At 41.9% G+C, this 72089-nt stretch overlaps 1 protein-coding gene across 2 annotated transcripts; it reads left to right on the top strand.

Moving 5' to 3' along the window:
• Nucleotides 1-13024: 13024 nt before the first annotated feature.
• On the top strand, nt 13025-49078 carry LOC126402019 (fidgetin-like). Of its 2 annotated transcripts, none has more exons than XM_050063659.1 (3): nt 13025-13207; nt 14069-14099; nt 43679-49078. In XM_050063659.1, exons 2-3 carry the CDS (start codon nt 14075-14077, stop codon nt 45946-45948), a joined length of 2295 nt encoding a protein of 764 aa, XP_049919616.1. In that variant the 5' UTR covers nt 13025-13207; nt 14069-14074; the 3' UTR covers nt 45949-49078. The 2 variants fall into 2 exon arrangements, with proteins under 2 accessions (XP_049919616.1, XP_049919615.1); XM_050063658.1 differs by having other exon boundaries at nt 13025-13404.
• Nucleotides 49079-72089: the final 23011 nt, after the last annotated feature.

Raw genomic sequence — 72089 nt, 5'->3', positions numbered from 1 at the left:
TCGCAACTTGCACACAAACACCAATGACAAAATGAACGCACTGATGCACACAGCCTCGCGCAGGTACACTGAAGCAACAGTGCCTGAGTACACATACATATATGGGAGGTTCCTGCTATATAATGAGAAACCCAATTAACATTTGAGCTAAAGCTGAGAATTCCCCTCTTAGAATTCACATAGTTTTCAAGATATATTGAAAACATTAATCTTTGCTCTTTGCTGATGTTTGCCACTACCTCAAGGTCTTTATAACACTGTAAACTTAGATGTGGTGTTTTATTTTCTGCCTCAAAACTTTGTGAAAAAGAATTATTTTCTTTAATTTCACCGGGCATAAATTAACAGTACATTAATAATTTAGCCACAAAAACTGCAAAATATATTTTTTTACTGTTGGAAATGTATGGGGTAAGCTACATAATAAATGTGCTTTGATTTTTGCTTAAGTGCCTTTTAATCGTGTGCGAGACTATAATCATTCGTAACAGTGAGAACCCAAATGGACTTCTCATAAAGAAAATCTAAAATCTTCTCTGCACTTCAGTTTTTTTCCTCATCTGCAGAAGTGGTTGTTTTATCCTTTGATCTACAGTACATTAAAGTAATACTGTGGGTTTGAAAAACCATTAGATGGCCTTTTGCAGGGCGGCAGGTCTCTTTTAAAAGCACAATGAACCTCTATACAGATCAGGTTAGAAACTTAGTTAAAGGCACAATAACACGTAGTCTCAAATTAGTCTTAAATGGTGTTAGCCCTCAAATAAGACCGTTGACTCCTGACCTGCGCTGCTGCGGTCCAATTACACCTACGGCTTTTTCCTGTTTTCAGCTGTTTGGAGCGAGACGGTGAGTTCTCGGATTCAGTCGAGAGTTAAAATATTCACATGCTGTGTCTTTTGTCTTTCCGCCCGCCTGTCTTACTGTCCGTCATGCTCCCTGTCTGTCTGTCTGTCTGTCTGTCTGTCAGGGTGGCAGGTCTTGTTGAATAGAGAGTGGGTCATCTCCCTGACAGAGCTCAACTGGTAGTTATGGCAGCCTCGCCACGGCTGGCTGGCTCCACACAGTCACCAGGAGACGGGGGATCATCAAGTCTGTCCTCCTGCTCCACCACACACACATACACATCTATGTCGCACACGATCATGTGCTCGCTCTCATAGACACAAAACATGCACCTATAATAATAATGGCTGGATAAAGTTGTAAGATCGTTATGACAGACAAGGACATATTTGTCCATTTCCTAACCTTATTTGCAGCTTACAAATTGTCATGTTTTCATGCTGTCAATAAGAATTGCAACTAAATATAATTATTGCTAAGAACTATAAATATATAACTTTGATTTATGTGTTTCAACTATGTTCTTCTTTGGCTAAAATTGTAAGTAGCAAAAAGAAGAAATGTAATTATTTTTCTCCCTCCCACATTAATGTCCATCAGGGGGCATGGATTTTTTTAAACCTGACTGTCAGTGTTGGTAATATATGAGTTCAAATAATTAGTTTGTAATATAACTGAAGTTCCAACAGCAACACAGAAAATAAACCAGTTGTTAGCCGTTTCTCAGCCCTAGTTTTAATTTGAACGCTTCAGACCTTTGTTTTCTGCGTGTTATTCTGTGTTGTGATTTAAATCACTGGGTTATGTACAGAGTTACTCATTACTGTGAGTTTTAACATTTGCCAAAGAGACACTCTAACACTAGCCAAATACACAGTGACGACTGTGCAGGAGCAGCCGGCAACTCAGTTGGAAATAACACGAGCAAAAAGTTGCAGCTAATTAGTACTAGAATTAATATGAATGTATCCAGGTTAACTGGCTTCCACATTTCAAGCTTGCTAGCTGCCACTTTTTGACTGGAATCTTTACAGCTGGGTGGTGAATGTCGTTAAGTCCCTTTCCCACTGGACAAAAAATCCCACAAACATCTGGCTGGTGTTTTTAGTGGCAAAAGTTACCATAGGCACAGGTAATCAACAGCTCCAGCTCTGATGGGCAGTGATGAAAACATGCAGGTACTGTTTGAATGTATAGTTACAAAAAGTAATGTAATGTAAGTAATTGTATATACCCCACATGATCATGAGCCAATAATTAATGTATATCCCACGTAATCAGAAAGGCTGCAATCTCGTGACCGATGCACTGATGCAAAGTAAAGGAAGTCGTCTGCATAAGGACGTACGTTTGGTTGGTGGATGGGTCACAAAACACAGGACCCTACAACACAGGACTTTGGCCCGGAGTTCCTGGAGTTCGGAGGTACGTCAGGAGGTACGTCGTCACCATGTTTTTTTCATAACCCTAACCTACCTAACTAACATTACATACATAACTTTATGTCGTAGGATATCAAACAAAAACTTGACACCTGGAAAGGCACATTAATGATCTCCCCTTTCCAGCACGACCATCAGTAACTTCTGAAACTCTTTGTCATCTCAGCCACAAATTCCCTCTGTCTCTGCCCAAGCAGCACTCAAACATCGTTCCAAATCAGTCGGCACTAAGTTTGAAAGAGAGACTGAATATGTAACAGATATAAAAAAGAAGAAACCACCCTAACATTTTCACTGGCCTCCATGCTGCTTTCTATTGTTTACACACCCTGTTTTCCAGCAAACGTCACACACAATGGAGTCTATTGCCTATTTTAAGTGGGTTTTCCTGTGTTTAAAACGACTCATATATACTTGCTTAATTTGGTGGAAAAGAAGTATAAGACAGCCGATGCTATGGACTTGTTGAAAGAAGAAAAAATCCCTTAATCAATGTCTGCAGGCTAAACAGTATGATGTTCTCCAGTTAGCAGCACACCACTGGAGTTGACAGCGTGTCTCCTGGCTGACAGAAAACTGCTGCCGTGGGAAAACTCTCCCCCAGTGGCTTATTTGTCCACAAACAAAATTATGCCCAAAAGCTGCAGTATTATTAGTATAATTTATATTTTCCTACATAAAAAGGAAAGAGAATTTAAATTTCAGTTTGAGTTACATATATTTTGACTGCTGGGAACATGCAGAATTATCGGTATAAAAGAAAAAAGGCATAATACTCCACCAGTGAACGTCCCAGTTATCCCACAAAGCCAACAGTGTTTTAATCTTCTTTGCCACTTAATGTCCCATTTAAATGTTCTGCAGCCTTCAAATATGAATCATGAATATCTGCACCCGGGGGTTGGCCAGCACAGTCTATTAGAATACATCACTACCGTACCAGGGGACCACTTTGTGCATCCCTCTAAAATGTATCATATCTCCACTGTAGAGAGGGAGACATGACTTCATGTGTCTTGTGATGTAAGTATTATTACAATTCATGAAATTCAAACACTTATGGCAGAGCCATTAATTTGAACCATAAGCCGTTGGGGAGAGATTTACAGTGGAGTTAAGGGCGATCACACCATTAAAGGACTTGGGAGGAAGATAGAGAGAGACTGCGAGAGATAACTGGTTGGAGCTATATCTCGGCAATAGAAACTGCTGTTTGAAATTTCTTCATGTATAAGTGCAGCAATTAATATTTCTGTTTCACGCTCTTAGGTCAAATGCGCAAACATTTCCGTCAGAATTAGAGAGGGAATAGTCGAGTTCTGAAGGTTCACCAGTTAAAACATAACCCTTGCCTTCTGCCTTGGCTCCGTCTCAGTCTACATACAAAGTGCTGAATTTTGCATGAGCGCCTGAGCGTATAGCAACTGGAACCCTATAGCGTTGTTTACTGATACTTCCTTGAGGCGTCTCACTCCGCGTAGCCCATTCTGATAAGAGTGCGAGCAGCTGAGACCTGTCTCCCGTCGGTGCTGTGTGATGGTCTTGTTATACAGCAGAGCATGAAGAAACAACGGGCAGAGGTCAGGACATGCAGACGTACTTCTCTGCTTCAAAATGACCAATCAGGAAGTCTGCTCCCAGCCAATGTTCATTTCTCAGATAGAACTGGTACAAATTGACATGTGACTCACAGCAGAAATAGTCTGGGTAGTCCTTCATGCTGTAAGTGCAACAAAATGTATTTCCCTATTCCGAGGAAATCAATATTCGGATTTTACTCTGATATGGTCATGACAAACAAAAACTTTTAATACTTGTGTTACTTACTCTTACAGTAAGTCTCTCTCATACTGTATCTCTGTCCGTTAAATATGACACTGCAGCGAGGAGAGCGGGGGCATAAAAAACAAGAGCACGGAGAAACAGTTGGCTCCAACCCAATACCCAGAATAAATGTGGGTATTGTAACTTTTTGCAAACCATGAATACGTTACATTTGTTATTATGTAGTGGATATGTTAAACCCTACATTTCAACAACACTGTGGTTATATCAAGGTACAAAAGGTTGGTTTTAAATACCTGGTTTTGGGGCACAATCCTGTCTGGAAATGCAGCGATGTCTCAGACAATTTTCATGGCACAATTCCTGGTGGAAAAACAACCATGTCTGGTGGCTAAAAAGCCACCGAAAATGCAGCGATGACTTGCTTGCATCCCACCTAGGTGTCACACCATCCACCATCCCTTCCACCTCCTGATGACAAAGTTAGCTCTAATACATCGTAACGCTGATAGGATACGTATGAAACATACAAATGTAATGTATTCATGGATTGCAGAGACGTACAACATTTTTTCACTAGCGACTGGGCTGCTGACTCTGTCCAAAGCTGAAAAAATAAAAAATGTCTACACTTATTTTGCACATTAAAGAAACGAGGTATAACATCTTAATTTGTGGACTTTAGGTGCTGGGTGTATTAGGGTGTATTTTATTTTGCAGAAAGCCAGGCTAGCTGTTACCCCCTGCTGACAGTCTTTATGCTAAAGTAAGCTAATGGTAGCTAAGCGCTAACTTCATACTTAGCATTCAGGTGACTGGTGTCAATCTTATCTAACTCTGCAATTTCCCAAAATATTGAACTATTCCTTTAGTGTGCAGGATTTAGTGGCATCTAGTGGTGAGGTTACAGATTGCAACAAACAGAAACTTCTGTGCGCCAAGCTTATAGGGAGAACTTTGGTGGCCAATGTTAAGATGTGAATAAGCCTATCTAGAGCCATGTTTGGTTTGTCCATGCTGGGCTACTGTAGAAACAACATGGTGGACTCTGTGGGCGCGGACCTGCTCCGCATGTCAATATAAACGGCTCATTCTAAGGTGAGAAAACACAATAATTCTTGTTTTCAGGTGATTATAACCAAATGAAAACATAGTTATGAATATTATGCTCCATTTATCCTCCTAAATCCGACACACTGGACCTTTAAGTTTCCTTGACAGCTTGTTGCAGAAATATAAATAGGTTCTTGTCAACTGAACTGGACTAACGAATGATCACAAACATAATAAAAAGCTCAAACCAGAGGGGGAAAAAAAAGCACCTTTAGTCTGAACTCAGCTGACTATAATCTTCTCTGAGTGACTCAGGCTCCGTGTTTGCTATCATTTGTCACATGGCCACAGTGTTATGGGTTCAAACAGAAATGTGCAATGGCTCAGTGCACTCCAACAGCACAGTTTTCCATCTCCGCTCTCCCCTGGCCCAGTTTCATTATCCTCAAGGTATTCAAGGAGTAATGGCTTCTAGGGCCAGAAAACCATGTTGGCCATTTCAAGTTCTTTGCTCCCAGTTATTGTTCAGGAACTGCGTTTGAGTGTTTGGAGAGGAAGATTTGTACACCTATAACTGCAGCAGCACATGCTGACATCCCTCGGTCCTTTTTAAGCTGTACATCTGTTCTAAATCTGATTTTATGAGAAGTAAATGTGTGTGTCTTTGGTGATTTAAATACACATTTGAATCTTTTTGATTATAAATGGGTTTGACAGTTGAGAAAGTAAAAAAGCCAAAGAGGATTTATTTTGAGTGTAGCCTCTCACATGCTCCAACCATGCAGGAAATCTTCCACGTTCACTGAAACTATATGAAGCAGCAAACATAAAACACATTTTCATGCCAGTGACAACAATTAAGCAATTTAGCTGCGCCGCTGCTTCATGTCAGCAAGTCAAAATGGCTTTGTTTATGCACTTAAAATTCAGGTTCTCTGTGGTTTCTACAGGGCTAAGAAGTGTCTGTACATGTAAACATCGTCTGAGAACCAGGCCGTCTTTTCTCCGAGGAGCTGCTGTAGTGTAACTTCAGCTCCATTGAACATCACCCTTCACTGGGTTTGAGGTATCTGATTGAGTCCATCCATGTGGAGCGCTATTGAATCAAAAGAGTAAACCTCAAGGACATGGTCCACCACACACACATCTACTGTGTGGAGGGAAAATGCTCACACATACAAACAACAGCACACAGAAAACACACACAGATAAAAGTGACTGTAATAAAAAATAATAGGTGCAGATTTAGGATTAAAATGTACTCGGTCACCTGCTTAAAATTTTAATTTACAATGCAGTCAATTAAATCATAAATGTAAATCTGCAGAAATTAAAGTTAAACAGGCATTTTATTGTTACAGTTTACTGCAGCTGTAATGTGGCGGTGATTTACAATTTAATCCCAGCATGTGTAATCTGTTCCTCCACAACCCTGGTGAGATGTATTTCTCATAATTATATTGTTCCTGGTTGTCAGACGTTGATTCACATTAGTGGTAGGAAGGCAAATTCTTGCTCGGAGGGAGATTTGTCTCATTTCAAAAAGCCAACAGAGAGAGATGCAGAGAGCTGCTGAGAGATGGACTGGTCAGCAACAATAACCCTGCACTCACCACTGCAGGAGACAACGCTAGACTACTGTAGACTCGGCTACACCTCTCAAGTGGTTAATTAAATGAGTCCAAGCATAGAGCTAGCGCACAACGCTTGGTTTACCATAAACAATGTGATTAAAGCGGCCATGGGCCAGCCAGAACGTAGTGTGGAAAAAAAATAATTCAGATCACCATGGAGATGTGTGAAAAAAAGAGGTCTGAATACAGGCAGGGATGTCATTATTACTTTTTTTTTTCATTATTTTCATAATGACTGTCATTATGCGCAGGCTCTGATTGAATTCCATTTTGTTAGTCAGGTTTGTGGCGAGCGGAATAATTATCACTTAAGCGATATTAAGATTCATGCTAAACATTTTCATGGTCAGAGCCTCTGCATGTTCGGCAAAAGGACCGGCTCGTCTTTGATTATAAAAGAGGAAAAGAAGTGGAATGTGTTCTAGTTGGGACTGATTAGAAAAAGGACAGAAATATTCCGAAATACTCAAACAGCCATTATTTCCGTTTGCATCATCATCAGTCTCGGCAAGTCCGAGTGTGAATATTACACACAAGTGTCACTTTAGCTTGATTACATATTACACACATAAACATCATTACCACCAGCTTCAACATTCAAACGCAGCCATATGTAAAAGTGATGGTTACATCATAGGACGTGCAATCATCAGTGGACTCGTCATTTACAGCATGCAAAGTGTAAAAATTGATTGAATCTGTGCAGCCATTAAATGTCCTTTTTTTTTTTTTGCAAGATGGAAGATAATGTCCTTATTCATATCTGTGCTTCCACTCTGGATCGAAGAGAAGAGCTCCGATGGCTATTAGATGGAGTTTGGGAATTATTTGTGATCGTACAGAAGTTTATTCATCACCATTTCTATCAATCCTTAAACGTTACAGTCTGATGACACTACATTTTATCATAACACATGATGTTACCCTTTAACGTACTCCTGAGCAAGGCAGCAAACTCCCACCTGCTTTAAATAAAATTGCAGACGAATATTTAGTTCTCTGACATGCTGACTGTGTTTGTGCATTTATATATATGATTTGTGAATGTATGTAGCTTAATTATGTCAGCCTCAACCAGCAGCAATATTAAAATGTGCTTACATGTGCATTAGTAGTAATAATAATGATCTAATGATATTATAATACAAATACAACAGTGACAGGGGCTGTTTAACCTCCATGACATAGGTGTAGATTTTGGCAGGGACGCAGGGGACACGCTCCCCTCAGTATGAAGATCATGTGTATTTGTCCCCTCAGTAAAAACATGCCGACACTGTTGACATTTACACAATAAATGGATGGAGAAAAGTCACACATTGGTGCCCAGAATTCACCAGAATGCAGGAAGTTATGTGTCCGAAGCTTAAAATCGTCTGCCGGAGGATGACTGCACCCCTCAATCTCACGTCTTTCTCAACTTTTATGTTTACACCTACTTTACTGAACTTAAAATGTGAACGGACAACTTGTACTTGTAATGGAGCATTTCTACACTGTGGTATTTCTACTTTTACTTGTGTATCTAAATCATTAATCCACCACTGCACATATATTCAGTAGCAGCTTTTTCCAGCTCTGTATAATGTTTAAACTAATATTCAAACCCATCACTCTGCTCTTCAAAAGCTGCAAGATTCCATCAAGTGAAAATATTTCACAAAATGACAAATTACTCCTATTGTAGGGTCTCTTGTGTATTTTTTCACACAGCACTATCCCTCAGAAATCCTAAAATAGCTCTAATATTTGTGTTAATGTTATTGAAGTTTTGTTAATAAAAGTCCCACAAAGTCAACCTCTTTGGAGAGTTACTGACCTCAAACCAGGGCCGTAATCACCTACCTAACACTGGGGGGCCATGTTCAATTAGGGCCGAACGATTCGGAGAAAATCAAATATCATGATATTTTTGACCAAATACTTTGATAGCATTATTGCAATGATATTGTAGGGTGGACTGTCCAGGTGTACCCCAGAAAGGCTCCTCCCCACGACCCTTACGCATAACAAATGAATGAATGAGGATCATCAGTAATGTGGACATAATGACAAAGTGGGTAAAGGCAAATAACAGAAAAGAAGTTTGGTGAGATCAGAAAATTACATCACTTTACTGTGATACAGCCTTTAAAGCCAGGAAAAGACAACACTTACCATGTCACGATATCCAAAATCAAAATCTTTACTTTTTGGCACACAATATATATTTACAAAACCTTCATTATATGTTGTAATCATGCTTTATGTTGATTTATGTGACAAAAGAAAGATTCAGCACTTTTCTAAATGTTGGGTTTTAATAAGATCATAAGAAATTAACATACAGGAAAAATTAAAGGGAAATGTTGTTAACAACATGAGAAATTCTGATTGTATTTTATTCTGAAATTGATCCAGTATGAATTACCTATTGCATACATATCAGTATGGATAAACTTTGCCATTTGCTGCTGAGTTAATGTAGCTGCATACATGCACTCCCACACAGAAGAACTCTGTTTCTCATCTTCCTGTCTTTCCCTCTCTCTGCCTCACACAGTCGCAGGCGGGCCTGCAGCCTACCAATGCGTTCAGTGAGGGGATTTGGCCGGGCTCTAATCAATCACTGACAGATTACCTCCAAAGCCACTTCCACAGCCATTAAAGCAGGACAAATGCAGAATTGCAACTGAACAAGTTGGAGTTTTTAAGCCAACACCAGGACTTCCTGGTTATTTGTCAAAGTCACTGCCACTGAGCCGCATGAGTGGCTGCGCGAGTGTGTGGGGCTCAGAGGCAAGCCGGCCAGGCATTCGCAGCGTGTGTGTGTGTGTGTGTGTGTGTGTCAGGGAGAATGAGGGAGAGAGCAAGAGACAGTAACAGAGTGAGTGAGTTATTGTTAGTGTATGTGTGTGTGTTTTAAGCTCTCAGGTGTGTGTGTGTGTGTGTGTGTGTGTGTGTGTGTGTGTGCACGCCGTCGGCTGCGTCGCTCTCGGCCCAGTGGAGCTTACAGTAAATCACATTCCCTTTATTGCCAAATTTAGCAGCTTATGCTCAATAGGCTCTGCTCAAATCTACGCCGTGTCCCATCAGGGCGTTAGTCTGGACTCATAAAAGTGGATTGGCCACACACACTCGCCTCTGAGCGCAGACGACTCATCCCCTCTTCTATTTTCCTACATTATTTCCCCTCTTCTTTATCTGAGCTACTGGAAACACTATCTGGGCTTTTCTAATCTCCCCCTTTTCTCCCTCTGGATTACCTGCTTTGAGATTCCCCACCATTGTCCCCCATTCACTGGGGCTTTGTTTATATCAGGGTATATTTGATAGAAGACACTAAGAAATTGGATATCATCATCTCCATAGCCTGTATTACCAAGGGAACACGCTCTATTCTAAACGTATTGCACAGTTTAGAAAGAATGGACATTTTATCCTATAAGCCTCCTTCTTTATCCAAATTGATTTTGACATTTTTACGTCTTTGCAGACATGGCGGGTTAAGTGCCGATAATTATTTGGAAGAGATGAATAAAAATATGAAATGTGTCTGGAAGAGGTGACATCAAAGCGGCGGGGTTTGTCGCATGTTTTTCCTCTAATACTGCGAATATGGAACATTTGCAGTAGAGGTTTGATTAGTGTGACATTCAATGGGTGCTTTGATTAGGCACTGATTGTGGAAAAAAAACGCCTTTTGTTTTTGCCTTGTATTAAAGAAAAATCCTTGTGAAGCAATTATAGCAGTGATTTAATAAATAACTCATGAGGAGTAGGATTAAATCTGGTTTATTTGTCCTGTTTTTATTTTATGGATGAGGGGGAAAAGCTGAAAAAGTGCAGTGGTGAAGTGATGAGGGCCGACACTGAAGTCCGCAGGCACTGGAGTTGAAATTTAGCTGGTCATGTGACTATGACTCCCCCCCTTTGTGACCCCGGAGAGAGAAAGGAGGAAAAAAACACCCCATACCAACACAGGAGGTGGGATTGTATTTGTAGGTGTGTGTGTGGATGTGTCTTTGTGTGTAGATCCTTTTGTGCATTTAGGGTTGTGTGGGTGTCCGTGCAGTGTATATATATGTGTGTGTGTGTGTGTGTGTGTGTGTGTGTGTGTGTGTGTCTCCACCCCCCTCCTATTCAATTAAGAGCTTAAGCTCATTAGTGGCAGACTTACATCATTACCTCTCCAATGGCTAATGAGTTAAAATCTATTTAGATTTATGTTGCCGTTAAATCTCCTCCACCACACACACATATTTGTGTCATCACAAATCAGGAAATATGTCGTAAATCCAATCTGAACGTGTCCTGTGTAAGATTCTCCATATCAGTGTGCGCCTTTTATAGCAACACTGCATATTCAACACACTTGAATTATACCTTTGCCTCCAGTATGTAAATCAGAGAGGAGAAAGCTCGGTAACGCATCCGCACTTTATAACACACCACAAAGCCGTGTTTTCCTCACTTAAACATTAAAGACGCTAATTTAAGGCTTTGTCTAATTACTAACTAATAATTAGTGCTGCATAACAAAAAAAGGCTTCTTTACAAAGCTATTACACAGCGATTAGTCGAGTTTTCAATCAATTTTCATTACGCTAACAAATCCTTGATTGTGGCGCGGGCTTGACAAATTTAATGAATTGATGGAATTGTAAAAAAAAAAAAAAAAAAAGGACAATTAATTATAGACGATGGAGAGTGAAAGGTGGAGCTGTAGCTCTCGGTAATATAGAGCCTGCAGGAGTGTGTGTAAACTGCTGCAGCCGCTGCTCTAATAAACAAAGACTGGGGATAACAGCAGGTGGAGGAAGGAAACTATCCACTTCTCTTACATGTGCTGCTCAGTGGTGACTCCAGGGCTTCAGGTTTGAGTGGAGGGGGCGCGTGCACGTGTGTGAGTTGACCCCAAGCACCCACCTCCCCAACAATATTATCATCTCTTATTGGAGCTAATTAGCTAGCAAGCAATAATAATAAATGCAGTGTGCAAATTTGCAAATTCCAACTTCATTTTTGTTTTGTTTGGCACCTTGGATTTTCATTTTCTCTTACTTTAATAGTCTCCACAACCTCCACCCACACCTCCACCCACCAATTAAATAAAAAAAGGAGAGAAAATAAAGAAGAACATGATGTGTATGCAGTGGAGTGTGTGTGGAGAGCATTTAAGCGAGAGAAAAACTCAAATCCAGAGTGCAGTACAAAAAAAGAAGTTGTAATTTAGTTGTTTATTTGTGTTGATTTTCTAATAAATTTTTGTTCTTGTTTTTAACACAATAAATATAATTGTTGTCCTGGAGCAAGAGGTGGGGGGGCTCCAGGGGACACTTGCCTAAGGCGCTGCATGTCCTACGTCCGGCCCTGGTGTGAGCCATGACTTCTCCTCCTTTTATTATATATTTACACCCTTTTATTAACCCCTTACATTTGACCACATTATTTTTTAGTTGCACGTGCACGCCATCAACTTGTGGGTGTGATTGGGAACAATGAACTGATAGTTATTCCATCTTTGATGTCTTGTTTAAATCTGGTCTCCCCGCTGATGCTTTGATAACTGGCTAACTGGGACATTTTCATTCTAATTAGGGCTTCAATTGCTAATTCCATATTGCTGCTATAATTATCACGGGGAGACACGCGGACACTGCAGGCGCGTTTTGCAGTCAGATTTCGGGCAGACGGGGAGGCGGGTGTGCAGATTTGCCCCCACGTGCACTTCGGTGGGTTCCCAAACTGCGGCCAGGGGGCTTGTGGCGGGCCTCCAGTGCGCAGTGGATGGCCTGCACTCAGTAGGCTTTAGAGGTGAGTTTATCCTCACTGTAATCTGATTGGCTCACTAAACTACTTTGCGTCTGATATCATTTGCAACAGATTAATTTCCAGTGATTACACACACACATAACTTAAATAAATGACTGTTTTAACCAGTCCCACAGATGCTTTTAAAGTTATTGCGCACTAGAAGAAGAGTCTCACCTTGAGTGTGTGAAATTCAAGTCTACTGACTAGTTAAAGTGCAGCTCTCCTGCAGTGGCCCCTCAGTCAGTCAGTCTTTTGGCTCCTGAACACTTCCCTGTTCATATCACGCTCCGTCTTTCTCACCATGTTGGACTGCCTTTCACCACTTTGCCACACAAACTAGACGTCCATAATAACCTTATGGGCAATAATTGGAATTGAGGATTTTTTTTCTCCTCTCCCCCCCCTTTATCCCTTTTCACGCATGCGCAGTGTGAAGCGTACTGGTCAGTCTGAGAAGCAGCTGTTCAGGGCTGGTGAAATTCCAACATGGCAGTGGCTGTGGTCAGTGTTTCCTGCGTTAACTTGGGATGGTTTCAGCTCGCACGCAACCCGGCTTAACCTCGGCACCCCGTTCGTCAGCAGCACCCCTCCCCGGGATCGATGCGACCCTAACCCCCCACGTGAGAGGTCGACCTGTCGCTAAAAAAACAGGTAAGAAGGATAGTCTGGGGATCCGCTGCGTCTGCAATTAAACGGAGTGGTCAGAGCAGACAGGCTCTCCGGGCAGCGCGGCTGTAGAGGAGGCGATCACAGCAGCAGTGTGCACGCTTATCTCGGGATCATGCATGTGCAGTTTCTTATTTGACAAGTTTCCCGAATTGCAAACGATACCTGCGCGCGATTTGCCCGTGCGTGTTTTTTTTTCCCCCTTAAATGTGATTTGCAAGGAGCGCACCTGCGCCGCGGTGCAATCGCAAAGGCATGGACACGCAGTCTGCACTATAGGTTGTGTGTTTGTGCGTGTGCGGCACTCACTAAACAGGGGAAATACACAACTTGCATGCACACGGAGGCTCCTCCAGGCTGTGTGAGGCGGCTGCGGCGGTGCGGTTACAACAAGTTGCCCTGTGCAAGCGTGCAGACCGCGGACACAATGTCACCGCTGCGTGTGTTTTTTAAAAGCTTGGACATTTTAGGGCGTTATCACCAGATTTAACTCATCATCATTTCCAAACAATCCCCGAGCTGCACCAGTTGATTTCTCTCCACCTCCCCCTCCTCCCTCCTTCCCTCCCTCCCCACCTCTGCCTGTCATCCCGGGCTCCACTTTCTAATGAGATGCATGTAGGTTAGATGCCTCTCCTATTGAGTTGCTCGCTCCAGTGCTTGAAGGGCCCACCTTTCACACGGCTTGAAATCCGAGCAGTGCCGGACCGCAAAGAAAAAGAAAAAAAAAAAGTGTCTGTCATGTTTTACCTTTTTGGTTGAAGGTGGATTTTTTTCTTCTTCTTCACAAATTAATTCCAATGCTCTCATCTCCTCTTCCTCTCCCTCTTCCTCTCACTGTTCCAGCACGAGATGATCAGCAGCAGCAGCGTCTATGGTAGGTGGATATTTCCATCAACTTATTTTTATTAATGCATCACAGGGTGTGTTTTTATTTATTCCTCTGAATCTGATCACACTGTGTTTACATATTCACACCTTCAGCTTGATTTAAAATTGTGCATTCATTTCTTTTATTTTAGGATAAATCTCCAGAATTGTAGCAGTTTATTTTTCATCTTCATCTTTTGCTCATTTCACACTTTTTCAAACACCTAATATTTAAATGACATGTGGCTCTACTTGGATTTCTTTAGCTGTTAAAATCAGCTCTTAAATATTGTTTTGAACTTTTTTTAACAATCAAACCTGCAGATGAATAACACAGATATGAAGCAACACACACTCACACACACTTCTTTTCTTTCAGATATAAAAAATATCAAAATGTATTAATCATTTAAAGGAACAATGGGTGTGATTGAAGTCACAAGGCCTCAATCACTGCAAAGCCATGATGCATATTTATAAACAGGATTTATTTATTAGCTACACCTCATTTAATATTTCATACTTTATTGCAGTAAAGCTGAATTCACCTGTAATTATCAACACTATGGCGTGAGAGAATTGTGCATCAATACCAGGAGTAAGCAGCGTTAATGACACACAGGGAACTTCCTGCAAATATATACATGCAGAAGATGATTCAAATTTTTATGCATTTTAAAAACTGTTTGTGATGCTGCCGGAAACATGTTACACGTCCATGTGGAACAATGGTATATTGTTGGAAACAGCAAATAGCCATCCCACCCTGTTGCAAGTGAGAAACGGCAGCGGATAGTTTTCTAATGAATAATCACGTTTCGAGACCACAATGTGCTTTCTGTACACAACGCCGGCTCCACTTCCGCGATTGCACATTCTTGGTTTTCGTAGCAGTTATTAGTGAGGACTCAACCTTTCACCTTTGATCTCTCTGCTCTCTCTCTGTCGCACACACACACACACACACTCACAGAGTTATTTACTCCACGTCGTGCTGCTTCCTCCTCTCCTGCTGATGCACTTGTGTGTGCTACACATGCGGCATTTACCACCTTGTAAATGTTTGCATCTCTGTGTTTATAGGTGTGTGTCCATATTGTCAAACCTTAATGAAAATACAGAATAATACAGCTTCTATTTGGAGCCCAGGTTATCTAAAATAACACATTACAGATACACAGGTGTGCACGTTTGCAACTGACACTGTAAATTACATATTTGCTGCAGCTTTGTCATCATAGTTTGATCATAATTAACTGTTTACACTCAGATTTGTGGTTTTACGGGAGCTGCTGTTGCTGTTTTTGTTACAGAATTAACTGGCATTCTAGAGGAACATAAAGGAAGTGATGGGGTGCATGAGTTTTGAAATGTTTGTGTGTGTGTTAAAGCCGAGGAAACCCAGGCGCAGCGGTGCATGTGTCGGTTCTGTGTGTAATGTAAATAATGTAGATACTCAGCGGTTTGTTTATTCCTCTAAGTCTATTTGTTTGCTACAGTCCCCGGCTTAAGATCCGTCCCTCTGCATCCGCTGTCTGCGCGTGTTGCAGTGACAGTAGCAATAATCCCCCTCATTATACACATAACGTATCGCCTCACATCTCCGGCAGCCCCCCGATACAGCTAATAGGGACAGAGAGAGGGGAGATAATAGGAATAGAAGAAAAACTGCTTTACAAACAGGCAGCCCTTTACTCTGCCTTTATTTATCTAAATACTTTTCCCTCAAATGAATAGAGAGAGCCGGTGTGCTGCGAGGGTGGCTCAGCTACTCCCAGTGGGACCGTATAAATAAATTATCCTGACACTTTCTATCAGTCTGTAATGTTTACCATTAAAAGCTGTTTTACCGTCCCGGAGCCACCGGCGTGCGATCTAGCCCGCCCCGTGGGACTTGTGCCAGATGTAAGGCGATGTGGGGAAATATTGTGCTTTTTAGACACACACAGACATTTGTTAGTCTCCTCGGCGTCCGTATCAGTGGATTTCTCCTGTCTGCATGTCCTGACAAAGGGCCTCTTCAAACGAGATCCAGCCAGGGTTGTCATCTTTTAGCAAATATGTTAAGTGTTATCTTTTGTGCTCTCGGCTCGCCGAGCGGAGCTGGACCCCATGGGAGCCCGGCGCATGCAAATAGAACAAATCCCTCTCGGACCTGTCTGTCTGTTTCACTCTCTCCATCTTTCCCTCTCTCTCCGTCTCATCTTTCTCCCCCCCTTCTCTCCTCCACGTTTGCTCGACAGTGCGTCAGCCTGTCTTGTCTCCTTGCTCTCTCATCTATTTCACTCTTTGTCCACTTATTTCCCCTCCTCTCTCCCTCTCTCTCTCTCTCCGTCTCCGTCCCAGAAGACAGTGTTGGGGCTGTGTGTCAGCTAACTGTAGCGAAGGCTGTGTAAGTCTTTGTGTGTTTCCCTGTGTGCTCGCTGACAGCCCCTCCTCGCTGATCTTAAGTTCCTCTCCCAGAGACGGCAGGCAGCTGTCGGTAGCGCCGCTGCCCGAGACACCGTAGATGAGTGGACGCCAATTCCTTAAAATCCTTGACACCATGATCCACTCAGTCCTCCTCCTCTTCCTCTCCCCCTCCTCTCCTCCTTCAGTGTTGGTACACTGGCTGCATTTATTTTCTTTCAAACTGGGGTTTAGGGGTTTTTTTTAGGGTTGTGGGGCATGGTTGCTGTGACTGACAGTTGTCGGTTGGTGGATTTTTTTTTCCTCTGTGTTGCAATTGAACCCTTTTCTCAAACACACACATACACACACACACACTGTGCACCCTCACACACTCCAAATTATATTCATTCTGCCCTCACGTCTTTCTCCCAGTGCTGACTGGTTATTATCCAGTCAGAATCTGATGGGTGTACTTAAGGCGAGGGGGATCCACACAAGACTGACTCAGGGGTGGAATATTACTTACAGTTCACCACTGCGGACCTGCTGTAACCTGCCATGCTTAAGATAATGCAATCACAGTAACGTCTGATGGATGAATTCAGGCCAATGTTCAAGAAATTTTAAATGTGTTTTAAATGATCTCATAGTTTTCAGGTCAAAAAAATGTATGAAAAGACATACATTTGGAAGTTTTTGTGTAAATAACAGCAGCTCCACAGTCAATTCAAGTCCCAGTAACATCTGGGAACCTTTTGATCTAACATCACCAAATTTCCAGACTTTTCCCGCCTCTTATTTTCCACCCTCGGAAGAGACATTCGGCTAAATTCATTTCCATGTTAATTCCGGCATTAAAAGCATTATCTCACTTTCTTTGAACTCCGAATCCCCCAAAATGTTTGAAGTTTCTTTGGTTTATGTAATGCGTCATTTTCATAGGTTTTAATCAAATCAAAGCTGTAGATTTTTTTCTCTCTCTCCCTCCTACCTTCTTTGCAATCCGCTGCCCCCTTTTCTGAATTTTAAGCAGACCCCCGCTCACCTCCCTTTACTCTTTACCAGCAATCTCCACCACCCATGGCCCGGATTCTCTGGCAGATATTAAAACATTCAGCATGTGGAAGCGTTAAATATGCTAAGGACTTATTAAAAAAGGGAAAAAAAAATCTAACTTCCACTTTGGAATATTCCGCACCATTAGACCTCAATAGACATGGCGGCATACAGCTTATCCTTTACATTGTGCCTTCAAATGAGAAGGCGCCGTTTCTAATTAGGTTATTGCCATGGAAGTCTTAAGTTAAATTGTGCATTGATATGCGGAGGAGCTCGCCACTCATTTGGCCCGACGATGGAGGACGCCGACGAGAGCCTTTTTTTTTTTTTTTTCTCCGCAAGGGCCAAAGAAAATGACAGCTAGGAGAGAGGAAGGATCTGACTGTAATCTCTCGCCGCTGCTGCTCTTCTCTCTGGCTCTGGCTGGATGATCTGATTTTGGTAACAGCAAGCCTGGGCTAGATAGTGGCCGTCTGCTTGCCCCCGCCACCCCCCCCNGTGTGTGTGTGTTTGAGCTTGGCAGGCTGCCAGGGGATGGACACAAAGGATGTTGAGTGGCTGGGCGTGTGGCACAGCATCACTGAGCTGCCTGTGGCCTCTGGGAGATGGACACAAACTGGGAGCGAGAGCAAAAACAAGTGCTGTTGCTACATGGCTTCAGATTTTTTCTGCGGCGCCCATTGTGGGGCTGCGACTGGCAATTATAGTCATTATCGATTAGGCTGCCAATTCTGTTTCTGATTAATGGTTTAGTGTGTGTCATGTCAAAAAATAGGGGAAAAATAGCAATAACAGCCCCCTAAAGCCCAAAGCGACGTCTTCACATGTCTCGTTTTGTCTCAACAAAACTCCTAAACCCAAATATTTTCTGCTTATTATCATATATCACATCAAGAAGAGGCAAATCCTCCCATGTGAGAAGCTCCCTATTTTTGCGTGATAAATAACTGTAAGGTTTAATCGATCCCTGAAATAGTCGCTGATTATTTTTGTCTAACTTGTATGTACATTACGAGGTTGTGCCTTGAATTACAGCCTACGGATTTAATTGTATTATTGATTAATCGGCAGACAATTGATAATTTTCCACCCTAGAGTCCAAGGTGATGTCTTTAAATATCTTGTTTTGTTTAATCACCTGTCCAAAACCCAAATTTAGATAGAGCTAAGTTAATCATATACAGCAGAGAAAAGAAAAACCCAAATATATTCTGTTTGTGATCAAATTATCCCATTTGAGAAGCTGGAACCTGAGAAATTTTCACCATTTTCGCTTGATGAATAACAGCAAGGATTAATTGATCACTGAAATAGTTGCTGATTATTTTGCTGTCCTTTGACTCATCGTTTCAGCTCTAGTAAAGTGCAAGTGGAGCTTTGAATTAGAGGCACAACTAAGGGTTTAATTCTATTATCAATAAATCCGTGGACAGTCGATAACTGTGCATCCCAGTTTCCCAGAATCTTGTGTTGTCTAACCACCTGTCCAAACCTGAAGTTTAGACAGAGCTGAGTTAACAACCACAAAAAAGCAGCTCATCTTTATGTAAGCGAAGCTGGCACCAGATAATTTTTTGTATTTGTGCTTGAAAAACGTCATAAAAATGACTTAAAATCTGTTTGTGTACGCGGGCCTGCTTTGGAGGGATGGTGTTTGCATGCTTACCTGTAATCATGTGTGTGCACACTTGTACTGTGTGTGTGCGCACGGGCCAAGTTTCCCCACTGGAAGCAGGCGAGAGCATTAGGATGTTGCTTGTACGACTCCGTTGGCAGGATGGACACATGTGGTAGATAGCTAATGATAGCATGCAGCGTATAATGAGATCCTACTCTCCGTCTGTCTCCCCTACCTGGCATCATGCATTAACCATACAAGAGGAAGAGGAGGCACGCATGGTATTGACTTTTGAGTGGGTGTCTGCTTGTCCGTTGTTGGTTTTGTTTAGCACTCAGAGGTCAGCATGGCTGCAAGCGCCGCACATTTATAACAAGTTTTTTTTTTTTGTTTTATTTCCATGGCAGGGGCTCTTTTTTTTTTTTTTTTTGCAAGGCGAGATTCTCTCCTCATCTGCACCTCTTGAGCTCTGTTAAATGGTTGTAAATTGATTTTGGAAGTGTTGCGACGTATACGCTTAACAAGCCAAATGGGTTCAGTTTGCGGGTTAGTTTGTGTGTTCAGAAGATTATTCTATTAATGTATTCCACACACTCATAATCCACAGTATGTTGTGTGAAGGAGGGAGGCGTTGGCAGTGGTCCATCTTCTTGCCCAGTAACATATATTTATCCTCTTCACTACACAATCCTCTAGGCTGCTCAAATCCCCCAGGGGGTCCCAATGACATGCTTACTAATGTGTGCTTTGGAAACGGAGTGCTATTGTATCCCCTAAATCTCACAAAGCACTGTATGATTTGCCCATTGTCGTTAAATCGCTTTGCTTGTGCCAAGTACTTGCATCTCACAGAGGCTTAATGCTTTGAGGGTTTCAGGGACAGCTTCGAGTTCCTCTTTTGTTGATTTCGGGGAAAAGTGCCAAGACTGCTGCGCTGAATATTGTTTTGAGTATGGAGGAGGGAGGGGAAGAAGGGCCATTGCCAAGCGACTCCATTGAGCCCCGTGAATGGGCCATTCATATTTAGGAGAATCACCCAGATGCCATATTGTTGGCTCAACAACGCTAAATATTCTCCAACAAGGATGGGATTGTAACAGGTTTTTGAATTGTGCGAGTGTGGAAAAGGACGTTGGGAAATTGGGGAAAAAACAGTTCAGCCTTCAGTCACTCTGAAAAAGGGCGGACAGAGGAGACCAGTGTGACATGATAGTGTTCCTACTCTGCTGTTTTAATTATGTTGGTTTTCATGCAAGGATAGAAGCATTCGTCAAAATGGTCTGCACAGTGTGTGCATTTTTCTTTTTTCCTCATGCAAGCGTCTCTGCATTGCTCTGCACATTACAGTCTTGAAAGTGAAGTTAATTTTGCCACTCAAAGGAAGTTAAATCTTGCTAATATACAGCTTTTTTTAAACAAATTTTAAACTGTTCTTTTCTCTTGGAATCACCAGAGACTTCACAATACGATGTGATCACAATGCGTAGGCCACAATAGAATATTACTGCGATTATAAATGTCAAATATGCGATACATTTTGATTTATTACCTTTTTTCAATGGCAAATTAAGGAAAACACATCTGTTTTTCTGTCCCTTCATCTCATTTCAGTCATTTTTATCCAGAAAAATGTTTCTAGTGGACTGAAAAAGCCACTGATTTTAGTTTAATTTATATTTGCAACATGAATAATTTCCATAATAAAATATCGATACTTGGCGTCCCTGTTTCGATACAATACTGTCAAGCAAAATATCGTGATACTGTGCTGTATTGATTTTTTCCCATCCCTACATATATGTGCTTACAAATTCATCATAGTGTGACATTAACTCTTTGTTAAAAGTCTATAAACTGCTTATGAATGCTAAATAGGAGGAGTTAAAGTGGAGTATAGACTAATATTTGATGTATTTCTTTAAACAACCAGCCGCAACAGTTTCAAATTTGTATTTTAAGCCTGTACCACTAATTTTGAATTTGAATGATTTTAAAATGTGATAAAAATGACTTTTAGAGATACTCATGCTAAATTAAGTAGTAACTTTAGAAGGGTACAGTCTAAAGTGCAAATAGAAAAAGGTTGAAAATATCACTTTCACCCTGAGCAGTTTGTGAAGCTCGTCATTGCCATTAGCCGGGCATGCTGGGTGCTATTACGTCCTCAGGACAGCAGGAACTGGTGGGATTGGATCCCAGACCAGGGTTGGACAGCATGTGGCTGCTGAGGTGCACACACGGAGCTCTCCCAAGGTCCGGCCCCGCTAAACAACCTTGAAACTGGCGCTGTAAGCAGCAGTCAAAGGGTCTGAGACAGGACTTTGCAAAATGTCATTGTGGTCTTTTATGTCATGCATGCACTGAGTATTAATCACGGCTGGATCTGCGCCTGAGAGGCTGATCAAATTTATTGTTTGGCTGCACGGGACAGTAATGGGTGTTTAATTACTCAATAAAAGCCCTTTTATAGATTCCCAGGCCTCCTGTGTGTTGAGCAAATGGTATTGATCCGTCTCCGGGCTGCAACATGATAGCCTGTGAAGGAGAATTAGAGCCGTTAGCCTGCTAGCGCTTTCTCATTCATTAGCTGCATTAGCCAGAGGGGTGGTTAAGACGTAGCATCATTGTTAATACCAAAGTCTCAAAGGTTTTTGTGTCTGCCTTGTGTTGTAAAGCTCCGCACACCTCATTTACACAAATATGGATTAGATGAGCAATGAATAACATTGACCGGTGCTGGAAAGTGTTTCAATAACAATCTCCAGGAGAGTCGTTTTTCTTTTAAACATTTCCCTCTAACCACAGTATAATCTACGGGGCCTTCGCTGAGCTGTGAGCTGTATTAGTCGGGCTACCATCTAGACCGCATGTTTAATCCCACCTCTTCCCCACCTTCTAATCTGTAATCTGACGGCTCCTCCTCCTCATCCTCCTCAGAGGCCTAATTCTGGATCTCCGTCCTCCTGCTCACACTGCAGTCTGGAGAACAACTCTCCAAAGGAGGGAAAGGCTGAATGATAATGACAGCGAGCCTTACTGTGCCTCCCTATGGTTCCCCGTGCAGGCGTACATGTTTGGTGTTCATGTCCAAGCCGCTGTATTTTTTTCTTTCTCTCTCTCTCTTTTTTTGCCTAACTGCATCTGCCGTGCGTCCATTGTTCTTTTATGTTCAGAGCATATTGCTGCTTCTGTGAACCAGCCCCACTTCTCTTGATGCACGGCAAAACCACTGCAATATCTCCCTTGATGTTTCTATATCAAATGAATGTGGCCTATTACAGACGTGGTGGAGTCAGTTGGGTGGCTTTGTGGACGAAAAAGGGCCTGCGAGGGACCATAAAAGAGACATTGTCCAATATGGACCGTACAGTTCCTTTGTAGATAAATGGATTTTCATGCTTATCAAGTGGGACACTGACATGAGTGAAAACTGTGGAGAATGTGGAATTATTCTCACTCCTCGGCCGTACACATGGACAACTGTAGTTTCAAGTGTGTGTGGTCTTTATTGTCCTGCAGCAAGGTTTTTTATTTGGGTGTAACATTCAATTTGGAACAATGTGCACTGTTAATGCCACAAACTGTATCCCTCTTCGAAAATGTTACTCATGAAATGCCCCAGTCCACATTTTAACATCCTGAATATATACTGTATGTACATATTGTTAGTGTTGGGCGACTTTATGTCTCTCAAACATCAAATTAATCTGAACTGAGGACACAAATTTAGCTTTTAGCTGCATTTTTTTTCTTACTTAATCAAATATGCCTGAAACTGATATAAATGATATTAATAGGTAATACTTTTCCATTACCGTATACAGTAAATTTAAAATAATGGAACTGAGTGCAAACAGAAACTTATTTTGTCAGTTTTAAGCACAACTTATTTGGCTTCTAGGACTTAACAGTTAACTGTTTTTAGACATATACATATATTCAAAATTCCAATTTGATCTGCAAATTTATCATCATTATCAAGTTGAAGTCAGCAGCCGGTGATTTCCCCAGCTGTATGGATGTCTTTTGTAAATATACTCAGCTAACCCGATACATTGATCTTGATTTATATATGGATTCAGTGATAAACGATCCAGTATCATTGAAGCAAATTGAAAGCATCGATAAATGAAGTCATCTTTAAGATACGCCTTTATTTTGAAATTCCTATGCTATGTTTGTGTCACCATTTCCATCCAAGCACACCTCCTTCCTAAACATTCAGATGTAGATAGCAGCGTAGTGCCGGGCAGACAATGGTAAGCAGCCAAGAAAAAGACAATGAGGATATTCTCTGATATCGTCTCATATCGATCACAGGCTCCTGATGTAAAGTGAATCAAAATCGTATCGTGGCAGACTTTGTGATATCAGCAAATATCATATCATTGTCCAGACATTTGAGACAGTATCATCATGATGAAACTTATGATTTGAACCGCTACTAACTAATAACATAAATATAGTTCTGAGGAAGTGTTTTTCGCCAGCAATCATTGTAGCCATTGCTTCAAGGTTAATTTCAGACCTTTAGCTAGCAGGTAGGTCAGCAGTTGTTGAGTGTAGATCATGAGATCATGGATGTATAAAGAGAAGTGGATACAGCGTTGAAGGCAGGGCCTCGTTCGTTCCTCTGAAAGTTGTTTAGTGGCGCATGAACCCCAAAGAATTCGACTTCCTGGGTACAAAATTACCTGGATTTTCCACATTGTTGGGGCCATAGGACAAGGCCAGTGGAGAGTTTTGCCATCTGAGTGGTCAGCTGCTGGTGTAGCCCTCCACTAACTTGAATTGGGATTAAATATTTTAATTATGTGGCTTTTCTTGACTTTCAGTGTTGACGGTAGTATCGATAGTCCGATATCAAAACATTTTCAGATGTAACCTACAAGAAGTTTGTCATGTTTGCCAGAACTTAAATATAACGCCACTTTTTCCATTTTATGTCATTATCAATTTGAAGTATTTTTCAAGGTATTGCATTAGTTTATCTCATTCTGTTAAATCGGTAATCACAATTTAAGTCAGAAAATGAATTCAACTGAAATTGTTCAGCCCTATGAGTTTCTCCACAACCCAGATCTTTAGCCAAGTTTGTCCATTTTCCTTTAGGGGTGGGCTAAATATCAATATTATGTTGATAAAGTGACATGAGACTATTTTCCTATATTTTGGATATTGTAATATCATGAGTGTTGTCTTTTCCTGGTTTTAAAGGCTCATTGCAGTAAAGTGATGTCATTTTCTTAACTTGTTCTTGCTGTTCTATTATTTGTCTTAACCCATTCAGTCATTATATCCACGTTACTGATGATTATTTATCAAAAATCTCACTGCGTGAATATTTTGTGAAAGCCTCAATAATCTACAGTATCATGGCAATATTGATATCAAGGTATGTGGTCAAAAATATCATGATATTTGATTTTATCAAGATTACACAGCACCATTTTTAACATTTGGGTCACAGAATCGTGTAACATTACAACTCCACTGAAAGCCGCATCACTACCCAAACCCTTAGAGGAGCATATATCATTGAAAATATTCAATAAATGAGGCCTTCAGGCCACAATATGCAAGGTGAGAAGGAATCCCACGGACACAAACCGGCCCCCTTGTTTCATGTTCTAATCCTAGGGACACGTGTACATATATGCAAGCATGCCCACACAGACACGCATTAAACCCCGTTCACATTCCACTGCCTGTGGGGTGCGAATGAGAAGCGATGTCTACTCGATGCGGAGCCAGTGATCTAGGTAATCTGCCTGTGCTGTGGGACAGGTCTATTGGTCCACAAATCAATTGGCTTCATGTCCGTGCCATTAGGCTAACATGGCGCTGCTGAGGCGCTGAGAGCGGTAAACAGACTGTTTAATTCCCCTGGACACTGGCCAGGTGGACACTCCTCCTCCTGCTGCTTCCTCCTGATCCCTCCGTTTTATTTTTTTCTTCCTCCCCTCATTCTATCGTCCTCTTACATTGACTCCACTTCAGTCAATGCGGTTATTCTCACAGGACGAGTGCTTACAGGAATATTGCTTGGAGGGATTGTGTGTGTGTATGTGTGTGTAAAGAGATTTTGGCCAATGAACCCTTGCTGTGCTCTGTCCTCCAGTACTGTGTCTATACTGAGTAAGTGATCCCTTGGGATGCAGTACACACATCAGCATCCCTCCCAATCTCTCCCTCTATTTCTCTGTCTGTGTCTCTCTCCCTCTTTCTCTCTCTGTATGTGTTTGTTTCAGTCTTTGTTTCTCTCAGTGTATCTCTTTCCCATTCTGTCTCTGTCTTCCCCCCCCCCTCTTTTCTTTCTATCTCCAGACAGAGGCAGCAAACAAGTGCAGTAATATGAGGGGGCTGCATCAGAAACAAACACACACACTCATGATTAGAAAAATGCAGATTTATGCCCGGGCTGCAAGAAGTTTATCACTTCCTCTTTTGCACAGCTACACCAAATAAAACAACACCTTCGTCCTCTCGTTCTGCCGAGCTTTTGGTTTCCCTATATGGACGCGACTAATGACTTAGCTTGTATAACGTCAGCAATTTAATTTATCCACTTCACCGCTGCGCCGCGCGTCCTGTTTTGTGCGAGTCTTTGTGCTACAGTATGGTAATTGAGCCAGCGTGTCTTGACAGATGAGTGTTGTTGGCAGTATCACTGTTGTGTGTCTCATTTCCTGCACGCTGTTGCCGATTGACTGATAAGATAAGAGGCCCGTAGCCACGACTGAGAGCTTCGGCGCAGCTAACAACCTGATGAACAGCGGCGCTAAAGCCGTGATCCGTGGTGAAGCGGTGTTTGCTCGGGCACTCGCAGGGAAATGTGGGCCCAACGTGGGGTCATGTGTACAGAACGAACACAGAATCAATCTTAAATGTACATAAGCAGCGCTGTTTGAAGTTGTGCTGGACAGCAAACCATTAGAAATGACACAGTATTGAAATCCTTGTTGTGGTTTCAGATTTGCCCGTAGGGCCAGAACGTTTTCCTGTTGCTAGGAGACGCTGAAACCCTCTGACACATCTGGTCAGCTGTTAGTACAAGTTGTTGACAAGGGTTGGAGCAGCATATTGTTTACAAAATGAAACCATCTATAGACCAGCGTTAGTTTTTAGTCATGCAGGTGCTGGAGGGCGGCTGTCTGAGTGCATGTCTTCAGAAACAGGCAGGCTTGGAGTTTGGAGTGTAAAAAGAAAAAGTCAAACACAGAAGGGTTCATTTCGCAGGAAATTATGGTCTCATGACAACTTTCCAAAAATGACAGTATCATGGCGCTGTGCTGTTGGCCCTTCATTCCTCGGCCTTGACTCACATCCCTCTTGGGACCTCAGTGGTGGAATGACATTCCCCCTTCCAACAGGACAGCAGAGTCACTCCTTATCTTATGTCACAGCTCATCTCTTCAATAAATACTGCTCGTCCTTTTCTCACCACTGAATCGCACCCTTTTCACTGTTCTCCCACCTCTCTACCTGATCATACTCCAGGAGATGTTTATCTCTCTGGCTCTTATACTTCTGTGCAGCACTTCTCTATCAATCACACCCATTTTCATCTTGATTTATGTGATGAGAATCTGATGTTCGTACAGGGAAGCGTCAGAAATATCTGCACAGTCCTGTCCCCGGATCATCATTTGTCTTTTGGAGATACAGTACTGTGCTTTTTGTCCACATGACAAACAAGTAGAGATCCTGTGTTTGCCTCGGGGTTGGAGCTGCACCCCACAGTAATAAAGCTATAATTATTTATTTAGTTAGGGTTTCTAACTGCGGCTGCTGTGAGAAACATTGCACCGAAAATATGTGAAAGTACATTAAGTTGCCAACACACACACATCCACACTATCAAGTCTTTCTCACTCCAGATGAGGCAGAACTGTAGGGAAAATGCAGAAAAGTGAATAGAGACATATCTCTTTTTCTCCACAGTGTCTGTGACTTTGAATAGGGATGCTAAAGAATACTCTCCTGGAAGGACGTGATGGTCACTGCTGATAATATTTATAAAGGGTGCTGTAGTACTACACTTGCACCAATCATACAAAAATCTTGTCAGTTTTAACACAAATCTGGGGAAGAACTGGAAGTAAATAAGTCACTATTACTGCGGTGGCGTCTCCCAGTACAGTACACACATATAGAAATGCAAGCTGTCGATGCAACGTTACTTCTGACAAGTGGTTTAACAAGTGTTAGCTGGTGACTGGTTGTGGTTACTCTTGTACTGATGGCAGCTGTTGAAAACACGAACAGAACAAGTAGGTGTCCTCGTAAAAGCCTTCAATTTTACTTTAATCAATTTTAAACACATACCCATCTGTGTTTATTGTCTACGCCAATCATAAGTTACTACAAGCTGACATGGACTCATTTGGCTGAAAGTCACCAGTTGACACGTTCACACTGGCAGCCCTATCTGTACTTGGAGTGATTTTTTTTTTAAACTATGGAAAACTTAACTGTTATTTGGTGGACAGCCCATAATGTTGATATTTCATGCCAAAGTTTGTCATCAGTTAGTAGAGTTAATCCAGAAAATTTACAACCTTTCCTACTTCAGCAGGCATCTGCAGACACTGAGTCAGTGGCGGAACACATAAAGCAGTCAATTTCAACACTGACTGAGAAATCAAGAAGAACTGACAATTCTGTCACCAGTATTGTAGCGTAAGCATTTGGATGAACTGAATTGGACAAAAACTTCACTTTGGTGAAATGACGTCCGCTGGTTGCCTGGTCTCAGTGCTGATATCTGAGGATGTTAAACCAATCAAAAGACGGAAGTTTAAAATGCTGCTCATTAGAGCTGAAATGACGAGTCGATTGCTGGATTAGTTCACTGACAGAAAATGAATCAGTTACTATTTGAGTCGTTACCTCAAATAGTAACTGAGGAAAAATGCCAAAAATTCTCAGCTTTCAGTCAACCTGGTGTGGATATTAGCTGTTATTTTGTGTCATATGACAGTTAATTAAGTATCATTCAGTTATGGGTTGTTTTGCTTTTTTTTTTTTTTTTTTTTTACTATTTTCTGACCTTTTATTGACTGAACAATTAATAAAAAATGATAGGCATTCTTAGCTACTTTCTAAACACAGGCACTGTTAAAATAAACACATGAATAGGCCACTTACTCTCCAGATCAACATTGTATAAAAACACAATGCTACCATAACTGAAATCAGTTCAATCTTGTGTTGAACTAAACTCATAAAATAGATAATTTATTTTACATAATGTAAATATTTTGGTGGCGAATAACAAAAAATGAAGGCTCGATCAAAAACTCTTAAGTTTGAACAAATTAAAACTAACATGTAACTTGTCTTAATTAAATTAAAAGCACCCCATGTAGCCCAATGCTAAGCTAATGTTACTGTAATGCAGTTAAGACTTAAACAGTGAGCAAACAGCATTATACACAAATGTATCCATCCATGTTGCCAAATCCAAAATGCTTCCCCACATTAATACTCAGATAATTTGGTCTCATGATAGGTTTGGCTCTATCTTGTGTCAGCTAAGAGCAACCCATCACTCCATAAACAAACGCCAATGCTCTAAAGTCCTGTATCGCCGTAAATATACACTCCCTGCAGTTAGTTTGAGTTTCCCAGCGGGGTTAAAGTCAGCTGTCCCAAGTGTTTCTGCTGCCCGTTCCTGGCATTTCCCAGCGGCATTTGAGCCACCGTTCCCAGGTGCTTTTACAGAGCCTTTGTGACTTTTTCCAGCTACGTTTGAGTCACTGAAAGCAGGTGTGTCACACTGAACCATCTCTGCTTTTCCAGTGACGTTTGTGCCGTCAAACCTGAGTTTTTTTAAGCTAAAATATGATCTTATCCAAACCATAACCAAACCAAAACCAAACCACACATTCACCACAGCCTTGTTGACAAATGTAACATATCTGTGGTTTACAGAAACCTACAATGCGAACATTTCTTTGGGTGATTGGGTTGTATAACCGCAGTAAGTGTGCATTTTCAGAGAAAAAGTATTTTGGAGCACTGGGCGTTTGCTTTGGGGATCACGGGCTGTTGGAGAAATATGTTTTTGGTCCAGTGGGACATTTTTGAAACTAACAGGGCTTCGGAATTTTGAGCCGTCTGAACAATAGGCCGTTCCCTAAGGCACGGCCTGTTGTGCCTATACACAAAGATTTTTTTAACTTAAACACATGATTACATAACAGCAGATCCAAACAGAGACAGATGTTTTGTTTACAGTTTCAGTTTCAGTATGTGGGCCTCCTGTCAGATGTAAATTTGTTTGTAACGATGAATATTGAATAAAAGTGAGAGCCCAGTTAGTAAGCTTCAGAAATGTTTTCAACAGAAGAGGTGGCGATGGTGTTTTATTTATAACACACACATTATTATAGACATTCTGCCCATATATGCAGCAGGCAGCAGAGTACAGAGCTTTGTTTACTTTATAAGTAAATACTGCATGTTTTTTTTTATTACCTATTCGAGCACAGCTGATAGAATCTTCCAGCGGCGGTTGTCATTTTAGCCTGTGAAATCAGCCGTCGGCGGCTAAACCAAGACGCCTGTGTTCGCTGTACAGAGCTTACAACCGTGTTCATCGCCTGTGAATGTGATTACAGCTATTGATCGATAGACAATGACACGATGCTGGTGGATGTCACCTGAGGAGAGAGCGTGCACATGAGTGAGATGGCGTGCATGTGTGTGGGTGAGTGAGAAAAACAGAAAGGAAATGTGTGTCCATATGTTGGTGTGTGTTGGTCCATATGCTGGCGTCCGCGCATGTACATCCATACTGTACGCCTGGCTGTGTTGTGCGCGTACGTGCATGCATGTTCAACCCAGATCCAGTGTGGTAATGTGAGATCAGACGTAGCCTGTTAGCCGGAGCCTTACATCTGCTGTCAGCCACTCGCTCTAACTCTGTTAAGGACGTTATTGATTGCTCATTATTACCCCGTTCCCTGAAAGATGAGCGTCCCCTATGATCACATTAAATCTCTCCTCTGTCCAATTCTCCTGAGATGCCTTCTGCTCATCGGTGCCCATCAAATTTCTCCTCCGAGATCTGATATCAAGCAGCCTGACGTTTTTTATTGCCTCTGGTTCTCTTTGCGTCGTGTTTGATTTACTCCAAATAACTGTCTCCTCCTTTTTAGTTTTTTTTCCTCTCCTTTTTTTTTTTTTTGAACAGACGCAGTTTAGCTAATTGATGTCTTTAGTCTGTGTAATGGAAATCAGCAAACACGGATGAGCAACATTTGAAATTATGATTTGTTTTCTTTTTATTAGCGCAAAGAGATGCTTCAGATTTTCATGTTAACTTTGTGATCCGTGTTTATTGACTTGATAGCAAACAAGAGGAGCTGACAAGAGAGTCATAATATGTACTTTATTTGTCAGTGTGGGGCTATTTTAGCTCTGTTCCACTTTATTTAAAAAGCACCTCATTGTGATTGGTTTGTCTTCAAACTAACATGTCAAACTCACAGTCTAATTGAAAAAAATACAAATTTGCTTTTAGAATTTGCTTACAAATTCAAACGCCTCCCCGAGCCTCCCCTGTAAAGTTGCGTGCCCTTTCTCTTGCCTCACGTTGTCATTTTCGCTGACGATAAGCAGTTGTTGAAGGTGTCACGCGTCCGCCAGCCCCTGTAAAGTTTGGAACTGTTGAAATCCAGCCCTCAGTGAGAGGCCATCTCATCGGCCCCCGCCGTCCCCATGAATAATGCAGAGCTATCGACTGTGTCAGTTGAGCGCGAGGAGACGCGGCGGCAGCCAGCTTGATATTCAGCTGCTGAAGCTGACTGGATGCCCTCACTTTGAGACAAACTGCTGGCAGACTGCTCTGACTTGAACAGACAGGACCTGAATCTGCTCATATGAGATGAACGCCATTGTGTTCTTGCTCAAGTGTCCCTGGGAAGTTTCTGCCAGAGTGGGTTGAGGAGCAGATATGAGTGGGGGAAGACAAATGTGTGTGTTCACAAATCTTTATACACACGTTCACAAATATTTGTGTTGTATACCACGCCACATCCTCAGCTGTGCCGTCTGTAAATGTGTGCTTATACCACTCTTTGTAAAGTGTGTGTACGTGCGTCCTCCAGCCGGCAGCCTGCAGAGAGCTCTAGTGAGAATCTCCTGCCCCCTCGACACGACCAGTTCAGTCTCAATGCCACCGATCGATGGGCGTATTGATCCGCTGTTTGACTGTTTAGACAACCTGTGTGAATTCCAGCATAATGCGAGCCACAGTGGATTTAAAGACGAGCGCAGGCTCCATGTGCACGCGCCGCTGTCATACCTGAGCGCTTGTTCCTCCTAACACCTCGGAGCTGCAGATACACAGCACACGTGAGCTCAGATGGAGAATAAGCAGCTGTAGGACGAGCCTGACAGCCTGTTGAGGTGTCCTGATGACTCAGTGTGGGCTGGAGCTCGTAGCAGCTATCGCTACAGTTTGAATCCAACTGCATGACCTTAAGCGACACGTCCTCTATTCCCCTCTCACCTATCCTGTCAGTCACCACCACAGCCTGTATATTCTGCTGCCACACAGAGCCAAAGGTGTGGCATTAATATAAATGACACCAAAGTTTGTTCCCATCTCATTGTTAGCACAGATTATTGTGTAATTAAATTACTTTTTTATACACATAAAACTATGACCTTTAACCTCTCCTCCTGATTATATTCAGTGTGGATGTGATCGTTTGATCGTGAGGGACTTCTTCACATTTTCCCTATTTTTTCGGGACAGTGAGATTGCGTGAGTTGGCAGATCTTACCAGAATCTATAGGAAGTGTGCAGGATTTGACACTTCAAACATGCACCGTGAAGGATCCTGCGAGTTCACAGGCTGGGGGTAGAGGTTATCCCAGCCAGGGCCTCCTCAGTAATCCACACACACACACCGCGGGCATGCACGCACACACGCACACACACCTTCGCACGTGCGCCACTCACGGCGGGCGTTAATCTCCACCAACTGCTGTTGAACTCTAATCTTGCTTGCTTGCCAAGTGTTTCGTGCACTGCAAAAATCCATCTCAACATAAAATCATGCTTTTATTTATTAGCCCTGGTGATGACATGACGGTTTAAAAATTTATTTTCTTATTTTCCTCTCTTATCTTCTCCGTTTTTTAGCACAATTCTTGACTTACTTTGAGGTAAAAACACGATTTTAAGACTGTTTAAAATCTGGAGAGTTGTCATCTTGTTAAAACAGACAGTTTTTGCAGTGTAGTTAGTATTTGGCACCGATTTGCCCTGCTGTTGTCAGAAGTAGCAAACTATGGAGCTGTGGTCCAGTCTACTGTCTGACTGAGTGCACCCCCCTCCCTCCCCCTCTCCAAACCACCCACCCACACACACACACACACACTGAGACACACACACAGCCCAGTGCAGACAGACATAAATGCATCCACAGATGGTGACACTCTGGCAGTCACTCCTGGGCTGTCTGTCTACGTGCCAGCGATGATAACACACACACACACACACAGACATATGCACACTCATACACACAGCCTGGCGGCAACAAACACGGTGATGCATCATTGAGCATCGGCTGGTTTTTCTCTAACTGCTGAGGGGAAATCAGTGTGGTGTTAAGTAACCATTCATGTGGAGCCGAGACCACACACAAACAAACATCGCACCTACACTTCTTAAAATACATTTACCTCGGCAGAAAAATATAATATGATTGAATAACATGAAAGTTCTCTCGCAGACACGACTTGTATCTGGATATTATTGAAGCTTTTCCACAAGTGGGATCATTGATATGTTAATACACTCCAGTATCACTATTTAATTCCCGTGACAAATATCTCTTGTGCGCTTTCAAACTCTTACTTGGATTGTGATATATTCATTTGTTGATGCATTGTTAATGTTTCCACTCTGGACCGGAGTATGCTGTGTAGGTAATCGCCCACTCTGGGGCTGCGGCGCCGCTGTTTGTGATGTGGATCTTCCTGAGGATTGTATTTGAATAATGAGGGAGGCTGGAGCGTTCTCTTGTGGAGAGTGTCTCGGAGCTGCTGCAGTAAATGACCTCTGAATAGTTGTTTTGGATTAGCCATCAAAGTCTTCTCTCGAAGTGGCCAATAGATAGGTACTTCCAGAAATGAGTCACTTGAAAATGATCATTGCCGCCGTTGCCGTATAAGATAATGGATAACCATTACACTCCATTTTCCCCAGCTCCTCACCCACACAACGCCTGCTCTTGAAATATGATGCATCCACTGTGCTTAGTGAGCACTTAATGTCCAAAAGCACCGTGTTTGTTGAGATTTACAACTGCGCCGGCAGGAGGGGGGTAGAAGAAAGAGTGCGTCGTCGGCGTATAATGTTGTTCACTCAATAATTATCTCATTTTATTTACGAAGACAGACAGCTTTAGACGAGGTTAGAGGCTTCCTCTCTATTATCTCCACCTGCCACCCCTCTACTGCAGCCCCCCTCCCCTCCCCGCCTGGCCCTAAATGACGTCCTTCATGTCGAGGACTTTCCAAAGTTTCCATCGAGGAGGAAGGGGCGAGAGCGTCCTCAACACTGCTTGTATGGAAAGAGTGGGGGGGTAAAAAAGTTACACCACAGCTTTCTTGCATTGGGAGCCAGATCGATGTCATTTCTAAAAGGATTAGGCCTCCTCTCAGAAATCTATTTTAATTACTGAACACACAGGTAAACAAAGTGGTGGTGGTTCACAGGTATGGATCCAGGCGTCAGAGAAGTATTGATAGTATGTGGCCCATGTTAACCTCGGGGGCACTCTGAGAGACCCCGCACCTCAGGTAGAAGCACATCAGCAGCGGCCTCGGAGCTGTTTGGAGGGAATGTAGATGTAGAGCTGCTCCTGCTGTCACCTGACAAACACTGCAGACGTGGACAGTGGAGCTTTAATTGACACCAGTGTGGGAGGATGTTAGTCTTACAACTTATTTACTTCTCTTACAAAGTAGGTAGAGTTGGTCCACAGGCGACTTTAGCCGGGCAGTTTATTGTCTTAAATGCTTTTTAAACATCAGTATTCAGTAAATTCATCAGTAAATCTGCAACATATAAATCTTAAAGTATATGTTGTTATTATCAGCTGTATTGAATTAATAAATTGTTCATCAATGCTTTGTAGATCAGGAGAATTGATTAATTAATATATTTACTTAACAAAGCCATAAGTAACAACATATAAACACTCAATGAAGAATGATTCATTAAGGGTTTATAAGCTGTTACTAAAGGCTTTATTGAGTTGATGAATTATATCTTAATGTTAAAACATCAGAAAAGGATTTATTAATGTGGTAAAGCCTTAAGTAACAAACCCTAAGTAATAGCCCTTAATAAAGCATTCTTATTAAGGCTTTATACGCGATTACTAATGGCTTTATTAAGTTGATTAATTATTTCTTAATGTATCAGTAAGAAGAATTAATCAAGTCTGCTAATTAAGGGATTCTAAGTTGTTACTAATGGCTTTATTAAGTTAACAGGTCATTTCTTAATGTTAATAGATCAGTAATAGGAATAAATGTAGTAAAGACTTCAGTAACTAACCCTTTACAATCACCTTTAAGTATGCTTATTAAGGGTTAACAGGCTGTTGCTCATGACTCATCATAATTTCTTAATCTATCAGTAATAGAAATTAATAGACAACAATAAAGGGATTTATTTACAAAGGAAAGACTTTTGCAGCCAGCCCTGAATAAATTAGTCTTGTTAAGGGTTTATAAGCTGTGCTAATGGCTTTGTCAAGATATTAAATTATTTCATGATGTGTCAGGTATTAGTAAAAAGGCATTAATAAAAAAGATTTTAGCAACCAGCCCTTAATGATAACCCTTAATACATTATTCTTATTAAGAGTTTATAAGATGTTGCCAAGGGCTTTATTAAGTCGATACATTATTTCTTAATGTATCAGTAATAAGAATTAATGGGCATTAATAAAGGATACATTAACAGTAAAGACGTGGGTAACTAACCCTTACTTAATTATGCTTATTAAGGGTTTATAACTTGTTACTAATGGCTTTATGAAGTCATAGTGACCTAATGAATAAATAATCAACTGCATATGTCATTAGCACAACATAAACACTTAATAAAGTACATCTTCATTAGGGTTTTTCTAATGACTTTAAGGCAATAAATTGTTGATAAATGATTATAGACCAGTATTGTGACTTAATAAATGATTTATTAATGTAATTTAGCCAGAAGTAAGAACTTATAAAGCTTTAATTAGACATACTTTATTAAGGATTTACACTGTACATGTTACTGTCCTTATAGAGTTAATAAATTGATTATTAATGTTTAAAATTAGTATTTACTTAATAAAGCCATTACTAACATCTTATAAAGGTTTAATAAACAATGTATTAGTAGGGGTTTATAAGTTGTTACAAATGGCTGTATTAAGGTAATAGATTGTTAATGTTTTAAAGATAAAAAATAAGATTTATTGGCTTGATAAAGACATTATTAATACTTTATAAACCCTTTATAAAGTATGTCGTGGGTTGTACACTACATGTAGTGGCTAAGGGCTTCACTGAGTTAATAAATTGTTTGTTAATACCATACAGATCAGCACTAAGGCATTCAGTTTCAGTGAGGTGTGTCTTTTCCTCCCACTGATGATATATCGGCAGGTTTTCCCCGGCACAGTGATGGTGTGAGTCTTTACAGATGTTTTGTTCCCCAGATAAGAATAATCTGTTTGCCTCAGCGGACCTGATGTTCCTCTGCATGTTTGTGTGTCCTGCATGTGTCTGTCTTCATTCATGCCTGCGTGTGTGACCGCGCGTGTGTTAGTGTGCGTGTGTGTGCGCAGGGCTGTCTTTGAGGAAGGAACCCCGCGTCGAGCCGGGTGATTAGGCACGCTGCGCTAGTCACAGGAAATGGAGTAGCTGACGGACAGGCCGAGTGCATTATAGATGAATGCCATGCGTTAGCGGCTCCGAGCCCCCGCCGAATATCTCTCAATTTCCTCTCTGAATGACAAAAGAAGCCACGCACAATTTCCTTGATCCGGAGCATTTGTTTAACTGCGCCCTACCCATTTAACCCACCCATTCAATAGTCTGTCTAGTAAAAGGAAATTTAGACAGTGTCAATTTATACAGCTCTAAGGAAGATCTGATACTGGCTGGCAGGGGTGGTGATGATATGTCTCTGGAATTTAGTCAGAGATTTACAGCAGTTAAGTCTGATTTCTCCTGTGAGCTAAATTTAGAGGCGTCATTAAATATACCCTAATATTTTTAACATTTACATACCAGAATGAAGCCTATTTCTCAAAGCTGTATTTCTTTTTTTACTCCACAAAGGCATTTCAAAGTTTGATTGTCGGAGCAGCAAAAACTTATCACGAGGTCAAAGATCACGGATTACAATGAATATTTGATTTTTTTTAAAAATGCTGTCATTTGTCAAATATCCTTATATCGCAGCTCCGAGCTGTCATCTTTACAGCGATCTCTCTTCCCCCCCGTACTGTCTTTGAGTTAGTGACAGCTCATCTCTCCCGGTCACTGCTCGCCGTCTAGACTTTGAACTCGCTCTGTTTACTCCCTTATCTGTTGTTGTTGTTGTTGTTATTGTCGTTGCTCTGCGACAGACTAGTCGTTGTAATGGTAAGCCGTGGCTGGGCTTGAATTGCAGGCTTCAAAGACGTGGATTCAGGCTTGTTGGTTATTTTCAGAGGAAAAGTCTGGTTTGGAGAACAGTTGTGTTCAGTCTCACTGGGGATGGAAGAGAAATTTAGTTAAACACGTCTTTTTTTTTACTCATTTTTGACTCTATTCTAAACAAAGGAAGATTGATAATTATTTAATCTTTTAAATTTTTGTCACTTTTCCTGCAACTGTTGCTCTGAAGAGGAACGCAGGAAGAGTTTTGATTGTGGTGTGTGTGTGTGTGTGTGTGTGTGTGTGTGTGTGTGTGTGTGTGTGACACCAGCTCATGACTAATTTCATAATTAATTGCCTTTTGGAGGACCTAATCACATTATTTGACTCTCTTCTGTAGGTTGTGTGCCAATACAGCGTAGCCCGTGGCTTAGTCACAGTGTGCTGGACTCATTAACAAGGTGGTCCGGAGGTTGTCAAACACACACAAGGCCTGCGCGCATGAGAATACACACACTCATAAAACAATAGGTACATGCGAGGGTTTTTTGTGCGCACACGTGCAGCGATTTAGAGGTTAAAAGATGCCCTCTGGTGTATTTGATAAGGATTTGAATAACTGGTTAGATTTCCCCGGTGGTGTGTGAAAACAGGTCTCTTTTGATGAAGTTATCGCTTGTCATGCGGCTCCTTCTCCTGCTCCGATGTCGGAGACAGATTTTTATAAAAATATGACACAGTAGTTTGTTTTTGAAGGTCTTCAGTGTCTGTTTATGTTAGGGAGACAAAGCAGGGCACACATTTGTACGTCTTGTCTCAGGTTGTGTGTGTGGGCATGTCAGCGTCGACATGTGTGCCGGCATCTCTCTTCCACACATACACACATGGCTTAATTATGACGTTACCAAAATGGGCAGTTTGCTCTGACACCCCGCTTGCAGAATCACACAGCGGACGGACTTAAAAGAGCTCATTAGCTCTCTCTAAAGAGCTGTTTACTGCACATACACGCACGCACAGTAATAGGCAGCTCTGTTGATGCAGATGGACGCCGAGTGTAATGAGAATGATTAGGCTTCTCTATGTGGAGGCTGGAGGAGGAGAAGAAAAAAAAAAAAGAGCGCTGGCAGACTTCAGAAGGTGGAGAAGATTTCTGTTGGATGTTGTTTCAGCTGAGTGCATGATCTCTCTCTCCCTCCTTTCTCTTTCTCCCTGCAACACAAACACACACTTGCTTTTCTGCTCGCACACTTTGCTGCATGTGTCCATCCAAATGCTTTGCAAATTTCCCCCAGGCCTTAAAAGCCTTGAAAGATTGTGGAGAAAATCAAATAACGGATGTGCTTAAAGTTTGCAGCTCCATGGAGGTGCTATAACCAGGGAAAAACAAAAACAAATGAATGGAAAGAATTCAGCTACTCTTTAGGAAAATGTGGACAACCCTTTTCACTGCGTGGCCTATACATGTAATCCTGTAACCCTGTCGAAGGCTATGGCAGCGAGAACACACTTATTTAAGTATTAAAGCTCGGTTAAATCGGCTCCACAGAATTCTTTTCATATTTTAAACAAGAAAAGGACCTTGAAAGTTTTTTTTTGGAAAAGAATAGGTTGCATTCAGGGTAGTTTTTTTTTTTAATTACCATCTAAAAATCCAGGATGATTGATATCTGTGTCGATTGTGTTTTTCTCTTTGACAATATATTCAAGGACTTTTCAATTACTTTTAAGGGCTTCCACTGTGAGAAAAGGAGTGTACTAAGTCTGGCTACCTTAAACATTTTCCCAGTCGACCCCGCCCATCCTGCACCACCACATTAAGTGACTTTGCTTTGCTCATTGCCCTTGGTTTACATCACATTGAATTAAAGGATACACACCAAACGATTCCAAAGTCAATCCTCCTCCATCCCTTTCATATGTTTTGGAGAAGGAGCAGTGAGTTCAAAGCGCTCAGTTCAAAGTATCTGTCCTCATTTGAATAACGTAGAGTAATCGCTATTACCTTATTTAAATAGTGCAAGTTATCATTTGGCCTTCATTTGCATTGCTGGGGTAATCACTGCGTCTCTGCATTAACCTCATTATAGAAGAGATGAAAGCCCTGATGGAGCCTGACACACTCTTTTATATATGTTATCTTTATTAATGATGGAATTAGAAAGATTCATGTTTCTTTAAATGGAGGACATATCACAGTTTGATGGAGTGTCAAACTATGCGGAGGGAAGAGTGTGTGTGAGTCACAAGGCTTGTTTTATTTTGTGTTTTTCTGCTCCCTTCCCCCTCCCCCCCATTTTCCTCTAGAGCCTACTTCCCCTCATCCTGGTCCATTCTCCGTCCTCACTTCTTTTTTATCTCTGTCCATTTCTCTGTACGCCTCCCTGCACTGAAAAGTTGAACCAGAGCCTGGGACTTAAAATGAAGCCTAAACAGGCCAATTCATCATGACAGTGCAAACACATACATCCATCTTAATACGTTATATTATCTTCACTTGTTTACAATGCAGTGCAGGTTTCAAGAGATGCATTAAATCAACTGATTACTGTCTTTAAACAATCTTATTGCAACATGTAGTCTCTGGCCCCAAAGTTCATAACAACAGTCTTTTATTATGAGATTAAATGTCAAATTAGTTGGAATTTTTGCTCTCCCATAATGCTTTTTTACCATACCACAGAGACAGTGCTATGGAAAATGTTGTGTTAAAATATGTAATGTCATTTTCAAAAAGCTTGTCTCAAAAATAAACTTTTGACAATTTTAAATGAAAATTATAATTAGGGGAGACCGGGGGCAATTGTAACAATTATTGGTTTTGAAGTCATGACTCAAAGGCTTCTTAAACTATGTGGGTAATATTTTAGACAAATGACTTGTATCTATGTTCTTCTTGTTAACAGTTGAAAAGCAATGTTAGAATCACAATATTGATTGAAACACTGGAAGTCAAATGTTAGATCTGCACCCACATGCAGGGGCGATAGTAACAGCGAATTGGGGCAAATGTAACAGCACGTGTAATACCTTCAAATAAATATCAAGGACCACAGTAAACTTCCAAGAATATAAATGTAGTTCAAACAATGTAATATCCATTGAACAATTAGCCCTAGTGTAATTAAAACAGTATAATGAATCATGTAATTATACAAATATAAATAGCCTACAAGTATGAGACATCAGTTTGTCTGTTGGCTGGCAGAGAGGGATTATCATATTCTCAGAATGTATCTTAGTTCGTATGATAGCATATGAAAATGCACATACAACGGTGCGTACATGACAAATTAGCTCCTCATGAATGACGTTATGTACTTAAAGTCATGGAGGTTATGTTCAGGCAAGTAAAGTTACCGTGGTCAGGTTTAAGAAAAGAAACATGGTGACGACGTACCTAAAAATGACTCAGAGTTGAAGCGGTTCCAAACACTGGTTTCTTGGGGAAAGTTCTGTGTTTTTTGACCCCACCACAACCCCAACGTTCCTCCTGAAGGGACTGCTTCCTTCTATATTCCCATAAACGTATTGGTCACATGGTCTCAGGCTTCCCAAATACATGGGTTATTCGCGACTTACTAACTCATGAAAACTTGGGATATGTACGAATTTTTGTGCATTATTTTTTGTAGTAAAACTTAAGAACACTGCACAGACCATGTGATTTTGACTGTTCGGTACCATTTCTGATTGGAGCAATTTGAGATGTTACAATTCCCCCCACCTCCCCTAAAAAACTATTATTAATCATACTATATTTATACTATTATTATTTATATCAAATTGATAAATTATGGTGATTTAATGGTAGCCATAACAAATGGATGACATTTACTGCTATTTGTTAAGCTAGGCTACTTTTACTGAGACAATATTAGCTTCTTTTTTCTCAGTAATGACTGGTTTAAGCTACTAGCTCATTTAAATGGGGTAGCTAACTGAATTAATAAAATGTTGGTCCGTCAAAATGTGATTTGTTTTCCAAATACAAATTACTGCTGAAGAAAAAAGTTAGTAAATGTTCCTTTTGCTAAGGCTAGCAGTTGCTAACTCACCAGCTAGGTTTAACCTGGCCTAGCTATTTTGCGTTAACTATCTCGTAAAATGTCTGCTGCGTCACAAAGACAGCACTGAAGTGTAATAGCAGATCCAGAGTATACCAATGCCTGGCAGTAACTGCAGTGTAAAGCCAGAATACAGCAATTAGACAGCCAGAGTAAAGGCCAAGGTGAAAGACTTTAATGGCATTGTTGTGATATCTTCATCGTATATTTGTATCATTGAATGGAACATTATTTAATGCCCATTAAACAACATGTGAAGGTGGATGTTTCTGCAGCAGAATCCAGAGTCACATTGTAGACTGACCCCATATCAACAAGGCAGTGTGTCTGCAAACCTCCAGGACTAGAGACTGTGAAAAGACGTGCAGTGAAGGCATACATACTGATGTCTGAAAACATGGCTGAATCTGGCTGAGAGCCTTTGCCACGGGTCTCCCGATCTCTCCTTGGATACATATTATCTATTAATGAGCTAATGTAGAAATAATAGAGATTTCATGTGCGCTGCCAAACCAGCATTTTGCTCCTGGCTACAGATCAAACGTGTAGCTTGAGAATACAATCCTGAGAACTTTAAAAGCCCTTAAACATTGTTTGATTTACTTGGCTACCATGAGACAACAGTTCAATAACGATATTATTTTATTTATTGTTAGTTTTTGTTCATTCTGTGTTGGGATTACATGGTACTATTAGGGATAACAGAATGAGCAAAATGTGCCTTCCAGTTATAAGATAGTATTGGTGTATTGATGAAATGACAAACTACGTCCTCTTTTGTATCCTGAATTGATTTTATGTGTATTATTATGAAGTCACATCACAATATAATGGTGTATAGCAACCAGGCTGCTGCAGAAGGATTGTTGTGAAACCTGTATTTGGCCTAAAGCCTCATTTTCTCTTATTTTGTCCAGTTTTCCTGACTTGTAATTTTCTCCTTGAAATACTGCCCTTTTATAGCACTGCTTCCACTTAATATATTCTCAATATTAAAGGAGCCTCCCAGCTAATACAAAACTTTCCTCCGCTCAGCTCTTTGTCTGAGGCGTTCCCTGCTTGGTACACTGGGAGGGTGACAGGCTTGCCAGCCCCTGCTAGACTCCCCTCGGCTAAAATGTTGTAAATTAACACAATTAGCAGATCGCCATTCTGCTAATTAGCCACTGGCGTCTGCCGAGAGATGGCTAGAGAGGAGAATCAGAGAGGAAATAGGAGTCTGGGGATTCCCCCCTCCCTCTCTGTGTTGTTACCAAACAAACACAGGGCCTCGGAAAAGAGAGCAAGAGAGTGTGAACGTGTATGTGTTTGTGCCTGCTTTTTTTTGTGTGTGTGTGTGTCTCTGTGTTTGCAGTAAATGGATGGGAGGAAGGGAAGATTTGCTCCTCCATGAATGGATTTTATTGTGCATGCCTGCTTTACTCACACAAGCACAAAAACACACACATAAACCAATTCCGAGGCAGGCATTGCTCACCAGACCCCCAACTGTGGATCTCTACATGCAACCGCAGCCAGTCAATAAGTCGGAGGAAGCAGCCTAAATGACACCGATATTATCCTTTATTTGTGTGCACTAAGTCAAATCAAACGGGGTTCAATCTGCCGTGCGGCTGCTGTGATTACGCCGCGTCCAGCCTTTGATAGCGCCACGGCTTTGATAGTGAGACAACGATGGAGTCGCTGTGTGACTGTCAGTGTTTGCAGATGGCATTGGCTGGGATTAAAGGAAACAGTGGCTCTCCAGCCTCCTGAGGCAATAAAGGGGAGAGCCAGGTGAGTGTGTCTGAGATGAGATGGAGCAAGGAAGGAGGGAGGGGAGGAGGCAAAGCAAGCACAGAGGGAGTAAATAAGAGGAGGGGTGGCCATGGAGAGAGAGAATGAAAAGGAGAGATATATATCGAAATAGATGGAGTCAGAATAAAAGGAGGTAAAGAGAAATAAAGAAGCAGGAGGAGAGGTGGAAAATGGACGACAAAAAAAAAAGCTAAGAGACTGAGAGGGAAGACAAGGCGGCAGGGAGGCATGAAGAAGAGAGGCAGACAGAAAGGTAAAGAGAACGGTGGAGAGAGAGGAGGTCAAGGTGGAGCTGTGCAGACAGGAACTAAGCTTGAGACACAATGTGTTGTAATTCATTGCTCGCTACAGCTCCTGTGTGCGTGCCTGTGTTTGTCCGTCTGGGTCAGTGGATGTGAGCTCGTGTGTGCGCACGTGCACGCCAGCACGCCTGAGTGCAGGCATAGATAGTTTTTTTTAAACGCCTGTGTGTCTGAGCACGAGGCTGTGCGTTTGTGTGTGTGTGTGTTCGATGAAAGCGCTGTGAGCAGAGGGGGGTGGATGTGTATGGGTGTGTGTGTTGCTTTGTGGTACTCGGCGAGGCGCATTTTCAAACCCATCTCCAGCCACCTCAGATGAGCCGGGGATTATAGAGTGACCCTCAATGCCTCTGTCTTATTGGTCTGGCCAGGGTGCATTAGGCTGCCGTAACCAGCCATCCCTCTGTACCGCACTATACCTGCCGACACACTCCCTGTCCTTCTTATGATCTGTAGAAATTAACCATGTATGTGTGGACAGAGCCCCTCTCATGATATGTATCGGGAAGAAAAATAAATGAAAATAAAGAGCACCACAGCAAACAAGCCTCCAGATGAATATCACCTTTTTAATTGGCCTGCCTTCATCCCAGGCAATTTGAAGGTGTTGTCATTTTAATTATTGCTAAAATGATTTTAGCATGTCAATGTGTTCACGTGCCGGTGTCTGTGTCTCCATTTCTCCCAGGCTTAAAGATGCAGTGGACCCCCGAGCACAGCCAGTGGGCCGAACAGCATTTCGACATCTCCTCCACCACGCGCTCGCCAGCCCACAAGGCTGAGGCCTACAGGGCGGTACCTGGGCACCTGCAGCGCTCAGCCACCTACCAGTACGCCTGGGCCAATGACGACATCTCCGCCCTCACCGCCTCCAACCTGCTCAAAAAGTACGCCGAGAAGTATTCCGGCATTCTGGAGATGCCGGGTTCCTATTCGGAGGCCCCGGGAGTGATGAACGGGCGGAAAGGTGAATCAGAGCCCTGGCAGGATGGCGTCTATCCCATGAGCTGCATCCCCGAGGGGGTTTCCGTCAGAAAGGGAGGGGTGGCGGCGGCCTCAGAGGTGGTGTCTGGCATGTGCAGCTCCCCGGGCCTGGCCTCTAGCACCCTGAGTGAGCCCAGCTACTCAAGCAGCAGCTGTGGGAGTCACACTGCCACCGCCCTCCACTCCTCCTCAATGCCCTCTCAGGAATATGGCCCTCCGTACAGCAGCTCCTACCTGCACAGTAGTTACAGCTCCCAGTCTGCCCCCGCCCCAGCACTTCCATCCCCGCTGCACAGCTCTGGGCTCCTGCAGCCACCCCCTCCGCCACCCTCCCACCCCACTTTGGTCCCAGCTTACAACGGAGGCTCCCCCAACTTGTCTAGTTATAATTACCCCCCAGCAGGCTACCCAGCTCAGAGCTCGGTCGGGCCAGGATACAGCCCTGGGGGAGCGCCGCCTCCATCCTCATACCTCCCCTCAGGCATTGCTGCACCTACACCCCTTCCCCCCTCTTCTGCTTTACCTGGATACCCATACCAGAGCCACAACCTGACCCCAATCGCCCCCACCCCTCTCAACAGTAGCTCCTCCAACTCACTCAAGAGGAAAGCCTTCTACATGACAGGCCAAGGAGAGATAGACTCCGCTTATGGTAACTTCAGCTATGGCCAGGCTCGGAGCTCGGCTGAGAGCCCCATGTACAGGATAGCAGACAGCAGCAGTGCTAATGGAGGCTCCAACAGTGCCGGTGGTGGATTTGACAGAAGTGCTGAAAAGTCATCTTTACCTTTTAATCCTCAGAAGCAGTCCTCGATGTCCTCAGAGCAGCAGCAGAGGAAGTACAGCAGCCAGGCAACAGGTGGGCCGCTGACTCCACCGGCCTATGTCACCTCCACCCTGGGGGGTTCCCGCTCAGCAGATTCCCTCGCCAGCTTCACCTCCCCTTCCCTTAGTGAGCAAGGTGCTGATGATCATCGTCTCCACCTCTCCCATTCAGCACCAGGGCCTACCTCCTCCTCATCTACTTCCTCCTCCCGGCCTGCTGAAGAGCAGCTAAAAACCAGTGACCCTCACCTCCTAGACATGGTTACCTCTGAAATAGTTCAGCAGGGGCCCCCAGTCGATTGGAGTGACATTGCAGGACTAGAACTGGCCAAGGCAACCCTGAAGGAGGAGGTCCTGTGGCCCATTCTGCGCCCAGACATGTTCAGCAGTTTAGGACCAGCCCCACGTTGCGTGTTGCTGTTTGGCCCCAGAGGCAGTGGCAGGACGTTGCTGGGTCGCTGCCTGGCCAGCCAGTTGGGGGCGCCATTCCTCCAGCTCAACGGCTCTACGCTGGCCACCAAGTGGCTGGCAGAGGGAGAAAAAATTATCCGAGCATCCTTCCTGGTGGCACGCTGCCGGCAGCCTTCAGTACTGTTCATTAGTGAGGTGGACATGCTGCTGTCAGCCCACCTTAGTGAAGAGAGTCCCATCAACCGACTGAAGGGAGAGCTACTTGCCCAGTTGGACTCACTTCTCATGGGCTCAGGCGAGGACGGAGGCAACCAAGTGTTGGTGATTTGCTCCACAAGCAGACCCCAGGACATGGACGAAGGGCTGCGCAGGTACTTTGCTCGGAGGGTCCTTGTGCCCCTGCCGGATGGCGCAGCCCGACACCAGATCATGAGCCAGCTCCTGGCTCAATCTCAGCACAAATATTGCTTGAGCGAGGAGGAGCTGGCGCTGCTGGTCCAGCGCACTGAGGGTTTCTCCGGACTGGACCTGGCCAGATTCTGCCAGGAGGCCCTCGTGGGTCTGTTACACGTCTCTGCACAGGGCATGGACATGTCGGGTATGATGCCCAGGGGACAGGTCAGGCCCCTCACCTACCAGGACTTTGAGAGTGTCTTTTGTAAATTCCAAGCCAGTATATCACAAAAAGAGATTGACACGTACACTGAGTGGAACAAAATGTTCGGCTGCAGCCAGTGAAACGATAGATTCCGCCCTTGAGAAAAAGAGGCATCCACAATTCCTCCCCTCAGGGCAGAAGCATTGTGCTGGAGGGAAAGGCACACAGAAGGCCAACACAAGCCCACTGAGTTCTCACAAGCAGGGTTTAGACGCACCGAGAGACCTAGTTTGATGAGACAACTGGCAGTTTTGCAGTTAATGAGCAAGATTTTTAATTTGAATGCTTGACACTACAGAAAGCCAGGCATTGTTTACACATTGCAAGCAAGTTGGCTTCAGAAGAGACACCCCAGTGTCTGTGTATATATCGTTATGTTCTTGTTCTTGAGATTTAGTTGGCTATCCAAGTGCCTGAAGTGGTGCTTTCTGATTTTCTTTCTTTGTTTATTTGCCTCACAATCTACATTCATGGCATGAGCTGATGATTATTAAGAGCTTTAAAACTTCAGCGGTGAGTCTGAAAAGCAGAGATTGACAGTTGCCATTGGTGGTGGTCAATCATTCTTTATTGTCTTGCTAAGAACAGTAATCCATCAGGGCGGCAGTAGTCTGGGCCCTGACTCGCACTCATCTCTTCTGATCCTGTGTCTGCAAAACAAACGTAACAAACAAAACTCAGGAAAGCGTTTGTCAATTGTACAGTACCTCAAGATATCTTGACGAAAAGCACTAAGATCTGAGAGCAGAATCCGAGGCGTTTTGGCAGTTTATGTTTAGTGAAGCAGTGTTTGGTGTACCTCAACTGGCTTGGATACATAGTAAAGAGGTGACAATGAATGTACTAGATATGTTCTGGGATGGTGGAACATAATCAAGAGTGAGAGTAAAAACATTATTTCTTTCTTTTTTTCTCCTCACAGCAGGTGCTTCAGTTACCTGCCTCAACTCGACCAATCCTGAAGCTTATTTCCATCGCTTTAAAAAAATTAAAATGGGGGCTGTAAGAGACTGGCAGGGGTTGGGGTGATGGGAGTTGTATATTTATTAAAACAACCATAATCAACATTGTTTATATTATGCGATCTAGGCTATATGGTTAGGCTGCATGGAGGCGCCATCAGTTTGTCAGCTAACTTCTGCGCAAAATATCAGCTCATTTGTCATACTGTTTAGTGAGGGGAGATTGTACTCTCTGACGTGGATGAACTTGACGCTAAAAACACCTCCAAAAAATTGAAAGGAATTGTTGGACATTTTGGGAAATCATTTGCCCTCTTACCGAAAGTTAAATGAGAAGATCAAGCGGGTTTGCTTAGCTTGGCTTAAAAACTGAGCACAGGGAAACAGTTAGCATCTGTCGGACTATTTTTCTTGTTTAATTCGTATGAAAACTGAAGTGTTGAAACAAAAATTTGTGGTTTTACCTGTCTTTGTGACACTAACGGGCTATAGAGTGAGTTCGTTAGCTTAGCGGCGCGTGACACCACAATTGTGGTTGTACGTGTAGAACGCTGTGTTTCTTTGAACAGCAGCGCTCTAAGTTTAGTGTCAAGCAGCAGATTGGATTCACAAATGCACCCAACAATTTTTGGTTTTATACGCTGCTAAGCTAACGGGCTATAGCCAGCAGCCTGGCAGCTTAGCAGCACTTAAACAGTTAGTGGTTTTACATGCATACAAGCTAAGGGGCTGCCGGCTGTTGCCTTGTATTGAAAGGACCAACACAAGAGTGGTATTGACCTTCTCATCTAACTCTGCAAAAAAGCAAATAAGCGTATGACCCAAAATGTCAATTTACTCTTTCAAATCACAGCGATATCAAAGACAATTTACTGTATCTCATTCTATGAATTAAATGTTTGACTTGACTGTCATTTGATCTAGTTTACTCCAGCTGGTTTCAGCCAGAAATGCTGTATTGGAAATAAGCAGCTCAACTGTTGCGTTCAAGGAAAAATCTGTTTTCATAACAGTACACTAGGATTAAGGGAGCTCATTCCAGATATCCTCCTAGTTTTTAAGTTGGATTTGATAGGTGTCACAACCTAGATATGGAAATATGGATTTTGCAAAGTTGCCTTGTCACTCACACTGTTTAGCTGTATTTGAACTGGATTAGCTGTAGGAGGGGATGCCACTTCTGTAATTTAAATTAGACAAGGTCATTCATCCAGTGCATTGCTATAATTTTTGTAAGTGTGCAAAGTAGAGAGGAAATAAGTGTTTTTGCTGGAGGTCTGAGGTCATTTCATAATAGCAATTGTGATTGATTGACATCTCTGTAAAGCAAATAGCATTATTATTGTAGAGGCCATGTTATTGTCCAACCAGTGGGGGTATACATGGTGAGCAAAACTATTTTAATCAAACATGTTTGATCCAAAATGACCGCCCCAGACTAACTAATCCAATTCAAACATTTTTTTCTGTAACTGTATCGGTTTTATTTTTCACTATATTTAAACAGATGGCATCTTAATGCATTTGGATACATACTTCAGTTGACTGAAAAGCTTTGTAACATGAGTGAGGAATTGTGGCACTAGTCTTAAAGTCCTTCATCGCTGAAGGTTATCTGTTGCCCATTGTGTTGCATTGGAATGTATTTTTGTCTCTTCCTTGTCACCGTGTAAGAAGCTGTCCTTTAGCTCCACTGTTGTGACACAGGAGTACTTAAGATAGTTTAATGTACGTGCACTAAAGCATTTTGTGTGTAATACTGTTTTGTTGAAATGTATGAATTTGCTTTGTCTGTCTGGTATTTATCCTGAAGGAGATTTCATTTATCTGAACTGATGATCAGTTTTACACTTTTACTGTACATCCTGCTTTTTTATTCTTCCTTTTATAATACCAGTGAAGTAGGAGCTATACTGTATGTTCAGGCCCACTCTGTGTTGCTATCTCTGGTCTCGGCACCATCAGTGCAGCACCTGATGTGGGGGGAAAAAAAAAGTTCTGCTGAGCGTCAGCAAAATTGACGGAAAGGAAAGACAGCCAGGCAGTGTGGCGGCAGCACAAGGGGAAAGCAGAGTGGTCCGTCAGAAAACCACCCTCAAAACAATCTGTACCAGAATTCCTTCTGTCAGCAAATCCTCTGGAGAGAGAGTCCCTTTAGACAGAAAAACCTACTAATGCACTTCAGAGCACACAACAACAGCACAGGCGTTCTCCCCCCCCCCCCCCCCCCCCCCCCCCCCCCCCCCCCCCCNCCTCCCCGTTCTCCACAGCCGACGAACAAACGACTTGAAACACACCGGTCAATGCTACGCTTGTTTGTTACGTGTTTTGTGGTCCTTCTTTTGTGTCTCGACCTTTTTTCTACATGGTGTTTAAATCTAGCTTTTTATTTTGAACCCTTTCTTTAAATGGACGCTAGAGTTCTTCTTTAAAGCATTTCTACCTCATGGCTACAAAACACACGTGGTATTTGATTTACGTCTTTCCAAATGTCAGACATTTGTGAAAAATGCATTGAAAAATGTAAAAAAAAAAAAAAAAGAAAAAAAAAAAAGAAGTGAAGAGAATAACACCATGAAGTTTTGCGCAGTCTACCTCAGATGACTGTACTTAAAACATTTAGCTGATGGTGCAACCGCAGGCTGCAGCATAGCCTAGTGTGTGTGCGTGCGTGTGCGTGTGTGTGTGTGGGTGTGTGTGTGTGTCTCTGTCACTGTGTGTCAGATCGGAGCTATAGGCGAAACACACACACGCACCTGATAACACTGACGTCAAAAACACACTCACAAGCGATTTGTGAGGAAGGAACAGTTGGGGTCGACCTAAAGGTGACCTGGAAATGTATAATCCAATACATTTGCTTTAATCTTTTGTGAACTACTGTGGTTGTGCGCGTGTGAATGTGTATATACGTGGGCACACTCTTCTTTTTTTAATTTAGTGTGTTGAATTTTATAAATTGTTAGTATATATAACACACTTGCACAACTTTAAACCAGAGTGTAACGTGTTTCTGTTGTACATACCTATACATACAATACAAATGCACCACTTGTTTATATGTGTGAATATGTTGCCATACTTGCAGTCAATGTATTTTCATGTAATCTTAGGTACAAGCAGCAACAAACGATTCATTAAAGACATTTTCTTGGGAGATTATATCTTGTACATGTCTTTTTTTTATGTCACCGGTCACATTAAGGCTCAGAGGGATGAATAAAAAAAGATTAATTACAGAATTTATTTATCAGTAGAATGGAAAAATATATGTATTGTCCTGCCAAAAAATAGCCCAGCTGAAAAATCGTCTTAATGAGCCTTGAGTTAGTCACCCTTGTGTGCAATTATAAAATCATCCGTGTTGCGCAGGAAGCCGGCGCTGTCGCTCCTCTCATTAAAATGTAACAATTCATTTCTCTTGCTGTGGTAAGAGTGGCAAGACCAAAACATTAAAGCATTAATTATCTTTCTCCATCACAAAGAATTTGGATTATGTGAGTACTCTTAATGAAAATGATGTGCATTAGCCCACTGCATTTCCAAGGTATCATTATATAGCTGGCGGTGAGGTGTGGGAAGCTGCTGTATAGCCTCTATAATTATCTGTGAAAACTCAAACGCTTCACAAGAGGTTAGAGAGCACCGAGGGCTGCTGTTTTCTTTATTTTCTCACTTTGAAACATGCTATAGCAATGATCAGAAATAATCTATGGCACAAGTTTTTTTTTCTTTTGTCCATCACATTTAAAGCTGATGTTTTCCTCTCAGACTTTGAGACAAGCAGCAAGAAGAGATTTGATCATTGCACCTTTTTTTGCTCTGAGCTGTAAATACTGTAGCAGCAAGCTGGTCTGTAAATAACTTGTATTCATAAAGCTGCAGCAAGGCAGTGCCAGACCTAGCAGATTCAGCGCCCTGCGCACTAATATTTCCCTATTATTCCAAATATGACTTTGATGATTTTTTGAATTAGGCTTTTTTCTGAATGTGGCATTTTAGTGGTATTATTCTGGTTTTAATAGCATTATTCACGCAGGTATATCACCCATTCGGAATATGCATCTCACTTGAGGGTTTTACCGCACTTTGCGACACATGGCCTCTTGCAAGTTCATGGTCGGCTCTGAGCGTTGTTATTGAGATGTTGTACACCAACCAGCTCTCCAGCAGTTTGCAAGGCTGCTGTAGAAAAGCATGCCCAAAAGAAAAGCCATCATTTTAGCAGACTGTTAGCATTAGATCTCTGGGATTGTTTTTCCCCATATGTTCAATTATTTTCTAATTAGAATAAAAAATAGAAAATCTTTAAAAGAGGGGTGGTGGGGTTGACACCCTCCAGTCACCTATAGGAAGATCCACCACTGCAGCAGGGAAGCATGGTGAGTGATACAGGAAATATCATCAAAGGCAAGTTTTTATCCAAATCAGGATGAATCATGAAAAGTCTTTTAATTTTATTTGTAATTTAAAGGTCCACACACTCTCGGACAGCAGAAAGAACTGTGCACGTGATGAGGTCCGTATGAGTCAACGCCTGCGTGTGCACCTCGAGGTTATCTACCACAACACCGCCGTGTCCTCTTCACTTTAAAGGGTCCTCATTCCATAAGCTTTGCCTCACACCTCTGCTCACTCTTTGCACGACAATTAAAATATGCTAAGTGATCATTTTCCTTAAGTAGTCTTAAATGTGCAATCCATTCAAATATGAGAGGAAATTGCCCACAGCTCGCAAAAAAACCAGAGGTGGTTGAACAGGGGGGTAAAGCCGGAATAAATTATGCAAATAACACAAAGGACTTTACCACTTAAAAGCCTAATTTTCCTATAATCAGCACACTGTCGCCTAATATTTTTTTCCCACCTCTTATTAAAAGTGACTGTTCTTTTGCCGATCATCAGATGGCTCTATCTGTCACTGGTCTGTGAAATGACTGCAGCCTGCCAGACTAAATGCTAAAGCATTTTGCTGGAGCTTTTAGATGATGGTTACATTCCCACACAAGTAATTATGCGTCGGAGAGTCCAGAAATAAGGTTTAATTATACAGTAATCGCCTGTGATGGACACTAGGAAGTGGTGAGTACCGCCAGACTGCAATCCATCAATGACAAACCTCTGGCCAGTTTTAATTCCTCCTCATTTGCATCCTAACCTCCACACCAAGTTGCGCAAACGCTGTTAAATGTTAATAGGACCTGTCTCGCCACTCAAAATGAATGCTTAAGCCATTTTTTAGTCACTTTTCTCTCCCTCCTCCTCCCTCTATACACCACTCACTCCTCTCTCCCCCTTTCATCTCTTGTCCTCTCTTTATCTAGCTACCTCTATAACCCGCTCCCTTTCTTTTATTCCTTTCCAAAGCCATCGTCTTCACGCCATTCTCTCCTTTCCTGTCATCCTCCCTCCAATCTTTCACTCTGCGCCGCCCCTCCTCCCTCCCTCCCTCCTTGCAGGCCTCGCCGTGGAGGAGGCACAGAGCGGTCACTGATGCACTAATTGGGAGCAACACTTACAGTTTTATCTCCCCCCACCACTAATAGCGGTCCGCGCTGAAGCAACTCACCTTAGGAAGAGGAATGGATGGTTGAGTTGGAGGTAGGAGGTGGTGGTGGCGGTGGGGGGGCTGGAGGAGGCCTTGAATGAGAAATTCCTCCATGCAGTCCGCAGCGCAGACTCAGTGTGAGATTGGGCCCTCAAGCCATCATGGTTAATCCATATCCCGCAGGACCTCGGACTCAATTCCCTGCTTCATTAATTGAAAACGATGGCCTTTTTTTTTGGTGTGAGTGAATAAAACAAGGAGCCATTTATGAAAAAAAAGCATTTTGTCTGGTTTTGTTCCTGAAGTAGCTGCAATCTCATTATGCCTCTGTGCTGCATTTCAAAATGTGCTATCATCTTTGTCTTGATTGTCTCCCAGCGTCGGGAGAGATAAATACACACGCCGCTTTGCTGTGCTGATGCCAGGACTGTTTTTCAGTGAATCATTTGAAGTCTTATCAGCCTTTATGGAAATAAAGCCTTTGCCTAATAAACTGTTCCACAGGCTTTGGGAGAGTAGCACATAAACACCTTTTTTCTCCCGACAACGCCATCATTAGCGCATCTTGTTCAATGCTTTACACATAATTGGAATCAACATCTATTGTTCGTGTTCTTGACCTTCCACTTGTTTTCCAGCAGACACTCAGAAACATTGTATTACTGCTGAGAGGGAATCTTAACTAGGAGAACACATGCTAAGTGCCTTTGCTTTGTTTTATCAGGGGCACATTGCTTCACTTTGAATATAACTTGAAAACCCATACCTTTCTGGTTTAATGATAAAAATCCCATTGTGTATTCTAACATACAATCCAAATTAATCACATTGTCTATTCTCTATCACATGCTGTTGACATCTGTCCATGCAGGACAATGGTGAGTGCAGTAGAATAGTTCATTACCTCAAATTCTTAAAATACTCTATCACATTTAACTGTTCTTAACTGTTACTTCAGTGATAGTAAATAAGTGCAAAATGTACTCACTAATTTTTATATAATTTAGATACAGTTAATGACATGACTACTTGTATGTGAAAGGTATCGCACATAGTAAGGAAAACCAGAGAAACATCACCAATGCTGCTGCTCCCCTCAGCTCTACGAGGCATTTTTGTGCCTTTCAGCTCATTGTTTTGGTTTTCTGGTTTGCAACTTGAATGTTTTGATTCACTGTCACTGCTCTCAGCAATTCTTTCAGGCAAAGCAGGCAGATGTTTCCTGCAAAAGTGCTCTTAAAATCCAACTAAAGAACTGCATGTGTTAGTCAGGAGTTGGTCGAGACCAAAACAGAGATAAAAGGAGAGTCAATATTGGACTTACATCACTTGAGCACAAACATGACTCCAAATTAGGAGTGGGCGAATCAAAACTACTGATGCTACATCTCTTTTTGAAGATCGGTTCTAACGTTAATAGCATCAATACCAAGAAAGGATCCATCTCTCGCTTCTATATTGTACACATTTGTATTTGATCAAAAAGTAAGGGTGCTTTCAGACCTAGAGCTGGCTTGCTTTGGTCCGAATCAGGGACTTACTGTATTTTGTTACAAAGTTGTCTAATTGCCGAGATTAGTTCATGCACTCACGGCAGCATTTGATTGATTGAACAAATTTTACAAGCGGACCAGATAAAATGCCTTGTGCAAGAAAGCTGCTCTTGATTGGTCAGAATTTCCATGTGGTAAAAATCCAGGAAGTAAACAAAACGATGAAGAAGAGTACACTTGCAAGGTAAATGCGAGACTTTCTAATGTCACAATGGAGGGACAACTACGCGGGTTGACTTTAGCGCTGGTCATCGTGTACTATATTGCTTGCATTGTCCTTTTTTAGGCAAACCATACAGTTTGAAATGTTTTGATGCATTGGATGTGCCGAATTCCCGTATTAAGGCAGTACAGGAGGAGGCGCACATTAATAATCCTCAAACAATGTGGTGTGACTGCAGTTGGTTCGGATCGAGGTTGGTTCACATTCTCCCCACAAACAAACCACACCAGAGTTCATGGTCCCTTGTGTACCCCCCAAAATCTACACACACCTATGATTGGGGTTCAGTATCTTGCCCAACAAAACTTGGACATGGACAAGATCAAACCACCGACCTTCCAATTGGTAGACAACGGCTCTCTCTTGAGCCTCAGCAGCCCCAACAATGTATTCACCTCATAAATCATGACACGCTGCTCTTCCCTACATGAAAGTGAGCCACTTACAATGATAAAAAGCATCAGTATTAATATTGGTGATTCTGGCCCTGTATTACTTCAGATCAAAACCAAATTTAGGGTATCACCCACCCCTGCTCCGAATAAATGATAATCTTATTCCATATTTGTAGGCAACTGTTGACTAATACATCATGCTGTATTTACAGCTAGTCCCCCCCCACCCCCAAGTGCCTGAACAATCAGTGGCCATAAGTGCCATTTACAGCATTTTACAGTCGTCTGTAATGGTCATAAAGTCAGTGAAGTGTCTGCCATGTGGATATATATTCATCACCATGAGCTACAAGTGAGGCTGTAGCAGTAAAACCTCTAAGTGCACTGAGCTGAGCAATAGTGTATTTAAATGCTCATGAATTCAACTTTTTATTTTTAAGATGAAGACTATTTTCCTCTTATTTCAAATATTACGTCATCTCACCTCAAAGTATTAAAGGTAAAAGTTTTCATTATGCAGGCACAATGGCCCCTGTTACCGTAAAACTTCAATTAATGGCCTGGGCTATTATTTGCTTCAATCACTGAAATCAACAGGCCTATATTTGGAACAGGACTTTAATTCCTTTCACATAAAGCTGTTGCTCGGCAAATTTTTTTTTTTAAACCAGTATGAATATTACGACAGACAGAACATCAGCGAGAGAGTTAGTTACTCGCGCTTAGCACTCGAGGATTACAGCTTCTGCCGTACTGAAACAACACCACTTTATTCTATTACAACATGTTCACAACTTGGATTAATTGTTAGGAAAAACCCATTTTGATTCTTTTGATTTGAGGACCCTTACGGACTAAAGAAATATGAATTACTTACAGAGTAATCGAGGAATGGACACATAATTTGAGGTAGCCAACAATCTGGTTTTATACATCTGAAGAACTTCTATTAAAAAAAATGAACTGCATTGCAACCAGACCAGGCGGCTAACTGAGACAGACGTTTATTCAACCTGGTCTCACTCCGAAGTCGTCGAAATCCGACGCTTGGGCAGTGACTTGCGGTGTCAGACACTGACCAAAAAAAGCCGTCCTTTAACGTCACCATGAGACCTGGCCAGTCGCCGATATAGTTTAACAGCGCTCGGCGGTGTCAGGGGGAAATGCTGCAGGACAAGAACTTAAGTTGTAGTAGGGTGGGTGGGAGTGGTGGTGGATGGGTCCAACAAACATCGACTTTCACCCGGGAGAGCAGTGTTCACGTCACGTAAGATTATAAAGCCAAGGCCTGTTCTTTTTTCCTCAGCCTAACCATGTGCGTGAGTTGTTGAGGGGAAAAAAGACATCAACCCTTTTCATCGCTAACTGAGCACTGATCCATTAGAATAATGAAATGTGACTGAAACTAAGCTGAGATTTGACAAAGCACTGAACTGGCTGAAGATGAAGATGTCATAGAAAATGAATTGTCTCTACCTTTTGCTGATGCATGGAGGTCCTGTGTGGTTTACAAGAACATCTCCCATGCAAATGGAGGTCCTGATTATGCAAATATATTATGTTAATAGTGTTCATCTTTAATAATGCATGATGTTGGCATATTGATAATGCATTGCATTTATTGTCATGCAAATGATATGTTGGAGGCTTATTAATTGACACTTATCAGAGATTCCGAGTCACAACAGGGATAAGCTTTGATTTGGCAGAAAATAATAATTAATAATGTGATTGAATATCACATTGATTCATTCTTATCTAAAAGGTGTCAGTCACAATTCAAGATCAGAGATGTTCTTTAGGTTTAACAGCTGGCTGTTATCAATCCAGCCCTTCTCTTAAGAGGCTCCTGTGCAGCCATCGTTGAGATTCAAAGGCGCCAAAAATCTGATCCATTTGATCGCGCAGCCCCCTCGCTAACGGGGAGTCAGACGTGAGTCATCCTCACTCCGATGCCCACCTCCCTCAGCAGAAAAACTTAAAACGAGCCTTTTCTGGCGTCACAGGAGGGTACCTTCAGAAACACTCTCTTGCTTTTTTGTGTGTTGTCAGATTGGCGGCGCTTGTGGAGTGTTCACAGGCACTCGGGGATGGGCTGTCGTGTTAGCGGTGAGTGGCAGACCGACCGACTGACAGCCAGCGAGGTTGTCTCTGGAGGATTCCTACTGAGGAGGTGTCGCTGAGTGAACTATCAGGGACTGTGATGTGCATTAGGCTGTGCAAGAGACCTCTACAAAGACAAGTTTTTTTAGAGTGGGTGGGGTGTTTTTTTTATTATGAGAGATTCATTAGCTGTCTGCCTTTTTTCAGATCATTACTCATCAAAGCCTTTCATCTTCCTAGACAGTGATGGACAGGTTGGAATAACTGGATTCCTGCCTCTCTGATTGATTTTATAACAGCACATACTGTACATACACCATCATCTGATCATCATCTGATTTTTTTTCCTTTACTGCAAGGAAAATCCCTCACTGCTGTCTATTTTCTTCACCATACATCCTGTCGGAGGTGTAGTTTCCTATGAGATTTTCTCTCGGCTATAATGCCACATCGTGTATGACTGCCGATGGAGACATCCAATTAGTAGCCAGTCAGGCTGTGTTAGCTTAGTTAAGAACACACACCTACACACACACATCACACGTGTCGCATATGTACAAACACACACACCCACACAGAGGCAAGGGATGGATGCACACGGAAAATGCACACAACCACTTGCTGTTTCCACATGAGTACACTCAGTGGAGATGGGGGATGGGAGACCTGAGATGTGAGGGGAGAGCGGGGATCGTGGCGGCAGCGGCGGCGGCTGCAGCGATGGTGGTGGTGGTGGTGGTGGTGGTGGCAATCTCACCCAATCATGTGTGCTGGGAATGACTTCATTAGGAGGCCCTGTAGAAGTCCGGTGCCTGGGAATTGCGTTTGCGCCGGGGATTGGAGGGAGGAATGGAGCGGAGGCAGAAACAGGAATGAGTCCTGAATCCCTCTTTTATCTGGCGTGTGATGGAGAGATCCAAATCAACAGCTGTCAGTCAGGTGGGCCCCAGGGCGAAGGCCTCCGGCGGTGGGGGAGGATGGGGCTGAGGGTGGAAGTCTGATGGGGGATGGGGTTGGCGAGGACAGGGCCTGACGGATGGGGTGAGTGTCAACCCTGAGTTCCTCCACAGGTTTATCACACCATCACCTGGTTCACACAGGTTGGTGATTTGCATTTGCAGAAATCAGAACTATTGACAAAAGTGTGATCTGGGTGCATGTTTATCAAACTGGTTAATGAACAATAAGAGTGAAAGTCCTACACTTTTACTTCCATTTCTAAACTTAAAACTATCATTGATTTATCATATTTCTTTTGGCTTCAAATATTCGACTTGCACAGAAAGAGGTGAGCACACTCCTTCATGCTGAGGAATGGCTGTTGTTTTAGCCTACCATTTTGGTCTTTGGCCTATGCACTCCATGAGTTGATGCACACTTCCTTTTGTGCAGTGACATGGTTATCCAGTATGTGCTGCATACTAATCATCATTAAGTCATTATTATACATTGATCAACAAACTTTTGATCAATGTACCATTGAACCATTTTATATTACTTAAGGAAATAACACGTGACTTCAGATTTAAATCGAAGTGCAACTTTGGAATTGCCATTCAAACTTCCCAAGAGACACCAAAAGGTTTTCCCTACAGGGCGAGTATGAACCCTGTAGGGAAAACAGGGTTCATACAGTGGTTATGGTGCTTGAAGTGCTTGAATTTGGCAATCAGAGATGTAAGTACTGAAATACTCTGAAAATCAGACATGTTTTAACTTTGTCCCTGAGAAAAGGTACTTGAATAAAATTGAGAGATGAACAGAATCATAAATTATTTCATGAAATGTATTCAAAAATGTTTTAATCAAAGAAGCTGAGAGGGGCCGTGCTTGTAATTATTTTCTAATGTTGTACAAGCTGTAAGAGCTCAGAGGGCCAATGGGTTGGTAAATACCAGTAAATAGTCAGTGCCAGGATGTTTTACTAGCCTGCAAAACACTCACACAGGAGCAGCGTCAGCTGTTAATGTGAGTTTTGAGCTGGAATATGTCAGTAGATGAGCAGCTGTGTGTGTCTGACTATGGAAAGGGGAGCTGTTGAATGGACTTGTGGAGTTTGTTGGTTGCAGTGGTGGCTGTTAGCAGCTAGCTCCACTTGTCAGCTGCTGAACCACAGCAGTGCGAGCAGCTGCCAGCCGCCAGACTTCACATCTGTCCAGAGTGTCTCGAAAGAGGTTTATGGTTTGATTTCTGTGAGGCTCAGTTATCTGTGAGTGTAGCTGTGCTGTGAGTAAACAGTCTGAACTCAGTTTTCTCTGACAGAGCTGAAGATCCAGTTTTGATCACAGACTCTGTGAGAGGACACAAGTTTAAACCGCCACACTAACATGTTGCAGATTAAGAAAGAATTCAAGCTGGAAAGGAGCGATGGTTGTGAAGAAAACAATTCCATTTTTGAAAATAAAAATGAATACTTGAAAAAGTACTCGGGAGTCCTTGAATTTAAATTGACCCTTTATATACCAATCCTATTCTTAAGATTCAGGTTTTTTCCCCAAAAATCTTTCTGGAGCTGTTAAACCACAACCTACAATTTCCTGTTGTGTTTTTCAGCTGGGAGCAGTTTGTCCATTTCCTTTGAGCATTGCACTGAGGAAGATTAATGTCCATCAACAGCACACTAGGCAATCAACTGTACAGTATACAGTCTGCATACTGTCTGCTTTGAGTTAACTTCATTTTGTCACTTTTATTGTGTGAACACAGTGCATACTAAAAACATACTACATAGTGCTCAGAATCAGTATGTATGGGTTTGCAACACTGTGATTGTATCTGATTGACTATTCCTCCTCTTAGTATACATGTGATTAATCATGTGATCATTTGCTCTTAAAAATAACCCTCACACTTTGCTGTAAGAAGAGGTAAGTCACTTGAATAATGTTTCTTATTCTTCATTTTTAACCAACTCTTTTAATCTTAAAGGTCCAATGTGTAGTGCCCGGCCACAAGAGGATGCAGAATTCGATTGAATTGCTGAAACTCAATATAACGCTGTTATCTTATAATCTTCACATGTGGCATCGGCCTATGCTTAGCTCAGTTTTAGCAAGACCATATTAGCAAGACAACAGCTACATCAAAACCATTTATTGATTTAGAATGTCTTTTGATGAATGGTTGCTTTTCCTGCAAAAGCAAATTCACACCCTGCTCTACTCTCACTCTGATTGGCTCATACCTGTTGCCGTCATTGGTTGGGTTGGTTAGGTTTAGGCAAGAGGATAGGATGGGGGGATTGAATAGAATTAGGGTAAAAATGTCAGGGTAAGCCAGTCAGAGGCAGAGTAGGGTGGGTTGTGCCTTCGCTATCCTAGAAAACACAAACTTGTGAATGGTAAGCCATCTAGCTTAGCCTAGCTTGCTTAGCTTGGTTGTATACTGACCTCAGATTGTTTGAACTTAGTCTCACGGCGATCATGAGCAAGGACCTTGGCCATACGGGGTTAGTGATCCTGCTGGCTATCTTGGCCTGGTTGGCTTGGCTGTGCCTGGTCCCAGGTAGTTAACATATACGTAGCAACTGTAAACCTTGTTTTTACTTTCTGCAGACACTGTTTGGTCGACCGCATACTCATTACACAGCACAAGCAAGATGGGACCAAAGACTATTTTTCAAGTTACAGAGACAAAGACAAAAAAAAATTGCTGAACTTTTTGTCAGGAGAAATCGCAGGTATCTCGAAACAACAATCATTAATACTGGACCTGACCTCTTTGTCCTCTCATGTTGGAGTAAGGGCAGACTGGACGCTACAGTGACTTACTATCGTCTCTCAAGGCACAAGTGATATTACGGGGCAGGGGCTAGGTGGTTAGCATGCTCATTTCAGTTGATATCTCTGTCTGTTAATGCAATTAGTTCATTTTTTTCAATGTTGCATATTAAAATTCTTGCCATTCCTTTTAAGAGATACTTTGATGATTTTCAACCAGATCGGTGTTGAAAATCGTCAAAGTAAGTTGGCTCTTTGAAATACAACATGTAAGTGTAAATATTAGAAACCTGATGAGTATGGGCCCTAGACAGGCATTTGGATGTAAGGCAAGTGGTGAATAAGTGCCCCGAGCACATCTTAGATAGGAGAAGAGATATTCATTGACAGCAATTACCTTATTAAAAGACACAGTTTTGACAAATGTATGTGATTTGACTGACCTTCTGATGCAAAAGAGAGTGCATGCTCTCTCTATACAAAGGTCCTAACTACCTTGCAACAAAAGGGAAAATACAGCGTTTTGACAACTAATAACTTAAGCAATGAAAACTAAAAACTTTAATCACTTGTACGGCTCCACAGGGTCGTGGAGATTCATTCATTTCCAAACCAGTTAACATAAAGTTATGGAAAAACAAGCTGCGTTTTGGCAAATCATGGGTTTGTTTACATCTCTATTTAAAATTGCAGACAGTGCAGATTTATTTAATAGATATATTCATATTACTTATTCATAGTTACTGTGTTTCCCAGTTTTTCTAGGAGTGATCCTTCTACTGAAAGTCAGTGCAGGAATAACCAACTCTCCTACTCTGAGGTATACAGGACTGGTTTTCGTCCATCCAAATCACCTTCTTTCTTATGTTTGTTGTTATTTTACAGGATATCTAACAGCCTATATTCCTCATTACTGTATGAAAGCAGGACATTATGTAAATTGTATATTTCTTGTAGTCAAATCCCTGTAATAACCCAAAGGCCCCCTGCTATTGGCGACTTCTGCTCAGAGATAAGGGGGAGTAGAGTAGATGCAGAGAGAGAGAGAGGTGAGTATGTTTGAGCGCGGCGAAGGTCACTCCAGATTGAGAAGTTTGTCAAAATGTGATGACATCAGCAGTCTGTAAACTGTTATTGGCCCTCGCTGAGCGTCGGCCACGTCCAAACTGTCTGAAATTACACAAAAAAGGAGAAAACACACACACACCCAAACTGACTGCCACCGCTCTGCCAGAAATGATTGCCTCCGAGGTTTCTTTTTTCTTCTCCCATCTCCCCTTGTTCACCCATGCCTTTCCTCCTCCTCCCCGCCTCACCACCACCAACAACAACACAACTCATATCCCCATCCCCCACTGTCTTTCTGCCTCGTTCTCACATGTTCGTACTGTAGAAGGCAGACTGCCAGATATGTGTAGGGAAGGAGGAACAGGCAGAGGAGGGGCAGAAGCTAGATCGGGATTTAATGACATTAAACATGGTTTTTATGCTCAATAAGAGGCCTATATTATGATTGATCCAAGACAGTCAACACTTAATCTAGACACAAATGGAATCGTCTGTCACTGAGTCTATTGAGTCATCAATATCCGCTGTAGTTATTTCTCTTTTTTCCCCTCCTGGATCGTTTACAGTGAGTAATCATCTGTCTGGTCGCTCGCGTCTCGGGGGTTTGATCGGATAGCGCTTTTGAACACCGGCGGAAACCTGCCTGACAATCCAACAAGCCACTCACTGAAGATTGAGAGGGCCCCATTATGTCGGCTGCCTGTGGCCATATCAGAAGGCTTTTCTTCTCCTTGCTCTCGCCTCTACATAACACACAGCGGTAAATAAATCACAGCTCCGACTCTGTTTATCGATCGGCCCCGCTGCGAGCTCCTTTTTTTTCCCCCCAGCGTCTGCTCGTTCTTCTCCGCAGGATGAATTGTTGCTCCGTGTATTGAGAAGGGCGAGATTGTCAAAACACCGAGGTGCCGTGTCAAAACAAAAAGGAGACTGAGAGAACGGGAATACGCTCCCGACTGTATGACCCACTGTGATGGTGCATAGTTAGCCTCGATTAGGCTCCATATTAATCGAAATAATTTCAATTAGTGGCAGCATTTGCGTTTGCTTTCCTGGAGGGGAGGCCTGTGTCCTGCTGGGACTACTCTATTGGTGCCATTGTTTCAGGCAAGATCAATTAGTTACAGAGAAGTAATTGAAGCCATTCTGAATACTTATTTAACTAAGACATGCATACAGCTCAATTAAGTGAAGCTGGGAAATTCAGGGTGATTTTCTGGAACATTCATTCCTAAAAGTGACTAAATCATTGATTGGGTAAAATGAGCCAATTGTGCTTTTAAAACTAAATCAGTTAAATTCAAGGAGACTGATAATAGATTGGATCCTCCTGCTTGAGAAAATATTTCCACCCATATGGCAAAATAAATATTAAAAGATCATAAGTGAAATGAGTGGATCTATATCAGCTTGATCCATTTAAGATGTTAAGACTGTGTCTATATATTGTTTTACTCTCTTTTTGCTGGGTGCTTTACATTATGTTAAGCTCCCTTGTGTCTTCTCTCCTCTCGTGATCTGGAGATCGTTCCCTGCTTTGCCATCACGGAGGATTTTCCAATCCTCAAGGAGAGCAGGAGCAAGGATAGAGGAGAGAGGAGGCTTCTGGAGGAGCTTAGAGAAAGGACTTTTACCAAGTGGTGTCACGCCTAAATGCCACACCTCCACATGTGCCATAGTAACAGAAGTCGCATAGGACTGGCACTATGGGACCAAGGATTTCTCATTTGGCAGCTTTGACTCCTACCCCCTTGCATGTCTTTCATATCCTCACTGGGAGGAGCTAAGACGCGAGGAAGACGTGCGAGTGAGGAAAGTGAGGAGACATGTTAGCATGATAAAAAGCACCCACTGTCTCTCACATTCTGCCTCTCTGTCCCCAAACCTGCCATTCTCTACCTGTCCACCCGATGACCTCAGACTTTTACACCTGCCTCAGTCACCTGACACCTGACTCACCTGTTTCTACTTTCCCTCGTTAGCCCTGCAGTATATAACCAGCCTGTTTCCACTTATTCCCTGCCAGATTGCTGAAGTTGTCATGTGCTTAGTACCTTTGCTTTCAAGCCACCAGAACCTGAACCTTGCCCTGACTCGGACTCAAATATGGCAGCATTCTGAATTTGAAGACAGTGGTTGAAGAAATGAAAGCGGGAGACTGTGTTCACATGGACAAAAAAGTACGGCACTGGTTATGTAACTTGTCTAAAGGCTAAAATGTAACAAAGATGGCTTTTTAGAGAAAAGGCCTCACTCTCAAACACCACTCTGTTGTCAAAACTGGGCAATGCATTTTGCAGTCCAATAATCCAGCAGACTGATGAGTCTTCTTTAGTGAAACAATCTTGATTTTTGTGGTTCGAATCTTCCAGTTGAACTTAAATGCATATCATAAAAAAAAATAAGCAACTTGATAGTTCTGAACTGGGAGCCCCAGTAATTGGAGCAAGTTAGTGAATTAAGCTTGTGACATTTTAAGGTTTCAAAATTGGGTAGTCCACACCTGCCATACACAGGTGATCAAATTTCATATTTTATGCTGCTCATCTTACTTTCGTGTTATACTTGTAGATATTGATTAGTAAGCCAAAAAAAACTCTATTACAGATTTCAATTGTGTCTTATTTTTAATTTAAGTTGTATCCAATGCCACTCTCAGTGTCTGCCAATGCAGTTAGTAGTGTGCCCTTTATGTAGTGAGGCAGAAAACAGGGGTATGGAGGTCAGGGTGATGTTTGACCTTTGTATTAACCTTAACCTTAACCTTCAAGTGCTTACCTTAACCTTAACAGCCTAGTCGCTGGAAGAAAATGTTGGCATTGTACCTTTCTGCAAATAACAGATTTGTAACATCTGTACATTTCATACACATCATATCAGTGTTTAAGTGATGTAGCATATGGGCTGACTTTGTCATTGGGAGGTGGAGGGGATGCTGGATGGCATGGCACCTACAGTACAGGCAAGACACCTGCCAAGCTGCAGACCACTGTTGGAGACCGACAAACAACAAAAGAGGTTGTTTTTAAGTGAGTCATCAGAGCGTTTCTAGCAGACACTTACAGATCCTAACCATATCTTTATTTGTACTATAGATGACAAGCACTGATATAGTAGAAAGTAGGAAATCCAGGGTCTTTCAGAATCTAAAAATATAGATATTCTTCCCGGAAACGTGGTTGAGCCTAAATACAGTAGATTGGGTAAGGCATTTGAAAGGACTCAGATTTAATAAGTGGAGTCAATACCGGATTCATATTTGATAAAATGCTATCAAACCCCAGCTCTGGTAATGCTACAGTCCCTGTGCATCTGTGAAAGGGTTAAGTAAGGTGGGTTCCTGAGGCAGAAAACGTCCTATGACTAGCAATCAGCACTAATAAGATCCATCTTCTCTTAAAAGACTCAGTGAAAAGACCCTAAATCCATTCCGAACACATTCAAAGGGGAGATAGGAGAAGGAGCCATGTGCTGTGATGTTTTCATGTCCCTCTTCTCTCTCTATCTCTTTCTTTCCCCCTCCGCTTCATTATCATTCCCAGGTTATCCCAGCAGCCAAGTGAATCTGGAGCACAAATGAATTAAGGGAGAATTAAGGAGCCTGTGCAAAGTGAAGCCTTTCCAAATCTCGGCACAGATGAAAGGTGGACCTGCTCATACATGTGCACTCACACTCAAACACGTGCTCACTTGCGTCCACAACACTTATCCCCACTACCCACCCACCCGCACACACATAGACACACACAACCGATGTGTACTATGAAGCAGGTACGTGTCTGTAGATTTGTGGATGTCAGTGAGTGTTTGTTGGGAGTGTTTGTCCTCACCTTGCTTCTGGGCCTCGTGCCAAGCACAACTTCCTGCAGTCCTCGGCCAAGGCAACACAATGGCGCTTAACGTAGCCCACCACCCTCCCAGCATATTATATCAGCTGGGGAGAAAACTTGTTCAAAGAGAGGACAAAGAAGCAGGCATTAAATTCTACAGAAACATATACAGGTACGGTATACACACACCTTTATGCACTGATGTTGAATATAGGAATTGAGCATAATGTGTTAAAATGCAAATGATATACTCTATAAGTGGAAGGCTGGAGATACTGTGTGCCTCATCCATGTGTGATATGGAGGACACAGCAGAGAAGTTTGACATTGAAATGGTTCAGTGGAATGTGAAAATGTGACTTTCCCTCCAATGACCTCAGCTTCATTCCCAGCTGATGCAGCTGATGCAAGTTTTCTACCATGAGCAAAGGTTTTCTAAACATATGTTTGAGTTGCCTGAACCCAACATGTCTAAACCAACTAGTTAAAGGTCCAGTGTGTAGGATTCAGGCAGATGTATTGGCAGAAATGGAATATTATATTTACAACTGTGTTTTCATCAGTTTATAATCACCTGAAACTAGGAATCATTGTATTTTCATTACCTTAGAATATGCTGTTCATATCTACACAAGGGGAAAGGTACTCCTCCACAGTGTCCGCCATGTTGTTTCTACAGACAAACCAAACACTGGCTCTGCACAGGACCATTCGAATTTCACATTGGCCACTGTAGTTCTCCTACACATTTGGCACGCACAAGAAATTTCAGTTTGTTGCAATCTGCAACCTCACCACTAGATGTCACTAAATCCCACACACCAGACCTTTAAAACATGTTTAAAATGAGAGCTGAGCTGAGTCCCTGTCTTTGTCCTCAGTATTCAGTTAGAATTTAATGACCTGATGAAGATTTTACATTCAACAAATTATATTATGATATTTTGGAAAGACAATATTTTCCTTAAAATTAAAAATATAAGGTAAATATATCTGCTCAAATACACTTAAACCTGCTATAAAAATTTTTTTTTTTGATGCCAACAATAAATTAAATGACTGCATTGTGAACAATGCTGTTTTAGTTACAGATCCGCAGAGAATTATCAATGGACTCTGCAGCTCCTCTCAGCTTTATGGAATTGTAACCTAGGTTAAGATAACTTTAAACAAACAAAAGGCTAAACAAAAAATAAATATTAGGGCCGGGCGTTATGGAAAAAACATCACATATCAAAATGGTTTTGACCAAATGCCTCGATATCGATACTGCAGCGATATTGTAGGTTGAGCATTGCTTTCACGAAGTATTTACACACTGAGATTTTTGATTATCAGTAATGTGGTTATAATGACTAAGTAGGTAAAGGCAAATCGTGAACACCTATAACAGTCTGGTAAGTTCAGAAAATTACATGACTTAACAGTAAAGCAGTAAAGCCTTTTAAACCTGGAGAAGAAGTGGTGATATTATTACATCCAAAATTTAAGACAATATCTAGTCTGTTACTGTATAGTGGTAAAAAACATTGTTGATGTTGCTGTTTAACTGTGTGTACTGTTCCTTTAAGAAGTGCAGCCGTAACAGCCAATCAGCGTAACTGTAGCGCCGCGTGCTGGTGACAGAGGAGAAACGGAAGAGTGCGCGAGGCAGAGGTCGAGAGCCGGTGAGAGGTAATAAAATGAAATAAAAGCAAAGAAACACATTTGAGGAATAAAAATGTTAATTTTTCAATTTTTGGAGGATTTTGTGTTCAGCCGCTGTCTACACTGCTGGTTTCTGGTTCTGTCTAAGTTTTGAAGGAGGACTTGGTGAGTTGGAAACTATTTCCTGTGTCAGTTAGCATGCTATTTCCTTGTTTTTCAAGCTAAATGCACAGCCGAAATTGCCTTTAGCTAAGCTAAGATGGTGTAGGAAACTTAATATTTGGCATTTTGTGTTTTGTTTTCCTTGTGTAAAGTGAACTGAGAAACTACACGCAACAGGCATGGTCAAGTTTAGCCTTGTTGGTGAAGTGAGGTGAACGGCGCCGCCATTTTAAGGATGCGGTTCAGGTACCATTAACCTGTGTTTAGGTGTTAGTCTCAAGTACTTCATGTTATTATAATATATGTAAGACTAAAACATTTGTATGTATATTTCACTGTCCCGTTATACAACAGGCCAGGTGTTAGTTCTGAGGATCGTTTGGTATTTGCACACCCGGAGCTGGAGAAGGAAGATGGCGAGCCACCACTAGAGGTCATACATCCCCAGGACCAACCTACACTCCAAGGATGAAGACACTGATACTTTCACCTGAATCATGGTAGGACTAAACTTTAAATGTTATGCTACAGGCGCAGTGTCACTCATTTGGTATAGTAAGCAGCGGTGTAATGGAGGGAATACGCATGTTTATGGGTGATACTCACCAGTTTTTCTGACCATTTACACTATACTATCAGCCAAAAAGCTGTTCCACCCACCTTAACTACTGTTTGTAAAGGACTTAACTAAAGGACACAGAGTCGTGAATTTTGAGTTTATTGATCATATATATTCATTGATCTACGAAATTTGGGGTTTTGAGTCTTGATTCAGGTTTAAATTGTGTTTTAAATGCTGAATTGCTACCACAAATAGGTAGCATTACTGTAAATTCACAACTTGTAAACTGGTTAAACGTAGCAAGTACACTAAAGATGAGGTAGAACTAAAATCTTTAAATAGGCCTAACTAAGACAAAAGGTGAACTTAAAACTAAGTAAACTCAAAGAGAAATGAGAATAACAACTTCAAGGATGCTAAGCTAAAATTTTCTCTTGAACTCAAATAGATTTAAATCAAACTACAAGAAGATAAAATAGGGAAATAACTATTTTTCTGAGATTTGAGGTTTTATTCTGGATGGTTTAAGGGATTTTAATCACTAATTCCTCTCTGTGTGTGCTAGATGTGTGATTTGGTACCAGTTTATGTGTATGTCTACTACAAATTTTTTCACATAAATCAGCTGGCATTTCAAACGTATCCCTTGGTCTGTGATCTGTGTCTCCTGAGTGCTAGTTATAAACTGCTCCTTTGAGCCTAGACTAGCAGTCTGTAAATACCTACAGTGCTACGGAGTATTTTAGCACAGCAGGCAGGTGGTTTTGGTGAAAAAGCTCTGATCAGCCTACTGTACATACATAAACAGAAACAGAACAGCTGTATCACTCCATGTGGGATGTTTATGGCAGTATAACAGCAGTCAGCAAACAGTATGGCGTGAAACAGAAACTCAGCTGGAGGATGTAATACAGGACTGTCAGCGCTCATGGGTCTGTCAGCAAGAGCAACAGCCAACGGGGAAACACCAACACTCACGTCATCATTCAGTCCGACCAATGGTACTTAATTACTCACTCACTTACGGACAGACCTTTGTGTTTTTGGGCTGGATTCATGCTCCTGTCCAGCCAAAAATGAGTTAATGCAGGTTTAAATCAATAAATAAAATGTGAAAAATAAAAATGCATGTGGCTAGTCCAATATTTCCTCTGGGTATGGTGATGCACTGGGGGAATTTAGCCTTTGTATTTCTAATATTGTAGCTATAACCCTTGTTTCAACACGGTTTAACCTAAACACATTTTCGGTATTTTATATTGTTGATAATATTTTTCCAAACTATATTTTTGAGATAGATTTCCTATTTTGCAGAGAGCCAAACTTGCTTTAGCCATGTACTTTTAAGTTTTTTATTGATGGGTCAGAGTTTCAGTATTACCGTATGTTATTGCCATATTCACCCATATTCACTACACGCGTTGGTGCATTTTTAATGTTTCTTTCCTCTTTTTGGCATCAAGTTTTCATTCCTAGTAATTCCTAGTAATGAGCACCATTGGTTTTAGGGACACCAGTAGTACTGCTGCCACCTTTTTCTATCATTGTCCTATCTTAATTCAGAAAAATAGTAATTTTTGTCAAAGCGTCACTTTAGTTGTGCATTGAAGAAAGCACCAACACCTTAACTTAAAAGCCATGCACTAAACTGTAGTGTCAGGAAATCGATTGTTGCTGTATTTTTTATTGAAGAAATTAGAGTGGTGCATATGCTTTTTTATTGATAACACTCTAATGTCTATATATTATAACACGTAGCTAGATCTGGTAAGTCGCTGGGTTAGTGTAGCATAAAGACTGGAAACAATACATGATTTATTTTTCCTCTCTGTTTGACTTCTTGTTACTTTTAAAACATAGCATACTAAATTTGTAGTGATCCATAATGAAATAAACAGATTAATTGCACTTGCATACCATCTGACTCTTGCACAAGTCCCTTTTCCCTGAAGTATTATAGCCAAAATGCTTCCATACCCAACCAATTGGATAGTATTCATCTGTGGTTGCACATGCTAATCTTTTGTGGGATAGTGCATACTGTAATATTTAACTGGGAATAGTATACATTTAGCCTACTACATACTATTGAATAGTAAATGGTTGCCAGCCTTTTTATCTCAAAAAGTTAAGTGCATTAATTGATTGATTTGTATGAACCTTACAGTCTCCTGCCTGTATGGAAATAGCTAAATGAAAGGAGGCAGAGTGCTTCACTGTGTTGTGGAGAGCAGCCTCTCCACTGCGCATTAGCTCTGGGAAAAACCAAGATGCTGAGCAGCACGGGCGCAGGAGTATGTAGTTATTTTATTCACTACAGAGTTGGTTTAAGTTGTTTAATGCTGCAGCGTGTGTTGGTTAGCAGGTCTGGTTTGTTTACATTACTGCTTATCGCTGCGCTGCCCCACTAACGTTAATCTCTGGTTGATGGTGTCGAAAGTATTACATATATATTTCACATTGGTCTTACAAATGTAATTCTTTGACGTAAAATTAAAACAAGCTCGCAATCGCTACCTTTGTGAATTACAAGTCAATTCTAGGATCACGACACACATTAAGAATCAATCATTTCGCCCACCCCTAGTTCTGTTGTAGCCAGCAGATATCCAGGCCAAGACTTCCTCTTCTCTGTGCCGCTCATTTCAGTGAACCTCTTTACAGATATATACATATTGCACATCTTTTTAAAAAGCTAAATCATCATCAGATGATAGCCCATGGGCTCTGAGATTGCCGATATGTTACGCCTCCTCCGCTCTCCATATGGACTGTTTACCTGTTGCTCAAACATAATTGGTCAGTACTGCTTGGACTACAAATGAAAACCAGAAAGCTTGTACCAGTGCCTTCAGATACTGCATACATGTGCAATGTAAGTGCAAGCGTAGAAATAACAAGTTATGGTTTTACGCCAAGCTACTGCAATGGCCTGCTGGCTGTTGCTTCATATTTAGCTTACAGATATGAGAGTGGTATCGATTTTCTCATCTTACTCTTGGCAAGCATGTACATTGCAGAAAACATTGAGATATTGCTTTAAAAGGGTTGCTACTGAGAAGCTTCTTTCAATGTAGATATATTTACTTCTCCTGCTTTGCTATTGACAATTAAATGAGTATCACGTAACTTTTTTTTCATGGTGGAGAAATTCAATCCTGTTTGCTCCCTGCATCTCAGAGCTTTTGCTCAGTTTGCATGTCACACACAGCACCTCCCTTGCTGTTTAATAGTTTCACCACTAGAATACATGTGACGCCCGGTTGTCAGGAGACCCAGCCTAAGCAGCCACCTCTCTCACATCTTTACCCCGCTCAGTAGGAATCAAAGGCAGGGAGAACAGAGACAGGGATGAGGGAGGAAAGGGTCTCCGCGGTGGCTTTTAAAGCTTCACTATTTGGAATTTAAAGAGCTGAATAGGAGAAGTAGTTTCCCTCTTGTTTTTCCTTTCACACTCTTGTCTCTGCCCTGACATGCTGTAGTGTCTGTTTTCCTACACACAACAGTGGCTACACTTCAAGCCTCCAGCTTCCCTTTGTTTTGATTTAATATAATCTGTTCGGATTCTGTGTTATTTCTCCAGTCGTTATCATCTCATCTCCTAATCATACAATTGTCTGTGGAAGGTCTGGAAAAGCTTTTTCATTGATTCAGCAGGGATGTGGATTGATCCGGCTCAATTTGCATGGGAATCCATTCCATTTGAGCCGAGAGATCATAATCGATCAGATGGGATAAAGCCTGTATCTGGCCTGCTTGCCTTTCAAAGGTTAAGGTGAAAATTAATTTGCTTGTTTGTTAGTTACATTTCAATCCTGTAATTAAGTCTTGCAAATGATTAAAATGTAAAACAATGGAGCAATGAATGTGACTTTGATTGCTTGTTTGTTTTATTCGATAACATGATCTGTTGGCCTGATGACCGCGCTTACAGAATCTTAATGAAGGTGTTGGCCTAGAGAAACCCATCCTGCAAAAAAGTCTTTTGTTTAATGATGTTTTGATGTTACTTTTCTCAAAGATGATATATTTTTTTAACAATGCAACACTAGCAAACAACTGTAACCAAGCGCCAAATTTTACAAGAAAAGTTCCTTCTGAATGAGACATTTTGAATACAGGAGATGCATTTTTAGTGAGAAAGAAAGTGTTGTCAGTCAAAAATCCCCAGATTAACCAAGGCTCAAATGTGAATTTCAGGACTTTTTAATCCCCAAAAATGAAACAGAAACTGACTGCGTACATTTAAATCAAGTTTTTTAGATTTAAGCACAGGGAGGACATTGAAAAAGACTGCTTACCTGAAAATGAATGAATGAATTTAGTGTACACATATGAGAGTGGTATCAATCGTCATTTTTCTTTGCAAAGAAAATAGTTGATTTCTCAAAATGTTGGTCAAAGGCTTAGATTTTTTTTTTTTTATATCTCTCCAATAACAGACGCTCT

Source organism: Epinephelus moara, chromosome 15, assembly GCF_006386435.1.
Source record: "Epinephelus moara isolate mb chromosome 15, YSFRI_EMoa_1.0, whole genome shotgun sequence".
In the NCBI taxonomy this organism is placed as follows: Eukaryota; Metazoa; Chordata; class Actinopteri; order Perciformes; family Serranidae; genus Epinephelus; species Epinephelus moara.
The sequence above is the reverse complement of the archived record's forward strand: the minus strand, read 5'-3'. Positions and strand labels throughout refer to the sequence as shown.

Coding starts and splice junctions, on each gene's coding strand:
- LOC126402019 (XM_050063658.1), top strand. CDS start 13,342: ATGTGCAGTTTCTTATTTGACAAGTTTCCCGAATTGCAAACGATACCT. Junction 13,405..14,068: donor TACCTGCGCGCGATTTGCCC/GTGCGTGTTTTT, acceptor TCACTGTTCCAG/CACGAGATGATCAGCAGCAG. Junction 14,100..43,678: donor CAGCAGCAGCAGCGTCTATG/GTAGGTGGATAT, acceptor CATTTCTCCCAG/GCTTAAAGATGCAGTGGACC.